The sequence below is a fragment of the Electrona antarctica genome (genome assembly GCF_951216825.1).
Source record: "Electrona antarctica genome assembly, chromosome: 13".
Taxonomy (NCBI): domain Eukaryota; kingdom Metazoa; phylum Chordata; class Actinopteri; order Myctophiformes; family Myctophidae; genus Electrona; species Electrona antarctica.
In genome coordinates, this window is record NC_136794.1 from 48824429 (window position 1) to 48885376 (window position 60948).

The window sequence follows — 60948 nt, forward strand, 5'->3', positions numbered from 1 at the left end:
ACCAATTTCAGGTCTTTAACAAAGTTTGGTATATAGGTTTCTTTCATAGAGTAAGTATGGCAGTATATGACGGTGACATGTGGCTGCTTGAGTGACATGTCATTAACCCATTTTGACCTGAGATCAGATTCTAAAAATCATCGATTTTTCAAAAATAGCAGACCTACAAGCTCGTAGCGCGCCACTCGGTGGCGCGCTATGAGCTTGTAGATCTGCTATTTTTCAATAGCTAAAGCATAACATGATGCTAACACCAAAAGGGGTTAAAACTATTGTGTATAAAGTTGAAACAATTAAGTTTTCATTCTGGCATTGGCTGAGAGGGGTTAATTAACAGAAACATCATGAAATGGTTAATTCATTCTAGACTGTGGAGTATTTTGCCACATTAATCACTGCCATTATTTTATTTGTCTTTACTGGTTCAGTCAATGTATTTTAATAGGAACGGGAGAAAGGTTTATTTTCAGATGAATGAATTAAGAGCAAGGATGTTCAGCATGAAAATACGTTAATTGCCTCTGCGATGTATTAATTAATTAGGCTCTGTATAATCATCTGAAATGAAGTTGCAACCGTTTGTAAATTCAGAGCAGGGTTTTAAATGCAAGAGCTCCACATTTTTGTACCAAACAAAAAGGGGGGGGGGGGGGGGGGGGGGGGAATGATTCTACAGTATTTTGTGGAAAATTGAATGTATTGCAGTGCCTCGTGACGGGTATTCAACCCAAAAAAACAAAACAGCTTGTTAATTAAATGACTGACTTTAATCAGGTCCTTATTTTTAACATTATATTAATTAACTGGATTGCCTTTTGTGTGTTTGCCATTATTTATTTATTGATTGATTGTGTGATTGATTGTATTTTTGGTGGTGCGGCTTCTGCTATTTCCTTTATTCTGTTCTGTGAAGTCTCAGAGTCTGGCATGGCTGATTAGGCTGTGAACAATAAAGGAAATCACATCAATATTTTGAGTAATGATGCAAACTTTTTGTTTCAGCATAGCATGGAACCAGGAAATCACTGGAACTCATTTCCTCGACTTGTATACTTAAAGATTCTTAAGACTTTTAGCTGGACGTGTTGATATTTGGGTTTATTTTAGTTCTTTGTTTCATTCAGTATTCCTTAAGCTTATCATTATTATGAAGTCATTCAGTATTCCTTAAGCTTAAAATTATTATGAAGTCATTCAGTATTCCTTAAGCTTATCATTATTATGAAGTCATTCAGTATTCCTTAAGCTTAAAATTATTATGAAGTCATTCAGTATTCCTTAAGCTTATAATTATTATGAAGTCATTCAGTATTCCTTAAGCTTATCATTATTATGACGTGTATTTCTCGATTGATCATATATTCATACAGTAGCCTGTATACTACCTGTCTGTTCATCATGTGTTGATAACACCTTAACCCATTTTGACCTGAGGACGATTCTACAAATGCCTTCTAATTCCTGACAGTTTTCTGAAAAACCCATGTTTCTGTGTCAGTCGTTTTCAAACATTTTCATGTCGAAGACCCCCAAAACTAGATGTATTTGGCCGTCGACCCCCATCTGAAAAGGTGTTGTTCCAGAGACCCCTCAGAAGCAAAGATTTGAGTTAAAAACTCGCTCTGAAAGAATATATATTCAAAGATTTCAGGCACATTTTCACAAATTTTCAAAAATAGCAGACCTACAAGCTATGAGCTTGTAGATCTGCAATTTTTCAATAGCTAAAAGCATAACATAATGCTAACATTCCAGCCCAAAATGGGTTAAACATTGTTGCCAGCCAGTGTTTCCAATCAAATTGAAGAACATGAATCTAAGTAACTTGAAGTCTATAGACTTCATACTACTTTTCACGAAGCAGAACTTTAGTTAGGACCGCACCCTTATAGCATAAAGGGTGTATCTCCATCTTCAACCAGGGAGCACTGACTCCACATCGCAATCTCATACTTCAGGCAATTAAAGCCGTCATTAACTAAACTATAAACTGCTCTAATCATTCTCTGGAGTATTTAATGTCGAGGCTATATAAGGATCGGCAGACACGTCAACTCCAGCATTTGGTGTGCGTCTTCAATCGGCCCTGTCATGTCATGGCGTGCAGTTCCTGAAATACGAAGCCCCGTAGAAGGAGAAGGAATGTTGTGATGCCTCTTTTTCCTGCCTTTGGTCCTGAAGGGCCCAACTCGCTCCTCTGGACCCTCAGATATAAACCCGGCCTAGCCTCATCGTGCCTTCAGTTCTGGAGTGAAGTGGAGCTCCAGATAGGATCTCACTCTCCACAGGGTAAGACATTATATACCAAGTTTTGACAAGACCATTTCTAGTTTAATTTTGACCTGAGATCAGATTCTAAAAATGTCTTCTACATCCTGACAGTTTTCTGAAAAAGCTGTTTCTATGTCAGTGGTTCTTCGATTTTTCAAAAATAGCAGACCTACAAGCTCGTAGCGCGCCACTCGGTGGCGTGCTATGAGCTTGTAGATCTGCTATTTTTCAATAGCTAAAGTAGAACAGAATGCTTAAAACACCAAAAGGGGTTCCCGCCCAAAATGGGTTAAGTTGAGCATGAACTTTGAAGCTTCATTATGTGGAGAACTGTCTTTCCAGGTTCCCTCTAAGCGGTGACTTGTTGTTCTGACCCGTCCAGATGTCCAAAGCCACGGCGGCCCCTCCTCCAGGGTGCGCTCTGAACATCAACGATCTTCAGATCCAGGAAGCCGCCATTCGCATCCAGGCGTCTTTCCGAGGTCACAGGTACCGTCCTCCATGTTTTATCAGTGATATTCCCTTATTTTATTATTTTGACCTGAGATCAGATTCTAAAAATGTCTTCTACATCCTGACAGTTTTCTGAAAAAGCTATGTTTCTATGTCAGTTGTTCTTCGATTTTTCAAAAATAGCAGACCTACAAGCTCGTAGCGCGCCACTCGGTGGCGCGTTACGAGCTTGTAGATCTGCTATTTTTCAATAGCTAAAGTATAACAGAATGCTTGAAACACCAAAAGGGGTTCCCGCCCAAAAGCACTTACAAGGGTTTGGCAGGTCATTGTCAGTTGAATGGATGCAGTAGTAGTGTTAATTTATCTATGGATTGTAAATATGAATATGTAGTTTTTTGTATATAATTATGTATAATATTGGATATAGTTTTATGAAAATTGTTAGACTGAACAAGAGAATTGCGGGGACGAATGCTGGAAAGAAATGCCTGTGTGAGTTTGCATATTGGAGTGATTTTCATTGCCGAATATTGACATGGCAAAACTTATTATGCTATTTATAACCCCTTTTGGTGTTTTAAGCATTATGTTATACTTTAGCTATTGAAAAATAGCAGATCTACAAGCTCAATGCGCGGCACCGAGACTGCCACGCTACGAGCTTGTAGGTCTGCTATTTTTGAAAAATCGTGAAAATGTAGTGCAAATCTTTGAATATATATATATTCTTTCAGAGCCAACGTTTTTAACTCATATCTTTGCTTCTGGGGGGGGGGGGTCCCTGGAACAACATATTTTCAGATGGGGGTCGGCGGCCAAATACATATAATTTTGGGGCTCCTTGACATGAAAAAGGTTGAGAACGACTGTCATAGAAACATGGGGGTTTTTCAGCAAACTGTCAGGATTTAGAAGACATTTTGTAGAATCGAACGTATACGTCTAAACGGGTGAATCATTGAATCATTGCGGTTTTGTCTCACACAGGTCTCGTAAGGAGCTGCGGGAGAAAGGCCCGCCCCGGATCCTGCAGGAGCTGAAAGACGTGGTGCTCCTGGAGGGCAGCGCCGCCAAGCTGGAGTGCCGGGTCAGCGCCTTCCCCGACCCCTTCATCGTCTGGTCCAAGGACGGCGACAACAAGGAGCTGAAGGACGGCCCAAAGTACCGCTACGTCTTCGAGGACCCCGACTTCGTGGCGCTGGTGGTCCGGGACGGGGTGCTGGCGGACCTGGGGAGGTACACGGTCACCATCAAGAACCCGTTTGGACAGACCTCCGGATCCGCTTGTATTCTTGTGGAGGGTGTGTACAGTACAGTATATGCACTGGAGTCAATCTGGGTCGTTTTGGTTTGTTTAACCATTTCAACCCAATATATTTAGTTTTGTATACCGTATTAATATGGTTTTCAGCCCACCCAGCTGAAGGCTGCTCAGATGGTCAGATGGTCAGATGGTCAGATGGTTATGATCAGGCAGTACATCAGGCAGTACATGTATTGATTGATTGATTGAAACCTTTATTTCAGGGGAATCCAATTGAAACCAGGGTCTCTTTTTCAATGGCGCCCTGTATACAAACAAGAACATTTACAGCAATGATTTTACATTTTACAACAAATATAATAAACAAGCACATACACACAGAAACAAAACCTTATAACCAAATATTACAAAAAGCAGGTGCATATGCCTTCCTCTAGTGTGAGGTCAGTTAAGAGTCTTTTAAAAGTAGTAAATGAAACAAGGACATTCAACTTCAATTTGTTTTGACAATTATTCCATAAATGTGGAGCATACACCCTGAAGGCAGTATCTCCCAATTTAGTAGTAGTTTTTGGTACCTTCAACAAAAGCATATCTTGTGATCTGGTACCTGCATAACCTGATGTATTGAGATCTAGCAGTTTTGTTAAATACAGAGGTAGTTCACCAATTAGTGCTTTATACGTGAACAGGGTAGCATGTTGTTTCCTTCTAAGAGCCAGACGTCACAATAAAACAACCTTGAACCCACTCCCAGTTCCTGCTATAAGGTCACCAAAGCCAAGCCAATTAACATGAAGGTCAATACAAATAACCTTTGAACCCATGTTGTTCTCCCAGTTCCTGCCAAGGTCACCAAAGGCCCGGCCAACATGAAGGTGAAGAGGGGAACAACGGTGGCGCTCAGGGCTGAGATTAGCGGAGAGCCTCCTCCAGATGTTGGCTGGCTGAAAGACGGAGAAGACATCGAGGAGGATAAAAGGTATTACTGTCGAGTCTCAAAACATCTGCATTTAGTTGCTGCGTGGAGGCTGTCAGCCAGGTGTTATGCTGCTGCGTTCACTTTGGTTCCATTTGTACAGAGATTGATTTTACAATATAAATTGGGGGTCTCAGAGATATAAATGCCATTAAATGGGGGTCAGTAGACTAATGCAGGGGTTCTCAACGTTTTTGGCCGGGGACCCCCGGAAATGCTTTGGCAATGTCTCGGGACCCCCGCCCCGCCCCCCTCCCGATAAATTGACTGCTACAATAACCTTAAACCATTTTGGGCGGGAACCCCTTTTGGTGTTTTAAGCATTGTTATAATTTAGCTATTGAAAAATCGTGAAAATAAAAATAAAAAAATAATCTTTTTTTTTTTTTTTATATAATTTGGGGACCCCCTAAAATAATTTGGCGACCCCCCGAGGGGTCGCAACCCACGGGTTGAGAACCCCTGGACTAATGCATGTCAAACTGGGGGTCCTTGATATTAAATGGGTTGAGAATCACTGCTAGAACCGTGAAAATCTTCTCTTATTGGGGGTCCCTGGCATACCTTTTTCACATGGGGGTCCGCGGGCTAATTATTGTCAATTTGGGGTCCTTGACATGAAAAAGTTTGGGAACCACTGATATAGCTATAGCTAGCTTGAGGAACCGAATATAACATGCCGCCACTACTCAATGTTCAACTAAATAAATTGTTTATTTCTCTGCTCAATAAAACATTTCTGACCCTGTTATACTCGGTGAGATAATGTGACATTATGATGAGAAACTAGGGGACAATAATATGGAATGGGTGACATTCTGGAGTCCTTGTGTTGTTCTTCCAGGGTGTTCTATGACATCGGGGACAACAGCACCATCCTCACCATCAAGAATGCCAATCTGTCAGACGCGGGAAAATATGAGGTTTTCGTGGAGAACAAGCTAGGGACGGACCAGTCTTTTGCCCGTGTGGACATCCTGTGACGCATCCTCCTCAGTCAGCGTGTGTTCTACTGTTTGTCTCTGTTCTTACTGGAATGCTAAATGCTAAATGTTTTGATGAATTGAACAAGGTGGACCCTCTTGTAAACAAGTGTAATTAATGCTTAATTGGGTCATCCACTCACAGTTAACAGTCTTTGTATTGAGTTTGTGCTTGAAATGCACTGTAATTCTGCAAACTGTTACATATATATATACATATTTCAATCAATCAAACAATCAATCAATGCAACCAACCAAATCACTGTTGCATTAACAAACATAATATATAAGGCCCATGTGACGTGTTCAAATAGTATGTACATAATAAACCATACATTATAATAAAGAAACCTTTTGCTATTTGTGAGTTTTGCTATGTCTTCCTGATTGGAAATGTGCTATAGTAGAAATTCAGAAAATGCACTTTGTTTAATACTATACCAAGTCGGCCATGATACCAACCATGACCACCACAAATTTGCATTCTTAGGCCTGACTCACACCTTCGTATCTAGCATACAACATTGTTGGATGCTAGATGTATGAGACTTGTTTACTGATGCAAGCTCGCAGTGCATTTCCAATGGAAGTCACATGGTTTGACACAACATTTGTGTTGTACGGCTTTCGGCTGTGTTTCGACTGCCCCCCACCCCCTCATACAACACAAATGTTGTGTCAAACCATGTGACTCCCATTGGAAATGCATTGTGAGCTTGCATCAGTCAATAAGTCTCATGCATCAGCTATACATCAATCTGTTGTGAAGGTGTGAGTCAGGCCTATGGCAAAAATAGTATATAACTTTGCCCTGTGTTTACATAACAAAACAATACATACATGTTTTACCCATCATCTCTATTCTACCAAGGCTGTGGTGGTGTTTATTCCTGCAGAAACACACTGCCCTCTCACAGTATTTAAGGAGTTTTTCACTGTTTGTTTTGTTAGCCCAAAAACATCCCCGTCTACAATTTACAATTTTAGATTTAACAGACGCTCTTAATCCAGAGCGATTTACAGTAAGCGCAATTAACACATGATAAATCAAATACATAGAAATAGTCATCAAGTTAACATCAACTTAATGGACTGTTTATACAGGGTGTTGTCTACTATAGCAGGGGTTCTCAACGTTTTTGGCCGGGGACCCCCGGAAATGCTTTGGCAATGTCTCGGGACCCCCGCCCCGCACCCTCCCGACCCCCAATATAAATTGACTGCTACAATAACCTTAACCCATTTTGGGCGGGAACCCCTTTTGGTGTTTTAAGCATTGTTATAATTTAGCTATTGAAAAATAGCAGATCTACAAGCTCATAGCGCGCCACCGAGTGGCGCGCTACGAGCTTGTAGGTCTGCTATTTTTGAAAAATCGTGAAAATTTAAAATTAAAAAAACGTTTTTTTTTTGTTTTTTTTAAAAACATTTTTGGGGACCCCCTAAAATAATTTGGCGACCCCCCGAGGGGTCGCGACCCACGGGTTGAGAACCCCTGTACTATAGAGGGTATGCGCATGCATAAAGTGAATGGCAGATCGAGTGGCAAAGAGAGTGACAAAGTGAATTTAATGTTGTTTAAAGTCATTTAATGCAATCAAATAGGACTTTTCTGTGTGGATGTATGGACCAGAAAGTATTTTTTTCCCACTCAGTAGACATTCCTGCATAACTTCCGGGTATGATGATGATGTCACACACATACCCTCTATTCCAGGAAGTCTGTAGCCAGGCATGCAAGATTAAGCACACACACATGCATGTGCACGCACGCACACACGCACACACACATGCATGTGCACGCACGCACACACGCACACACACGCACACACGCACACACACACACACACACACACACACACACACACCCTCAACGTATGCATACAGGCACACACACTTGCACATCCACCACACGCACAATAAGGTCGACGACCTTACAGGCGTATGCAAACAAAGGCTCAACTTATGTAACAAAGATACATTTTATGTAAACATACAGTAGCACTCTATATAATGTATGCATAGTTGTCTCCACCAGGCCGAAGGCATGGGGAGAGAGTATGTTTTGCACTCCGTCCGTCCGTGTGTCCGTCCGTCCGTGTGTCCGTCCGTCCGTCCGTGTGTCCGTCCGTCCGTCCGTGTGTCCGTCCGTCCGTCCGTGTGTCCGTCCGTCCGTCCGTGTGTCCGTCCGTCCGTCTGTGAACAGCTAATCTCTGGCACCGTTGGCTTGATCGCAGCCATACTCTGCACACACACTCCCTGAATGCCAGAGCTGAACCTCTGCTCCAAAGTTTTCACATTGGCCTGTTATAGCGCCACCAGGAGGCCGCTTTGTGCAAAACAAATGTTTTGACAGTAAACCTACAGATTTTGTCCAAACAATACGCAAATTGGTACACAGTCTCTCTAGAGCCATTCAACGAAACGGATCTTTCAGATTTTTCAGACTCCATCCTGATTGGCTAAGATTGGCTTCCAAAGTTCGCAAGAGTGCTCCGTTTCAAACAAAATGCTGCAAATCATGAACACATCGTGTGATTTCCGTGAAATTTTGCACGCACATATTATTTTCAACTCAGCCTCATGGTGGCGCTATAACTGGCCGATTTGTGTTTTTACCTATAACTGCACCGATCTGTGTAAAACCATGTATGCACACTCCCTAGAGGCCAAGGAAAAACCTTTGCCTGGAATTTTTCACATCTGCTCTTTATAGCGCCACCAGGAGGCCGACATGTGTAAAACACATTTTCTAATATTACTCCTTCAGATTTCATCCAAATTTCACGCAAATTGGTACACATGCTCTCCATAGTCATGTGATCATGTGATTTGTTTGATTTCTCATAATTATCCATCCTGATTGGCTACGATTGGCTTCTAAAGTTTTCTGGAGTAGCCCGAAAACGCAGCGTCCGATTGCGTTAAAACTGTGCATGCCTATTCCCACTACTAGGCTGAGGAAGAAATGCCACTTGACAGTTTTCAAATCAGCCTCATGGTGGCACTACAACAGGCCAAGTCGCGTCACACACACACACACAAAAAAACCCAAATAAACATGTTTATATTACTCACACACACTCCTCCTGGTGGAGACCTGTGCCCAGAAGGGCACTTTTTCTAGTTTCACTATGATGTAACACTGTTAGGTTCTTAGCTTACGTATCATGATGCCTATTTTTATGTATACGATGTATTACCATGTTTTTGTTCTTGCTTACTGTAAATCACTCTGGATTAAGAGCGTCTACATGCTTACAGTGTTAATGCCTAAATTGTAAATTGTATGGTAAACAGCTTGGTTATGTACAGTATGTCAGAAGATTATGTGAAAAAGAATAGAGCTGATCTCGGTGGTAAAATTAGTCAATTGGTGTGAAGACATTTGGGACATTTGGGAGAAAAAATGAGGTAAAAAAAGAATTGGCTACTCTAAATTTAACAAAACAAAAACAGTATGAGAGACCATTCACACTAACAGTGTGCATATCTCTCTCTGATCATTTGATATCAACGATATGTGCTGTGTCTGATAATAAGGGAATATATTACCGTATACAAAGTGGTGTGGAGTGATATTGATCCTGCGGTTCTATTTGTATTAATGCTAATCATTCATTCATAATGTATCACTTTGATTCAGTGACAACTGTAGTATAATTATGTATTGTTATGATCCGTTTGTTTATTTTCTATTAGCAGTGGAGTAAAATATAAAGTAACCAAGTACATTGACGTCACTCAGGTAGCCTACTGTCTGTAGGCCAGTGGTTCACTCAGGTAGCCTACTGTCTGTAGGCCAGTGGTTCACTCAGGTAGCCTACTGTCTGTTGGCCAGTGGTTCACTCAGGTAGCCTACTGTCGGTAGGCCAGTGGTTCACTCAGGTAGCCTACTGTCTGTAGGCCAGTGGTTCACTCAGGTAGCCTACTGTCTGTAGGCCAGTGGTTCACTCAGGTAGCCTACTGTCTGTTGGCCAGTGGTTCACTCAGGTAGCCTACTGTCTGTAGGCCAGTGGTTCACTCAGGTAGCCTACTGTCTGTAGGCCAGTGGTTCACTCAGGTAGCCTACTGTCTGTAGGCCAGTGTAGCCTACTGTCTGTAGGCCAGTGTAGCCTACTGTCTGTAGGCCAGTGGTTCCCTCAGGTAGCCTACTGTCTGTAGGCCAGTGGTTCACTCAGGTAGCCTACTGTCTGTAGGCCAGTGGTTCACTCAGGTAGCCTACTGTCTGTAGGCCAGTGGTTCCCTCAGGTAGCCTACTGTCTGTAGGCCAGTGGTTCACTCAGGTAGCCTACTGTCTGTAGGCCAGTGGTTCCCTCAGGTAGCCTACTGTCTGTAGGCCAGTGGTTCACTCAGGTAGCCTACTGTCTGTAGGCCAGTGGTTCACTCAGGTAGCCTACTGTCTGTAGGCCAGTGGTTCACTCAGGTAGCCTACTGTCTGTAGGCCAGTGGTTCACTCAGGTAGCCTACTGTCTGTAGGCCAGTGGTTCACTCAGGTAGCCTACTGTCTGTAGGCCAGTGGTTCACTCAGGTAGCCTACTGTCTGTAGGCCAGTGGTTCACTCAGGTAGCCTACTGTCTGTAGGCCAGTGGTTCACTCAGGTAGCCTACTGTCTGTAGGCCAGTGGTTCTCAGGTAGCCTACTGTCTGTAGGCCAGTGGTTCCCTCAGGTAGCCTACTGTCTGTAGGCCAGTGGTTCACTCAGGTAGCCTACTGTCTGTAGGCCAGTGGTTCACTCAGGTAGCCTACTGTCTGTAGGCCAGTGGTTCACTCAGGTAGCCTACTGTCTGTAGGCCAGTGGTTCACTCAGGTAGCCTACTGTCTGTAGGCCAGTGGTTCACTCAGGTAGCCTACTGTCTGTAGGCCAGTGGTTCACTCAGGTAGCCTACTGTCTGTAGGCCAGTGGTTCCACTCAGGTAGCCTACTGTCTGTAGGCCAGTGGTTCACTCAGGTAGCCTACTGTCTGTAGGCCAGTGGTTCACTCAGGTAGCCTACTGTCTGTAGGCCAGTGGTTCACTCAGGTAGCCTACTGTCTGTAGGCCAGTGGTTCACTCAGGTAGCCTACTGTCTGTAGGCCAGTGGTTCACTCAGGTAGCCTACTGTCTGTAGGCCAGTGGTTCACTCAGGTAGCCTACTGTCGGTAGGCCAGTGGTTCACTCAGGTAGCCTACTGTCTGTAGGCCAGTGGTTCACTCAGGTAGCCTACTGTCTGTAGGCCAGTGGTTCACTCAGGTAGCCTACTGTCTGTAGGCCAGTGGTTCCCTCAGGTAGCCTACTCTCTGTAGGCCAGTGGTTCACTCAGGTAGCCTACTCTCTGTAGGCCAGTGGTTCACTCAGGTAGCCTACTGTCTGTAGGCCAGTGGTTCTCAGGTAGCCTACTGTCTGTAGGCCAGTGGTTCACTCAGGTAGCCTACTGTCTGTAGGCCAGTGGTTCACTCAGGTAGCCTACTGTCTGTAGGCCAGTGGTTCAGGTAGCCTACTGTCGGTAGGCCAGTGGTTCACTCAGGTAGCCTACTGTCTGTAGGCCAGTGGTTCAGGTAGCCTACTGTCTGTAGGCCAGTGGTTCACTCAGGTAGCCTACTGTCTGTAGGCCAGTGGTTCACTCAGGTAGCCTACTGTCTGTAGGCCAGTGGTTCACTCAGGTAGCCTACTGTCTGTAGGCCAGTGGTTCACTCAGGTAGCCTACTGTCTGTAGGCCAGTGGTTCCCAAACTTGTTCATGTCAAGGACCCCCAAATTTACATTTATTAGCCCACGGGCCCCCATTTGAAAAATATATGTCAAGGACCCCCAAATTGACATTTATTAGCCCACGGGCCCCCATTTGAAAAATATATGTCAAGGACCCCCAAATTGACATTTATTAGCCCACGGGCCCCCATTTGAAAAATATATGTCAAGGACCCCCAAATTGACATTTATTAGCCCACGGGCCCCCATTTGAAAAATATATGCCAAGGACCCCCATTAGAGAAGAATTGTATGGCTGTAGCAGTGATTCTCAACCATTTTAATTTCAAGGACCCCCAGTTTGACCTGCATTAGTCTACGCAACGGGCCCCCATTTCACGCCCGGCCATGCACCACCGGAACCCTCCGGGGGGACCGGTGCCTCGCGCACCGGGGGTCCCCGGACCCCGAGTACCCACACTTAATGGCATTTCTATCTCTGGGACCCCAATTTATATTGTAAAATCAATGTTAATTTAACTCAGTGTACAAATGGAACCAAATGGACCCGTTAAGAGTTACAGACCTATAAGGGTAGATTTTGGTTACTTACTATCATTTAGCTGGGGACCCCCTGGAACCCTCTCAAGGACCCCTAGGGGTCCCCGGACCCCACTTTGGGAACCACTGGCTGTAGCCTGTAGCCTAGTAGCCTACTTGAGTTAACTTTTGGAACAACTTATGAAACAACCATGCCTGACGAAGGCCTGAACTCTGAACCAACGAAACGTTGCTCAATAAATCTAACTCAAGTGAAGGCACAAACAAGGGACTAAATTAATTTCGCTCCTATGCCACCAAAATGTGGAACGCCCTACCAACAGTCATTAAGACATCACCCTGGGCAAGACCTACGCTGAAAAGACTATCAGCGTAAGTTGCGGGATTTTAGCGGAAGTATTGCCCAAGGAAATGACGTTGATGCTTTACAAATCAGTTTACATTCTCCGCAAATGAAACAAGTGTTGTGATTGGTCGGGAAAATATCGTATCCGGGGGAAATACATCTGACTGATGTTCCGGAGGATACGTCCGCCGATAGCTTCTCTGCCTTACGTTGTGACCAGGCTCTTCTTTTCGCAGAAAAGTAAGCCTGGGACCGAGGCTATTAAGACCTTGACTGCAAACTGTTAATAAATCAATCAATCAATCAAAAAAAGCAGTGTGCAGGGATTATTCTTCCTCTACTTCTCAGTTCCAGTTATCCGTCCATTGTAGGTGTGCAGAAGGACTTTTTTCTTATAACTTTTGAAACTAAAAATAAATAAATAAAAATACTTGAGTGTTTCCATTAATTTTGACTTGATTGATTGAAGTATTTATTCACAGTAACTATGCAGAATGGGACTGGGTACACTGCGGTACAAACGAAAGCACGACTCAATACATAAACCTGTTACTGTGTTTTTGATTGATTGATTTATTAACAGTTTGCAGAATTACAGTACATTTCAAGCACAAACTCAATACAAAGACTGTTAACTGTGAGTGGACGACCCAATTAAGCATTACACTTGTTTACAAGAGGGTCCACCATGTTCAATTCATCAAAACATTTAGAGACGTACAAATAGACACTTCTAGTCAAAGAACAGAACAGGAATTCATCATAAATTACTTACTGTGTTGTCCAACACCACATTATTAAATCATTACACTTTACAATATTTTCCACCATTTTCAATTCATCAGAACCATCATTCTAACAGCATGCATTTTAAGATGCAACTATTTTACGTTTCATTGTTTTGTGTCTTATTGCAGAGAACCCCCGTTGGCTGTGAGAGGAACTGGACTTTATTTTATTCAACTTCAGGGTGCTGCACTTTGACGACGGTCCCTAAACTGCCCGTCGGTTTCAAGGCCCCCCCCCCGCTGCCCTTCAAAAGCTAGAAACACAAACTTAATACAAAGTACAAACAATGAACAAACCACCCGGATACTCTCGGTTGTCTGTATATTATATAGTGACACGTCTGGTGAAATTTGAATTTAATTCGCTTCAGAATCATATGAATAAAGAATTAAAAATAACTATGTCTGTTTTTTTACAGTCTCAAATTGAGAATTGAGTATAAAACAACAGGCAAGACAAAATGCCATGTCTTTAAAACAATGAATTCCATAATTTCGTACAGTTTAAAATATTAACCCAGCCGTAAACAGATGGTTGTACTATGGACTAACTAACCGAAGAAAACCCACATCCTGCATTGTGGCTTTAAGAACGGGGCTTCCTTGAAACCGTCAAGGTCCATGTTTGTATCGTGAAATTGATGAAGTTGTTGAACTTAAGCCCATATAGAAACAAAAAAAGTAATCGATTTGGTATTAGTTCTTTTTAGCCGTTGTTTTTTTGTATTGTTTTTACGCTATTAATTAAACTCGCTCCGACATGTTCTTCTGCTCCGGGTAAGCTTTTGGACTCGGTTTTTATAGAATAATGTTGGGCTTTTACGCGCAGTAGTATGCGCGTATGTAGACAGGGAGTGGCAAAAAATATAAATATTTTTTTCCCCTTTTTGGCCATAACTCCCAGAATCTATTCAGCAACGGGGGGCTACTGTTATTAAGGATAGCGGATCTCTTCATGGACCATTCGTCGTCAATAATCACGCAAGTTACTCGGGATGAGGACGAAAACAACGCGGCGACTCGTCGAGAGGAAGGTGGTGAGTTTTTGGGAGAGAGAAAGTAGTGTGTGTTGTTTTTAAGTCTTTTAGAAGTGTCCGTGTTGCGCATGACACGCTGTTGTTACAAAGTGGCAACAAGACGCGCTGCTTTCTTGGGTTTGCAACTAAGTATAACATTGTGTCACCGACATCAAAGCGTTTGACGACATTGATTGGATACATGTTGATTTGCAATGCAACTTTTCCGCTGAGTGGAATCAACTTCTGAAGTTTGCTGTATAACTTGCAGCAGCCCCGGGGCGGTGTGGTGTAGAGTAGTAGTAGTTCTGTCTGTAGGCCTTTATCCACGGCGGGGAGCCGCCTTTTAATGCGTCATTTTTAATCCCTATAGTATAGTGTCGCCTGCCGAAAAGATCTGTAAAGTGAGCTTGTAGATCGGTTTAGTAGGATCAGCCCCTGTTCCACAAGAGACTAGAAAATTAAGAGAGACATTTGAAACTGAACTTTTAAGTAAAGTAACCCTGCACTTTATGTAGACCCCAGACGTGATTATGTAAACACTAGCTTGACGAACCTTTTAGAATGAAGCATGATAGAGTAGCCTATACAATACAGGCCATCAAGTAAACTTGTATATTATGCAGGGGTGACCACTGACCGGGGCCCGAGTTGTTGGCTATTATGTTTTGACAGTTGGTATGTCAAAAGCTACTATGTATGTAGCTAGGCCTATAAATTATGTTTTGACAGTTTAATAGTCATGTTTTGGACGTTTAGCTATTATCTTACACAAATCCTATTGTTATTGTTTTAATATCATGTTAATATGGTCTTAATCCAATCAATTGACATATGAAGGACTCCAATATGCTTTCTTGGGTTATAAATCCTCTTAGCAGACCTTGTATTGGACTGTACTTTCCTGTGCCCCCCCCCCCCCCCCCCCTGCAAACTGTTAGTAAAGTAGAACTAATCAATCAATCTATTAAAAAAACGAACTAAACCATGCTGTTATGTAATCAGACTGTTAAAGTCTAAAGCAGCTCCACAATGAACGTAGCTGTGTTGTGTAGTCTGCCCATAGTTCTGGTCGGACCAGAGCTAGCCTGCCCATATAGAACTGTTGTTTGAGTTTTTTCTACACCAACAGAACACCACAGTCTAGACATTGTTTTTAATCAACTATCTGTGAACAGCAAAACATTCACTCTAATTTTATTCCATTTATGGACATTGCCCTTGATGTCACAACTAGTCCTATAGGCTATAACGACATCCATCTTAGCAGATGCTCTTTACATACCAGTACATTCTAAATCAGATTTCAGATAGCACTATATAAGATAAGTAACTATAATTGAGATTGAAGTTTTATATTGTAATCAGCAAAATAATTCAGTGTCTTTAATGGCACCGGTCTTTTAATCCATTTAGGCCTGAATTTAAAAAATGTCTTCTAAATCCTGACAGTTTTCTGAAATACCTCATGTCTCTGTATCAGTGGTGGCCAGTGGGTGCTCAATATTTCATGTCAAGGACCCCAAAAAGTTTATCTGTGTTTGGCCACCGACTCCCCCATCTGAAAATATGTTGCTCTGGGAACGCCCCCAGAAGCAAAGATGTGAGTTAAAAACTTGCTCTGTAACAATGTATATTCAAAGATTTCAGGCACATTTTCACGATTTTCCAAAAAATAGCAGACCTACAAGTTCATAGCGCGGCACCGAGTGCCGCGCTATGAGCTTGTAGATCTGCTATTTTTCAATAGCTAAAGCATAACATAATGCTAACACCAAAAGGGGTTCCCGCCCAAAATGCATAATGCTGAAACGCTAAATAAACAAACATAAAACCATTCCTCCTGCTGTCTAAAGGAGAGACAGAAAATGTTCATTTTGTCAAATATTGATTAGACTGTGATACCAAAATATAAATAAACTCTACTCTTCTCCTGCTCTAGCAGGGTTTATGTAGCAAGATTGTGGTGGGATTTATGTGGGGATGAAGACTCCCTAGTGACTCCCCAGTGCCTCCCCAGTGCCTCTGTCTGCCCAGTGTCCCCCCAGTGTCTCCACAGTGCCTCTGTCTGTCTGCCCAGGGCCTCCCCAGGGCCTCCCTAGTGACTCCCCAGTGCCTCCCCAGTGCCTCTGTCTGCCCAGTGTCCCCCCAGTGTCTCCACAGTGCCTCTGTCTGTCTGCCCAGGGCCTCCCCAGGGCCTCCCTAGTGACTCCCCAGTGCCTCCCCAGTGCCTCTGTCTGCCCAGTGTCCCCCCAGTGTCTCCACAGTGCCTCTGTCTGTCTGCCCAGGGCCTCCCCAGGGCCTCCCTAGTGACTCCCCAGTGCCTCCCCAGTGCCTCTGTCTGCCCAGTGTCCCCCCAGTGTCTCCACAGTGCCTCTGTCTGTCTGCCCAGGGCCTCCCCAGGGCCTCCCTAGTGACTCCCCAGTGCCTCCCCAGTGCCTCTGTCTGCCCAGTGTCCCCCCAGTGTCTCCACAGTGCCTCTGTCTGTCTGCCCAGGGCCTCCCCAGGGCCTCCCTAGTGACTCCCCAGTGCCTCCCCAGTGCCTCTGTCTGCCCAGTGTCCCCCCAGTGTCTCCACAGTGCCTCTGTCTGTCTGCCCAGGGCCTCCCCAGGGCCTCCCTAGTGACTCCCCAGTGCCTCCCCAGTGCCTCTGTCTGCCCAGTGTCCCCCCAGTGTCTCCACAGTGCCTCTGTCTGTCTGCCCAGGGCCTCCCCAGGGCCTCCCTAGTGACTCCCCAGTGCCTCCCCAGTGCCTCTGTCTGCCCAGTGTCCCCCCAGTGTCTCCACAGTGCCTCTGTCTGTCTGCCCAGGGCCTCCCCAGGGCCTCCCTAGTGACTCCCCAGTGCCTCCCCAGTGCCTCTGTCTGCCCAGTGTCCCCCCAGTGTCTCCACAGTGCCTCTGTCTGTCTGCCCAGGGCCTCCCCAGGGCCTCCCTAGTGACTCCCCAGTGCCTCCCCAGTGCCTCTGTCTGCCCAGTGTCCCCCCAGTGTCTCCACAGTGCCTCTGTCTGTCTGCCCAGGGCCTCCCCAGGGCCTCCCTAGTGACTCCCCAGTGCCTCCCCAGTGCCTCTGTCTGCCCAGTGTCCCCCCAGTGTCTCCACAGTGCCTCTGTCTGTCTGCCCAGGGCCTCCCCAGGGCCTCCCTAGTGACTCCCCAGTGCCTCCCCAGTGCCTCTGTCTGCCCAGTGTCCCCCCAGTGTCTCCACAGTGCCTCTGTCTGTCTGCCCAGGGCCTCCCCAGGGCCTCCCTAGTGACTCCCCAGTGCCTCCCCAGTGCCTCTGTCTGCCCAGTGTCCCCCCAGTGTCTCCACAGTGCCTCTGTCTGTCTGCCCAGGGCCTCCCCAGGGCCTCCCTAGTGACTCCCCAGTGCCTCCCCAGTGCCTCTGTCTGCCCAGTGTCCCCCCAGTGTCTCCACAGTGCCTCCCCAATGTCTGCCCAGGGCCTCCCCAGGGCCTCCCTAGTGACTCCCCCAGTGCCTCTGTCAGAGTTGCCATGTTGAAAGTCGTTAAAAGCATAGTGTGTGTAACAGTGATGCCAATAGGGTACATTTTGCATCCCAAAACGCAGATTATTGTCTCCACCAGGCCGAAGGGGGGGGGGGGGGGGGGGGGTGTGTGTGTGTGTGTGTGTGTGTGTGTGTGTGTGTGTGTGTGTGTGTGTGTGTGTGTGTGTGTGTGTGTGTGTGTGTGTGTGTGTGTGTGTGTGTGTGTGTGTGTGTGTGTGTGTGTGTGTGTGTTCTGTGCGTTCTGTGCGCGCAGAAACACATAAAGCACTGAACGACCATAACGTGTCTGTAACTCTGAGAGGGTTCAAATGGAACCATTTGGTTCCATTTGTACGCTCTCGTTCGTCATCATAGTTAAGGGGGATCCCTGCAAATAAAACATGTGAGAACCACTAGTACTAGTGCACTCATAATGTGTGGTAAATCAGTGTCATACTTATTCTGAGTAAAACCTGTAGACTTGACAATAATTGGGTCTTATCCCATTTTGGGCGGGAACCCCTTTTGGTGTTAGCATTATGTTATGCTTTAGCTATTGAAAAATAGCAGATCTACAAGTGGCGCGCTATGAACTTGTAGGTCTGCTATTTTTGAAAAATTGTGAAATATATGTTGTTACAGAGTGAACATTTTAACTCAAATCTTTGCTTCTGGGGAGGTCCCTGGAACAACATATTTTCAGATGTTTGGTGGATGCATATTACATATAGTTTTTGGGGTCCTTGACATGAAATATTGAGCACCACTGATACATAAGGTATTTCAGAAAACTGTCAGGATTTAAAAGACATTTTTTAAAGTTCGACGTCAGGCCTAAATGGCTTAAAGAGTACCTGCAGCCAGGTATACTAGCATCTGTCATGTTCTTCTTGTCTGAGCTTGCAGTTTTTCAGTTTTTCAGTTATTCAGTTATTCAGTTATTCAGTGATTCCACACAGTAAAATATCTCCAGTGCTCATTTAAGTCAGATGGTTTCGCTACTTGTACCTGTTATGACTTGAGTGACAAGTAAACCCTTCTTGATTCTTGATTCATTCTACTCTGAGAATGAGAATTGAGAATGGACCTGGGTCTATGTGTCAATGGTCCATTTTTAGTGTGATTAACCCATTTTGGGCGGGAACCCCATTTGGTGTTTTAAGCATTATGTTATGCTTTAGCTATTGAAAAATAGCAGATCTACAAGCTCATGGCGCGCTACAAGCTTGTAGGTCTGCTATTTTTGAAAAGTCGTGAAAATGTAGGATTTTGAAGCCTTTTTTTTTAATGGACCTCAGTGTTAACACAGTATTGTATTGTTGCACAGACAGGTGTCATCAAAGCCATTTACTGTAAAGCCTTTTATTCACACTCAGAATTACAGACCTGTTCTGGTCATTCAGGGCTTTGTGTGTGTTTCACTTTCTGGTAGCATTATAGAGCGTCGCAGTCCCGCCTCCTACCCTGGACCAGGAAATGAAACCCAATGCATTATTCTCATAGACATTTCTTAAAGTATTTATTTAAAGACGGTTACGCCGCGGACAAAGCCAACTCGAGTCGTGACAACTCATGACAACACAAACAATATTTTGGACCAAACAAATAATTACAAAGAAGAAAAACAACAAAAAAGGTGTTGTAACCTGCCGTTTTTTTCTTCTTTCTAATTATTTGTTTGGTCCAAAATATTGTTTGTTGTCATGAGTTGTCACGACTCGAGTTGGCTTTGTCCGCGGCGTAACCGTCTTTAAATAAATACTTAATAAGAAATGTCTATGAGAATAATGCATTGGGTTTCATTTCCTGGTCCAGGGTAGGAGGCGGGACTGCGACGCTCTATTGTCCACTCATTTTGTATGTCCGTGAATGTCAATGACGGTTGATAAGAATAGAGTTCCCCCCCCCCCCCCTCCCGGTCCAAAAACATGAACTCTTCACTGACTGTACATACACTGTTATTTCTTTTTCTTACTGCTTTTTATATTTGGTACCTACTTGGTGCTACTACTAACACATTATGATTACTTTTGTACTGCTTTGGAGTGATGCCAACAGATCAATTTTGTTGTACATGTGTGTAAACAGTGTTCAATGACAAAATAAAATCCATCCATCCATCCATCCATCCAGTTGAATGCCCTCACAATGTCTACAATATAGACATTTTATATAGAATACAATTTAAGACGTTCTAAACGGCTATTGCCATTTTTATTACGCACTCTGTGCCGCGCTATGAGCTTGTAGATAGCTAAAGTATAACATAATGCTTAAAACATCAAAAGGGGTCCCCAGCCGCCCAGAATGGGTTAAAGGTTTTCTTCATTTCCTGAATAATGTATATTTTTTAATTTCCTGGAAAAATGAGTTGGGTGGTTTCTTCCCCAACAGCTGCTAGAGATACGATCCTGAACAGTATTGACTTCAGAGCCACTGGAATGTTGGCGCTGTTTGATTTGAACAGGGTAAATATTGCTTATCGTCACTGTGGCGCAATAGTACAGTCATGCAATGGAGTCAGCAGACCACAAAATGTTGACAAACAGACAGAGAGGCCGGCCTGCGCAAATCTATAACTACAGTATGCACAAACCCTGCATGCGTGACGCAATATGTGTGGTTGCCACGTTACTTGGATTAACCTATTTTGGGGCGGGAACCCCTTTTGGTGTTTTTTTTTAAGCATTATGTTATGCTTTAGCTTTTGAAAAATAGCAGATCTACAAGCTCATAGCGCGGCAGCGAGTGGCGCGCTACGAGCTTGTAGGTCTGTTATTTTTGAAAAATAGTGAAAATGTGGCACAAATCTTTGAATATATATATATTCTTTCAGAGCAAACGTTTTAAACTCAAATCTTTGCTTCTGAGGGGTTCCTAGAACAACATATTTTCAGACACATTTTTGGGGTCCTTGACATGAAATATTGAGCACCACTGAAACGGAAACATAGGTATTTCAGAAAACTGTCAGGATTTTAGAAGACAATGTTTTTAAATTTCGACGTCAGGCCTAATTGGGTTAAGCCTGCTTGTGACCAAAGTTGCAGGTCTGAATCCCTTACACTGACTGGGACACGCTAATTGCCTTTGTCACTCACTATAAGGTCCCTATTATAGGACGGACTGGCTGCCAAATCCGGCCTAAATCACATCTGTGCCATATCCAGATTGAAATCTCATCTACACAAACAAGTCACATGTGATTCGATTTTTACGAATGCGACTTGAGCCGCCGCGTTCAGAGGCGGTTTTAAATCTGATTAAAATCCGATTTCAGGAGATCCGTCTCAGTCTGAGCAGCAGTAACCTAATCTAAACCACCCAAGTCGCATCAAACATTCCAAGACGTCACTTGCAGCTGCCGTCTGTCTGCGGTAACCAAAGCAGATACACTATGTCGACACAGGGCAGATATGTCGATGCAGGGCAGATATGTCGACGCAGGGCAGATATGTCGACGCAGGGCAGATATGTCGACACAGGGCAGATATGTCGATGCAGGGCAGATATGTCGATGCAGGGCAGATATGTCGATGCAGGGCAGATATGTCGACGCAGGGCAGATATGTCGACGCAGGGCAGATATGTCGACGCAGGGCAGCTCTGGGTTGACGTTGTTAAAAATCAGTCTGAAACACACAGATCTGTGACAGATCCCATCTGGTCACTTTGCAAATGCAGTGTGAAGAACAGTCCTGCCAAAAGATCAAAAGGATTTGAGAAATAAATCAGTTTTAGCTGGATTTGACTGCAGTCCTAGTCCCAAACTGCATGGGCCCAATTCGTCACCAAGTGTCTTTGAGCAAGGCACATAAAAACTGTTCCAGGGTGTCTGCTATTTCCTCTAGTTTTGTAATAGGCTGACCCCCAGAGTTAACAGACCTGGGTCCATTTGGTTCCTGACCTGTCAATTATTTAGCAGGTGACCCTTTCTAGCAGCGTCATACAAAGCGTCATATTTGAAAACAAAGTTAACCAATTAAAGGGGCATTCCACTCATTTTCAACGTTTTACTATGTCATTAATATACCTTAGAGCTGTTGTGTGGAAATAATAAAAAAAGTCCCCCCATTCTGTGTTTACTAGAACTAGAGGTCTGAAAAAAATCATTAACATGGTGAAACACATCAAGATGTGTTTCCCCATGTCAATGACTTTTTTCATAATTACAGTTCTAGGAAACATAGAATGGGGGGACTTTTTTATTATTTCCACACAACAGCTCTAAGGTATATTAATGACATAGTAAAATGTTGAAAATGGGTGGTTTTCCCCTTTAAGGAACAACTGTGTACTTTAATCTGTAGTGTACTGTACAGATTACACTACAGATTGAATCTGTAGTGTACTCACTGTACTGTACAGATTGGTGTCCTGTAAAGGGAAATACTCTAAGTTAAGAAATACTAAGTTAAGTAAAAGTACCTCAAAATTGTACTTATCCCATTTAGACCTGAGGATGATTCTACAAATGTCTTCTATATCCTGACGGTTTTCTGAAAAAACTCATGTTTCTGTATCGGTGGTTCTCAAACATTAAAATATGTAAATGGCCGCCGACCCCCGTCTGAAAATATGCAGTTCCAGTGACCTACCAGAAGCAAAGATTTCAGTTAAAACATGTTCGCTCTGAAATAATATACATATATTCAAAGATTTGCGCCACATTTTCACGATTTTTCCAAAAATAGCCGATCTACAAGCTCGTAGCGCGGCACTCGGTTCCGTGCTATGAGCTTGTAGATCTGCTATCTTTCAACAGCTTAAAGCATAACATAATGCTTAACCCATTCTGGGGCGGGAACCGCTTTTGATGTTTTAAGCAGATTACTTTTGTAAATCTTCTTGGTGACTTTACACCACACCGTTCTACACGGTCCTGAGGGACTAAAACTAAGACAAACCTCACGCTTCTTATTTCCTAAACATCAGAATGAAAGCCGTGAGACCATGACCATAGCCTCGTATTTCCGAGGGAATGGTTTTGCAAAACGAGGATGTAATAATAATGAAGCCGGTAATAACAGCCACCACCAGAACATACAGAACACTGTTCACAAAACAATAACATCCCATTAGGTCAGTCACACATTTTAGATCAGATCAAAGGTAAAAAACACAACATACTCACGTGCACGGCGTGCACGTGAGTATGTTGTGTGTGTGTGCACTGCACGCACACAACACACGCACACAATAGCCTTGCAGATGTTGTTGTTGTTGATCACATCCTTGAACCCACCTGTGGATTATACCAGGGACAAGTAAGTAGTAAGTAAGTAGTAAGTAAATTGTATTTGTAAAGAACCTTTCAAGACAAAGTCACAAGGTGCTGAACAGAACACAGTTCTGAAAAAGACAATAAAGAATTTAACGAAACCAATAAACAAGGCAAAATCTCAAAACATAGGCATTTAAAATAGAGGCAGAATCACAAAACATAGGTATGTAAAAATACCTATGTTTCGTCCTCATGGGTCTTTGCGGATTATACCAGAGTCCACCAGTCCGGTCTCGAGTCCACATTTTTATTTACTGGGTCTCGTCTCGGTCTTACTCTGACTTGGACTTGACTCCGTCTCGGATCAAGGGACTCGAGTCGGGACTCTTTCCCCTCACTGAGTCCACTCGAGTCACTACAATGCAATGAAATACATGTATTCTACCCATTCACATTAACATAAGAGAGCTGTCTGGCGCTCATAGACTGATATCTTGTTAAGTACGGAGTGTACCTGCTCTGCTTGGTCAAAAGAAAGCAGAATAAATAAACAAATGGTAATAATAATGTGGGCGGCGGTGGCTCAGGGGTAGAGTGGCCGGATGTCAACCGCAAGGTTACCAGTTTGAACCCAGCCTCCCCCAGAGTTAGTGTCGAAGTGTCCTTGAGCAAGACACTGAACCCCTAATTGCTCCTGATGTGCAGGTTGGTGACTTGCATGGTTTCTGCCGCCATCGGTGTGTGAATGTGTGTGTGAATGTAATGCACAATCTATGTAAAGCACCTTGGATAAAGGCGCTATATAAATGCACCATTTACCATTACAGTACACAATCCCCCATTCACTGGGGCCAAGATGGCAAAGAGCAACCCATGTTGTTATTATAATACAAAAAAAAAAATCTGGTCTCAGTACTCGACTACAACACGACCACTTACTGTATAATTCAACTCCAGAGCTTCCTTTGCCTTTCTAGTACATAGTTTGGCCAGAAGGGGGCACTACTGTCAAGGTAACCATGCACAAGCCAATTCCAGCAATGCCCTTGGATCACTTCCTATTGGCCAAGGGTCATCATGGGCCCAAGAAGACATGCCTGCATTCCAGACTTGAGGAGCCAGAGAGACTGAGAAGGAAAGGGAGGGGAGGCTAGTGTTTGGATCTTCTTTTATTTCACTGAAGGGCTCCAAGCAAAATGGAGGGCATTAACAGAATCAGAAACTTCATTACTACCCTGCAATGTTTCAAAGCTTGAGCACGGGAAGACGTTTGAGCAACAGATGTCGCTCAAACTTCCAGATTTTGGGCGGGAACCCCTTTTGGTGTTAGCATTATGTTATGCTTTAGCTATTGAAAAATAGTAGATCTACAAGCTCATAGCGCGCCACCGAGTGGCGCGCTATGAGCTTGTAGGTCTGCTATTTTTGAAAAATCGAAGAACCACTGAAATAGAAACATAGCTTTTTCAGAAAACTGTCAGGATGTAGAAGACATTTATAGAATCTGATCTCAGGTCAAAATGGGTTAAATTGATCTGCTTCCTCAGCTAATATTCATGTCACCGTGATGACGTCACGAACATCTGATTTGCACAAGCTTTCAGTAAAAAAAAAAGAGGGGAAAAGGAATCCACTCCTTTTTAACTGCATTAAAACAACAATAATTAAGATGATTATGACAATTATGGGCAGGGAAACATGCAAAAACACATTCCTTTTTATAGGTTATACAATTACTATAATTATTTTCAGGCTCTACGATTTGGTAATTACAATAGTTAATATTTCGATTATCTTTCGATGAATTATTCAATATTCAATATGTCTCCCCCACACGCACGCATGTGCACACACACCAGTGGTGGAAAGTAACTAAGTACTTTTACTTGAGTACAGTACTTAAGTACAACTTTGAGGTATTTGTACTTTACTTGAGTATTTCCAATTTCCAGTACTTTTACTTCTACTCCACTACATCTCGGAGTGAAAATTTGTACTTTTACTCCACTACAATTATTTGAAAACTTTAGTTACTAGTTACTTTGGAGATTTAAATTTTGATTAAAAAACATACATTAACCACTTCAACCCTATACATTTCGGCCATTTGAAAATAGCCGATCTACAAGCTCACTGAGAGCTCATTGAGAGCTTGTAGATCGGCTATTTTCAATAGATTCTCTACACATTTTGAACTTGTGAAATGGGACATTTTGCACTATGAATACTTAAGTACATTTTGATGCTGATACTTTTGTACTTTTACTCAAGTACATTTTCAATTCCGTACTTGTAACGAAGTAGTTCTAAATTGCAGTATTGGTACTTTTACTTAAGTAAAACAATTGAGTACTTTTCCCACCACACATGCACAAAACATTTGGATTCTTATCAATAATGATCAAAATGTTTGAATCAGGGTGTTGAAGACCCGTATCAATCTCCAACACTATGAACCTGTCACTCAACTCGCCCTGGAGGGCGAGAAGCATTTTGTTAGATTGTAACTGCGTATCCAGTGTCAAAGTGGCAGAAAGTGGGCGGTGGGAAGGCCTCATTCTTTCTCCTGTCTGGATAGGAATAGAAGCAGCCTGCAAGCAAAGGGCCATGCATGCATAGACCCCGGAGAGAGGTCATGCCTCTGTCCCGTCAGCCCTGGCCTGTCCCGTCAGCCTCTGTCCCGTCAGCCTCTGTCCCGTCAGCCTCTGTCCCGTCAGCCCCTCTGTCCCGTCAGCCTCTGTCCCGTCAGCCTCTGTCCCGTCAGCCTCTGTCCTGTCAGCCTCTGTCCCGTCAGCCTCTGTCCCGTCAGCCTCTGTCCCGTCAGCCTCTGTCCCGTCAGCCCCTGTCCCGTCAGCCTCTGTCCCGTCAGCCTCTGTCCCGTCAGCCCCTCTGTCCCGTCAGCCTCTGTCCCGTCAGCCTCTGTCCTGTCAGCCTCTGTCCTGTCAGCCTCTGTCCCGTCAGCCTCTGTCCCGTCAGCCTCTGTCCCGTCAGCCTCTGTCCCGTCAGCCTCTGTCCCGTCAGCCCCTGTCCCGTCAGCCCCTGTCCCGTCAGCCTCTGTCCCGTCAGCCTCTGTCCCGTCAGCCCTGGCCTGTCAGCCTCTGTCCCGTCAGCCTCTGTCCCGTCAGCCTCTGTCCCGTCAGCCTCTGTCCCGTCAGCCTCTGTCCCGTCAGCTCTGTCCCGTCAGCCTCTGTCCCGTCAGCCTCTGTCCCGTCAGCCCTCTGTCCCGTCAGCCTCTGTCCCGTCAGCCTCTGTCCCGTCAGCCTCTGTCCCGTCAGCCCTGGCCTGTCAGCCTCTGTCCCGTCAGCCTCTGTCCCGTCAGCCTCTGTCCCGTCAGCCTCTGTCCCGTCAGCCCCTGTCCCATCAGCCCCTGTCCCGTCAGCCTCTGTCCCGTCAGCCTCTGTCCCGTCAGCCTCTGTCCCGTCAGCCCTGGCCTGTCAGCCTCTGTCCCGTCAGCCTCTGTCCCGTCAGCCTCTGTCCCGTCAGCCTCTGTCCCGTCAGCCCCTGTCCCGTCAGCCTCTGTCCCGTCAGCCTCTGTCCCGTCAGCCTCTGTCCCGTCAGCCTCTGTCCCGTCAGCCCCTGTCCCGTCAGCCTCTGTCCCGTCAGCCTCTGTCCCGTCAGCCTCTGTCCCGTCAGCCCCTGTCCCGTCAGCCTCTGTCCCGCCATCCCTCCGTTTAGGGTAAGCCTTAAACCATTTAGACCTGACGTCGAAATTATTATTTTTTAAATCATGACAAGTTTTCTGACAAACTGTTTCTAGTGGTGGTGCTAAACCTTTTTCATGTATTTGGCCGCCGACCCCTATCAAAATATAAAATATGTTGTTCCAGGGACTCCCCCAGAAGCGAAGATTTGAGTTAAAAAGCTCTGAAAGAAAACTATATATTCAAAGATTTGCACCACATTTTCAAGATTTTTCAAAAATAGCAGACCTGCTATTTTTCAATAGCTAAAGCATAACATAATGCTAACACCAAAAATGGTAAAATCACATTTTTAATTTTTTTTTAGAGTGGACAAGTTACGCTTTCTTTTGAGGTGTGATTCTCGCTATAAGAGAACATTTACTGTGGGCCTCAGACAAGGTCCTTCGTTCAATGCATCACCTTTAGCACAGGCGGAATAGCTCTGCTCAAAATGGCCAGCATTCAAATTGTTAACAGGCCCGAAAATTAACATCTTACCCCCCCCATGCCAAAGCGCCAGCGCTCGCCCAGCAGTCTGCTGTCACCCAGGCGGATGCATGCACGCTTCTCGCCCTCAGGCGTCTTACTGGTATTAGGCTAGCCCTATGTCTATGTGTACGTCTCTAAATGTTTTGATGAATTGAACAAGGTGGACCCTCTTGCAAACAAGTGTAATGCTTAATTGGGTCGTCCACTCAGTCTTTGTATTGAGTTTGTGCTTGAAATGTACTGTAATTCTGCAAACTGATAATTTTAATAAATATTTCAATCAATCAATGTTCTTGTCCAGAACCAGCACAAAATAAATCCGACCCCTTGTTGTCCTCATACTGTATCTGATGAAGACCCATAAGGGGTCGAAACGTTGTCATCATCCTTAAATACATTTCCTGTGGGAGCTACACAACGGTGTGCAGACTATTTCTTCTTCTAAACGTAACCCTAACCCTAACCTCGTTTAAAGAAAACAAGAACTGTGCTTAAAACCCATTTTGGGCGGGAACCCCTTTTGGTGTTTTTAAACATTATGTTATAATTTAGCTATTGAAAAATATCAGATCTACAAGCTCATAGGTCTGCTATTTTTGAAAAATCGTTAGAATGTGGCCTAAATGTTTGAATATATTCTTTCCGAGCGAAACGTTTTTAACTCAAATCTTTGCTTCTTCTGGGGAGTCACTGGAACTACATATTTTCAGATGGGGGTGTCGTCGTGCCGATTACACATTTGTGACTAAATTTGACTGAGGGACTGCCATTGGATTTTTTTTAATTTTCGTTTTTCATGTCGTATGAAAGCAGGGAATCATAGCTTCAAATTGACATATTGGTTGTTCAGTTTGACCCACCAGTTTTGGAGATATGGCTTATAGAGTAATGTCTTGCAGAAAACAGCGAGTTGAGAAAACAGGCTTGAAAGGTTCACTTCTGTGGTCTCTAACATTACACCTAGCTACATGTTTAAGCATTTATTTCATATTTACATGTCAATTTCAGCTCTGACACTTATTTCAGACAGGCTCTAGTATGTGAAGAGTCTGCCTGTGCTATAAACCCATTTTGAAAAAAAAAAAGTTTTCTGCTCTGGTGAAAAGCTGGAATTTGCGCGATGGCAGTCTCTCAGTCAAATCTGGTCACATTTTTGTGGGTTATTGACATGAAAATGTTTGAGGCACGACTGACATACAGAAACATGGGTTTTTCAGAAAACTGTCATGATTTAGAAGACATTTGTAGAATCTGTTGTCAGGTCAAAATGGGTTAAATACATTTCCTGTGGGAGCTACACAACAGTGTGCACACTATTTCTTCTTCTCCTAAACTTAACCCTAACCTTGTTTTTAAAAAAAAAACAAGAACTGTGCTTAAACCTCACCTAACCCCAGTAAAACCATGCCTGCCCGGGAGCCAATCGGACACGTGGTAAGGCGGGTCTACCCTAGAACGTTGGCGGGATTCATAATCACGCACTCCTGAAAGTGATATCCAGCTATGGCTGCTTTTAGACGGGCAGCAGGCTGACTTTAGACGGGCAGCAGGCTGAAATGCACTGTGTGCTTTTAGACGGGCAGCAGGCTGAAACGCACTGTGTGCTTTTAGACGGGCAGCAGGCTGAAACGCACTGTGTGCTTTTAGACGGGCAGCAGGCTGAAACGCACTGTGTGCTTTTAGACGGGCAGCAGGGCTGAAACGCACTGTGTGCTTTTAGACGGGCAGCAGGCTGAAACGCACTGTGTGCTTTTAGACGGGCAGCAGGCTGAAACGCACTGTGTGCTTTTAGACGGGCAGCAGGCTGAAACGCACTGTGTGCTTTTAGACGGGCAGCAGGCTGAAACGCACTGTGTGCTTTTAGACGGGCAGCAGGGCTGAAACGCACCGTGTGCTTTTAGACGGGCAGCAGGCTGAAACGCACTGTGTGCTTTTAGACGGGCAGCAGGCTGAAACGCACTGTGTGCTTTTAGACGGGCAGCAGGCTGAAACGCACTGTGTGCTTTTAGACGGGCAGCAGGCTGAAACGCACTGTGTGCTTTTAGACGGGCAGCAGGGCTGAAACGCACCGTGTGCTTTTAGACGGGCAGCAGGCTGAAACGCACTGTGTGCTTTTAGACGGGCAGCAGGCTGAAACGCACTGTGTGCTTTTAGACGGGCAGCAGGCTGAAACGCACTGTGTGCTTTTAGACGGGCAGCAGGCTGAAATGCACTGTGTGCTTTTAGACGGGCAGCAGGTCTGAAATGCACTGTGTGCTTTTAGACGGGCAGCAGGCTGAAACGCACTGTGTGCTTTTAGACGGGCAGCAGGCTGAAATGCACTGTGTGCTTTTAGACGGGCAGCAGGCTGAAACGCACTGTGTGCTTTTAGACGGGCAGCAGGCTGAAACGCACTGTGTGCTTTTAGACGGGCAGCAGGCTGAAACGCACTGTGTGCTTTTAGACGGGCAGCAGGCTGAAACGCACTGTGTGCTTTTAGACGGGCAGCAGGTCTGAAATGCACTGTGTGCTTTTAGACGGGCAGCAGGCTGAAACGCACTGTGTGCTTTTAGACGGGCAGCAGGCTGAAACGCACTGTGTGCTTTTAGACGGGCAGCAGGCTGAAACGCACTGTGTGCTTTTAGACGGGCAGCAGGTCTGAAATGCACTGTGTGCTTTTAGACGGGCAGCAGGCTGAAACGCACTGTGTGCTTTTAGACGGGCAGCAGGCTGAAACGCACTGTGTGCTTTTAGACGGGCAGCAGGCTGAAACGCACCGTGTGCTTTTAGACGGGCAGCAGGCTGAAACGCACTGTGTGCTTTTAGACGGGCAGCAGGCTGAAACGCACTGTGTGCTTTTAGACGGGCAGCAGGTCTGAAATGCACTGTGTGCTTTTAGACGGGCAGCAGGCTGAAACGCACTGTGTGCTTTTAGACGGGCAGCAGGCTGAAACGCACTGTGTGCTTTTAGACGGGCAGCAGGCTGAAACGCACTGTGTGCTTTTAGACGGGCAGCAGGTCTGAAACGCACTGTGTGCTTTTAGACGGGCAGCAGGCTGAAACGCACTGTGTGCCTTTTAGACGGGCAGCAGGCTGAAACGCACTGTGTGCTTTTAGACGGGCAGCAGGCTGAAACGCACTGTGTGCTTTTAGACGGGCAGCAGGCTGAAACGCACTGTGTGCTTTTAGACGGGCAGCAGGTCTGAAATGCACTGTGTGCTTTTAGACGGGCAGCAGGCTGAAACGCACTGTGTGGCTGCTTTTAGACGGGCAGCAGGCTGAAACGCACTGTGTGCTTTTAGACGGGCAGCAGGCTGAAACGCACCGTGTGCTTTTAGACGGGCAGCAGGCTGAAACGCACTGTGTGCTTTTAGACGGGCAGCAGGCTGAAACGCACCGTGTGCTTTTAGACGGGCAGCAGGCTGAAACGCACCGTGTGCTTTTAGACGGGCAGCAGGCTGAAACGCACTGTGTGCTTTTAGACGGGCAGCAGGCTGAAACGCACTGTGTGCTTTTAGACGGGCAGCAGGCTGAAACGCACCGTGTGCATCTGGTGAGCAGTTAATTTGTCACGTTGTCTCCGAAAATGTGTCACCTCACTGTCACGATCTTTACTTACTCTTTAATCCATTGAGACCTGGAACGCATCCATGTCACGTTAGCGTTAGCGTTTTAAACATTATGTTATAATTTAGCTATTGAAAAATAGCAGATCTACAAGCTCATAGCGCGCCACCGAGTGGCGCGCTATGAGCTTGTAGGTCTGCTATTTTTGAAAAATCGTTAAAATGTGCCTCAAATCTTTCCGAAAATTGTCATGATTTAGAAAACTTTTTTTTTTTAATTTCGACGTCAGGCCTGAATGGGTTAATTGGAAGAAGTGGTGTGAGACATTTTTCACCAAAGCCCCAAAACATGAAGAGGGGAGTTGGTCTTACAGTAAGGAAAATAACGTCGGGATTCCGTTGTGAGCTTGTAGATCAGCTATTTTTGTCATTGTAAAAAATAGTAGATAAAATGTTTGTCATTGAACAACATAAACAGGAAAATAACGTCTCACATCGGGATCCGTTGTGAGCTTGTAGATCAGCTATTTCTGTCATTGTAAAAAAATAGTAGATAAAATGTTTGTCATTGAACAACATAAACAGGAAAATAACGTCTCGCATCGGGATCCGTTGTGAGCTTGTAGATCAGCTATTTCTGTCATTGTAAAAAAATAGTAGGCCTAGATCAAATGTTTGTCATTTACCAAAAAAATGTGTATAGCCCGAAGTGGTTGAAAGTTCTTCTCACACCAACTGTCCTGTCTTTCCATTATCTGGGATATACAGTATGGCTAATTGGCATTTTGACCATGACTGTGACCTTGACATTTTTGTATCTTGTTTGGGCAGCATAATCTGCCCATCCTTTCTCAAGTTATTTTATTTACACGCACGCACGCACGCACGCACGCACGCACGCACGCACGCACGCACGCACGCACGCACGCACGCTGTCTGGTTTCTATATGGTTTCTATTGTAGTTCTATTGTACTGCAATGGCAGGCAACAAAACGACAGAATGTTTCATTCTTGATTTGATGAGACTTTTAATTGTCTAAATCAGGAGTAAATCATAATGTTGGTGTACAGTTTAACCACCATCCCTATTCTGGGGTGAACATTTGGCAAAAAGTGCAGCTCTACACAAAGCTCTCAACACGTCAGGGTTTAAGAAGTCATAGTTCTGGATATAGCATTGTCGACTCCCTGTTGATTTGAAATTGATACCATAACAACCAACCCTCCCCCTGATATTTATTTCATTTATGTCTTTTTAAAACAATCCATGCATTCCAGTAAAAACACAGACTGACAGAGGAATCATGTATTCAGTACACAGCTTAATATAAAGACTCCAGATAAATTAGCAGATTTACAAGTCTCATAGTCTCTTGAATAGTTTTCATTTAGTTTTAGTCACATTTTAGTCACCTGGAATGTTTTAGTGTTAGTCTAGTTTTAGTCGACTATATATCATAAGATTTTAGTCGACTAAATCTACAGGTGATTTAGTCGACTAAAATGTTTTTTGGCGGGCCTTGATGCCGTCGTAATGACTGTTTTTACACTTGCTGAAAATAGCCGATCTACAATCTCTTGTGAGCTTGCTATTTTCAGCATGCAACCGAGTGTAAAATGACTTATACTGGATCTCTTGTCCACTAGTCCCTTCCTAACATTTTAGTCTAGTTTTTATTTGTTGACGAAATTGTCCGTATATTTAGTCTTCGTAGCTTAGTTTTCATTTAGTTTCCATTTAGTTTTCGTCAGTGAAAAAAGGTAGTCGACGAACATTTTTTGTCAAAGCTTTAGTCGACGAAGTCAACACTGGTGCGACGCTTTGTGAGCCTGTAGATCAGCTATTTTCCGCGTGCGACACGTTGCACGACGAAGTACAAAGCAGGCGTCGCTGTGTTGTTGCTTTTTGACCTCTCTAATTTGGTCACACACTCATAGTACCAGGAGCCGGTGTCGTCTGGTCTGGGCACCCTGGATTGTGTTTATGTTGACATTTGCAGATGTAGACTTGATCCTCCCCCCCCCCCCTTCCCTTACCCGGGAGACACCAACTTAAAACATCTTTTTTTTTTAATATACTTGCTGACACTGACACTTCAGTGTTCATGTGCACGGGATCAACACGCGCTTATAGGCTAAAGCAAATCCCCTTCCTGTGTGGGTTGGAGAGGAGGTGAAAAATAGGTTTTGTTTGTGCCTCCGCTTATGGCCGCGTGTGTGTGTCTGTGTGTGTGTGTGTGTGTGTGTGTGTGTGAGTGTGTGTGTGCGCGCGCACGTGCACGGGCTATAAATATACCACAGGTCCCAATCCTTAACCGCTGTCAGCAGCTGCCGTGACGAGCTAATTTAAGCACTCTTGATGTGTAATATCAGAAGAGATGATGCGGCGGGCAGCGTGATGTTTTTGAACGCTGCCCACTGCCAGTACGTCTCACCTGCCCAGTTCCCTCAACACCAGTTTTCACACAAACCTTTCATGTAGGCAGGCCCGGTTCTTCCTACAGGCCGACGAAGCAACGGCTTCGAGCGCCATGGGGGAGGGGCGCCAAAAAAAGAAAGAACGTTTTTTTAACTTTTTTTTTTTTTTTTTTTTAACTCTGTCCCAACTCTGTCTGCACCGTGTCCCCCCAGTGCCCCCCCAGTGCCTCCCCAGTGCCTCCCCAGTGTCTCCCCAGTGCCAGTGTCCCGCCAGTGCCTCCACAGAGCCTCCCCAGTGTCCCCACAGTGCCTCCCCAATGGACCCCCAGTGCCTCCACAGTGTCCCCACTGTCCCCCCAGTGCCTCCACAGTGTCTCCTCAATTTTTGGGACAGAGTAAAAAAAAAAAGGGGGGGGGGGGGGGGGGGGGGGCCCGCAAAAATCCTGCTTGGGGCACCAGATTGCTCAGGACCGGCCCTGCATGTAGGGACCAAGACAAGTATGCTGGACAAGCATGCCCCGGTGATATTGACTACACTCCAGGGGGCCATCATCGTCCGCTTTTGACCCCAATTGAATGTAGCAGTCATCATGCAGTTCATTTTCCTGCTGTGCCATTTTTAGAGTGACTTATGACCTAAAAATGCTTGCTTAATAGTTTTGCATTCTTTTTTCCCCCCCGACGGTTTTATTCTACCTTATTTTTAGATTCGTTTTTTATTCCGTGTAGGACTGTAGGTTTTTTTATTCAGTGTAGGACTGAAGTTTTTTTTTTTTTAACCTAGTTTATGTTGTCCAAACTTGGCTGGGAAATTATTGTATTAGATTGGATTCTGTAAGCAAAGGAAATTGTTCTAATTAATGTTGTATTGATTATTTGTGGGTCAGCATTTCATTATAAGCCATCTCTTTTAACCCATTTAGGCCTGACCTCGAAATTTAAAAAAAAATCTTCTAAATCCTCCAGTTTTCTGAAATAAATATTTTCACAATTTTTCAAAAATAGCAGACCTACAAGCTCGTAGCGCGCCACTCGGTGGCGCGCTATGAGCTTGTAGATCTGCTATTTTTCAATAGCTAAATTATAACATAACACCAAAATGGGTTAACATTACTATAGTACGCTTTATTGTCGTAGAGTAAAAATATATATATATTTTTTATCAACAGAATCTACAGTTGTGTTCAGTATATTCAGACAACAGAACAGTCTCAATACAATAACACTATTTTCTCAACAAGGTATATAGATATTTCTTCTTGAATATTTCAGCAATTATGCCACATTTGCAGCACAAAAGCCGTGACAGGTCTGTGATGAGTGTCCCGCTGGTTGCCACAGGTCCAGTGCTGTGTGGGCCGCATGCTAAAGCGTCCACGCTGACAGCTCTGACCGGCCGTCCGGCCTCAGCTCATCTGTCAAGCTTGTTCTTCTGTCAAAGCTTTTTTCTCTCGCAAACAAACAACGTCACTCAGTCATCTTCTGTCGCCTGATTTTGTTCACCTACTCGGTGAATGTTGCCAAGGAAATGTTACGTTAATTGGATAGTTGATCTTGAGGTCTATATTAGCCACTTTAACTCTACACACTTGGCCGCGTGACGAATAGGGCACATTAGCTAATCTGCAAGCTCAAAACGTGTCATGATGTGAACATGTTGTGAGCTTGTAGATCTGCAATTTCTGAAAATAATTTTAAATACATATGCTTGCTTACAGTATAATGACATGCCCAAAATATAGGAATGCCGGGTTGAAAGAGGTAAAAAATTAAATTCTGGGCGATTCTTTTTTCCCCCCCTAGTTTATAATACATTATATTATTGGCAAACATTCAAGTGAAAGATGAGCCGGTGGGGTCAGTTGGGTGTGCTGGACGTCCTAAATGGGTCCAGCTGGGTCGGATACCTTGACCTGGATGGGAGCATGTTCCAGCATGTTGTGGTTCACTGGCTTCCCTGTTCACACATAACTGTTTGCGTAAAGGACACCAGCGTGAGTTTGTTTTTCAATATATAATTTCAAGACGGGTCTCCGAGGCAAATTGAAACACAACTTGCGAGTTTATTGCACACCCAAATGGCAGCGTAGAGTAGAACTAATATTAGAAACGGTGGCATATATTGGTTGGTACGTTTGTACTTATTGTATTTTATTAACCCATTTAGGCCTGACGTCGAAATAAATAAAAAAGTATTCTGAAAGAATATATATTCAAATATTTGTGCCACTTTTTCACGAATTTTCAAAAATAGCAGATCTACAAGCTCGTAGCGCGGCACTCGGTATAGTATAACATAATGCTTGGTTAAAACACCAAAACGGGTTCCTGTCCAGAATGGGTTAAGATAATATCGATTTCTGGGAACCCATCTGCAAAACAAAATGGAAAACGGCACCCTCTTCAACAGTCTGTCTCGAGTACGGGAACCCCTTTTGGTGTTTTAAGCATCATGTTATACTTTATTAGCTATTGGAAAAATAGCAGATCTACAAGCTCATAGCGTGGCACCGAGTGCTGCACTATGAGCTTGTAGGTCTGCTATTTTTGAAAAATCGTGAAAATGTTGTGCAAATATTTGAATATATAATATATATTATTTTAGAGCGAATGTTTTTAACTCAAATCTTTGATTCTGGGGGGTCCCTGGAACAACATATTTTCAGATGGGGGTCGGCGGCCAATTACAGATAATTCTTGGGGTCCTTGACATGAAAAAGATTGAGCACCACTGCCATAGAAACAGGGTTTTCGAGAGAAAAAAGCAGCAACTGCGGATAGGTACAGGTCATAGGTACAGGTCAGAGGTACAGGTCAGAGGTACAGGTCAGAGTAAAGAGCTAAACCCAGATGCATTTGAATAAATAAAATAAAATTGTTCTACTTTTTGAGTGGTGTAAACCACTCCTACAACTGGCTTTGTTAGTTTACGTGTCTGTCCGTACTCAAAAAAATCACACCCGTGTGAACTGAGTGGTGTAAGGTCTTATATAGCCTGTCTGACGTAATGAAATCATGTCTGACGTAATGAAATCACACCCGGGTGAACAGGGTGAACATAGCAACCATGCTCATTTTTTCTGCACAGACTAACAAAGCCAGTTGTAGGAGTGGTTTACACCACTAAAAAATGAGCATGGTTGCTATGGTCACCCAGTTCACACGGGTGTGATTTCAGCTTTGTTAGTTTGCTCTTTTAGAAATGAGTCCCAGAGACATTTTATGAGTCCCATTTCAATGACGTTAAGAGTCATATTTTGCCATTTTTTACAAATTGCAGCATTTAACTCCCATTTCATTTTATGTGGTTATATTCATGTAGAAAACAGAAGAAGAAATGATTATTATAACTAAAGCTAGCAAAATAAACTAGAATAAAAAAAACAGTACAGTAGTGCATTCCGTGGATGCAGAGGTCGTTGTTTTATTGTGTCCCTTAAAACCCATTTTGGGCGGGAACCCCTTTTGGTGTTAGCATTATGTTATGCTTTAGCTATTGAAAAATAGCAGATCTACAAGCTCATAGCACGGCACCGAGTGGCGCGCTATGAACTTGTAGGTCTGACATAGAAACATAGTCTTTTTCAGAAAACTGTCAGGATGTAGAAGACATTTTTAGAATCTGATCTCGGGTCAAAATGGGTTAACTATAAACTGTGTTTTTGGATGCAAAATGCACCCTATTTTAATCTCTTGAGTCCCGCTTGCAGATGTGGAACATTAATCTCTCATGTCTGTCTGTCTGTCCTCCAGGTGCCAACGATGCAGTGTCTCCGCCGTCCTCGTCCAAGAAGCCTCGCAGCCGAGGCATCTTCCACAGCCTCCTGTGCTGCCTGTGTCACAACAAGGAGACGGAACCTCCTCCGGGCAACAACAACGCCCCCTTGCTGGTGGAGGAAAATGGGAGCGTTTCAAAAGTAAGTGACCATGAGCGCCCACCCAACCCACCTGGCAGACATAGCGCCCGCCCGCCCAACCCACCTGGCAGACATAGCACCCGCCCAACCCACCTGGCAGACATAGCGCCCGCCCAACCCAACCCACCTGGCAGACATAGCGCCCGCCCAACCCAACCCACCTGGCAGACATAGCGCCCGCCCAACCCAACCCACCTGGCAGACATAGCGCCCGCCCAACCCAACCCACCTGGCAGACATAGCGCCCACCCAACCCCACCTGGCAGACGGCCGTGTCCGGAGCTCAACGGACCGACGGCGTCGCTTGCCAAAAAGAGCTAATTGAGCTCTTCTTTTTGGCAAAGCGAAATGTCTTGCTATGAAATATAAATTATAGGCTTCACTCTTGCCCTTTGTGGCCATATCGTCTATCTCTCGCCGTCCCTCCAGGACCATGTAGAGTCTAGTCTACATGGTCCTTCGTTACAGCAGGAGGCCACGGTGATTGATAGCCACGTGATCGGCAACACATGCTTTCACTGCCACGTTCGTGTTTACTAGAGCGTCGTCAGGGGACTATTGCGTGTCACTGTTGAAAAGTACTTAATGTCCAACCGTATATCAAGCCAGTGATTCACAGGAAAGGTTCATTTTATACCCTCTTCCAGATCAGAACAACAGGTTTTCGGCCACAAAGTCATAGATGGGTTCAGGTCAAAGTCATAGATGGGTTCAGGGGAAAACCTTGCGTTGTGACAATGAAAGTCATTCTGATGTTGTGGTGTGGGTGCATGTATACTTGTAAAGCAAGGCAATATTATTGTTCTGTCATTGAATGGCAGCCCTAAAGGTATCTTTTCATCTGGGCACTCTGCCCACAATAACACTGGAAGGTATGGTTTTAACAGGCAGGTGATCTGCTATAATGATCAGGGTATGGGGGTCAGTGTCACGCGGGCATGGGAATGGGCACTGAATATAATAACCCATTTAGGCCTGACATCGAAATAAAAAAAATGTCTTCTAAATTCTGACAGTCTTCTGAAATACCTCATGTTTCTATATCAGTGGTGCTCAATATTTCATGTCAAGGACCCCTAGAATTATATGTAATTGGCCACCGACCCCCATCTGAAAATATGTTGTTCCAGGGACCCCTCGGAAGCAAAGATTTGAGTTAAAAACATTTGCTCTGAAAGAATATATATTCAATGATTTGTGCCGCATTTTCACGATTTTTCAAAAATAGCAGATCTACAAGCTTGTGCTATGAGCTTGTAGATCTGCTATTTTTCAATAGCTAAAAGTATAACATAATGCTTAGTTAAAACACCAAAAGGGGTTCCCGTCCAGAATGGGATAAGCATGTGTGCTTAGGAGACCTTTCATAGCTAAATAAAGGTTAAAAATATCCAGTTGTAAATCATTGCATACTATTGAGAGTGTAGCGAGTGATATTGGCTGTGCAAGTTGAACGTCAGATATTCTATGTTTCACACCCACTGCCTGCTAAGTCAGAGATGATCAACGGCTACGTTTGTCTACGTAACCGGTAACACATACTCGGTCAATTGACAATGCCCCCCGTGGTTTTTACTGAGCACATTCTACAACATGGCAGCTAGCAGTCACAGTCCCCTGGGAGATCAAGTGTGACTAAATTTGACTGAGGGACTGCCATTGGATTTTTTTGAATTTTCGTTTTTTCATGTCATATGGAAGCAGGGAATCATAGCTTCAAATTGACATATTGGTTGTTCAGTTTGGCCCACTAGTTTTGGAGATATGGCTTATAGAGTAATGTCTTGCAGAAAACAGCGAGTTGAGAAAACAGGCTTGAAAGGTTCACTTCTGTAGTCTCTAACATTACACCTAGCTACATTTATTTCATATTTACATGTCGATTTCAGCTCTGACACTTATTTCAGACATGCTCTAGTGTGTGAATAGTCTGCCTGTGATATTAACTCATTTTGAAAAAATAAATAAAATACAAGTTTTTCTCCTCTGGTGAAAAGCTGTAATTTGCGCGATGGCAGTCTCTCAGTCAAATCTGGTCACATTTAGTGGTCACAGCCCACCGGGGGGATCAAGTGGTCAAGACGCTCTCAGGTGTCGGTCTCAGATTTATGTCCTACTTCAGCTTTTTATAGAGATTTGATCTTCCAGGAGGAGTTATTTGTCACGCCTCCCAAAATAAATTGGTTGGTCTGCCGTGGGGTGGGGGGTGGGGGGAAGGAGGGAGGAGGGGGGTTGGGGGGTGGAGGGAGGAGGGGGGTTGGGGGTTGGTAGGGGTGTAGTTAATGCTAGTCTCAGTGTTGGTTGTGACAGACAACCCCACCCTCCCCCCTCCCTGCCCCCCTCATGCTGTCATGTCAACGTGCGCGCTGCTGCTGCTGCTCTCCCAGGCGAGCTGTGTCTCTGTGACTCCCCCCACCATCAGAACCCTGTTCTCAGCGGACCTGACACACACCTGCTGGCCATATGCACTTGGACTCTGTATCTGATCTCTGGAGGAAGCACTATAGTGGCCTCTTGACAGAATGTTTATATCAGCGCAGAAACTGAAAGCTTAAAAAAAAAACAAGGAGCTCCTGCTCCTCCACGTGCCTGGAAGCATCGGAGCAAATTTTAAGTCTCTTTGCAAACTTATGTGAAGTGAAGCCATCTGGTAAAAATCATGCCTGCTGAGCACTGCAAGGTCCTGGAACCACCGATGGAAGTGATGGATTTAAGCAAGCCGTCTTTGGGACACGCAGCTGAACCCGTGATCAAGGCCCTTGTGGAGTATGCAGAGCAGCAGCTTCTGACAGGAGGCCTGGGCCCTTCGGTGCGCTACGGCGATCACCACATGAACGCCGGGGGAGACGGCGTAGATCACCAGACTGCATCCTGTGCTACAATGCACTACAATAAGAACCTGGAGAGCTTTGAGTTGTGCTCGACGAGTGAAGAGTCGTTCGAATTTGACCAAAGTCTAGATCGGTGCGAGGCTTCCGAGTCGAGCGAAGTATTCAGCGAATGTGCTCGACACAATGAACGCTTGAACCCCCCCGAGTGCTGTGCTAATCGCGGCTTGGCCTCGGAATGTGGCCCCTGCTGTGAACATTGCGCAGGACACCTCCAATTATCTCAGCAATGCAAGCCTTCCGATCAACAACAGTTTGAGTCGTTGTTTGAGCCGGAGCCAGACAAATTAGTGGTGAACTGTGAGGCTTTTGGCCAATGCAAAATGTCTGATTTCCAGCCCGGCTACACAGACCCCCTCATGTTATTGAAGCAATGGGAGGCGTGTGATGAGCAATCTGAATATTTTGAGTGTGAGCCAGAGACATCGACGGGAGACATCGAGGCTTTTGACCCGTGCAGAAAGTCGGAATTTATACCGGACATCTCTGAATACACCGAATCGATTGCGGATTCATTTGACTATGACACTGGGCTCTGTGAGTACTATGGAAATCAAGGTGAAATCGATGACGGTGCTGAATACAGCGGACAGGAGGAGGAGCGATTTGAAATTTGTGAATGTTCCGAGGACAACGACATGTTATCAGAAGAGAACAATTCTTCCAATTTTGACACTGACGTTGACCCTGACCAGAGAACACTCACTCCCTACGCGGCTGGTGAACAGTGTGAGGAAAGCCAGCTGGTTGAGGAAAGCTTCCACTGTGTCACTGAATGCGACGCGTCCGCACAGTTATGTGAACTGGATGAGCACAGTGTTTATGAAGCTGATGGAACGAGTCAACAATATGAAACAATTGTACAGTGTGAGACAAATCAGCAAGTTGACACTACTCAGCAGTGTGAGACAATTCAGCAAGTTGACACTACTCAGCAGTGTGAGACAATTCAGCAAGTTGACACTACTCAGCAGTGTGAGACAATTCAGCAAGTTGACACAAATAACCAATTGGAGACAATTGAACAATATGAGACGGATGAACAAGTGGAGATGGACGAACAATTTGAGACAAATCAGCAATTTGACACAAATAAACAATTGGACACAATTGAACAATATGAGACAGATGAACAAGTGGAGATGGAGGAACAATTTGAGACAACCGAACAAGAAGTTGAGGTGGATGAACAATTTGAGACAACTCAGCAATTTGAGATAACTGTACAATTTGAGATGGATGAACAATTTGAGACAAATGAACAAGTTGAGATGGATGAATTTGAGACAGATGAACAAGTTGAGACAAATGAACAATTTGAGACAACTGAATATGAGACAACTGAACAAGTTGAGACGGATGAACAATTTGAGACAAACGAGCAGTTTGAGATAACCAAACAAGTTGAGACAAGTCCACAGTGTGACACGAGTGAACAGCATGAGACTTTGAAGCGGTGCTACTCTCATGAGAGCTCCGCCGGTCATTATGAGCAGACCGATGAGACATTGTTGGACCACAGCCCTGAGATTTGCACAGAGGAGGATGTCTACTCGGAATCCTCCTTCAAGACTTGTCCTGAAGGCAGCTTCCCTTCCGAGCCTTGGGGTTCCCAGGGTTCAGTGGAGTCAGAGAAAGGGGCTAACGAGGACTCCCAGTGGGAGTCTTTCGAAGAAGAAGAGGGAGAAGAATGCCACGGAAGCAAACCCGCCACCAGTGACGTCGTCGTCGAGCATTACTTTGACTTTTTCGACCGCTCTGACGATCATTTCGTCCAGAGCCGGCCTTACGCTTCCATCTTCGATGGAGGAGATGTGGACGAACACCTGCACGTTGAACAGATGAAAGCAGAGGTGCAGAAACCCCATGTCAAAGCCGGCGGCCGAAAGATGCGCAGACGTCCCTCTGAGTGTCCTCTAGTGGAACCTGGTGTTTCTGACACTACGTGTGTAGAGGAGTCGTCACATGAGCAGTTCTTTCATGAAGAAAATGAATGTGACGCCGTGGATGCGCTGGTGTCCTATGCAGAGCACGGCGAGGAGACCTTCGTAGAGGAAGCCGCCATGCCAGAGCGTGAAGTCGACGCCGAAGGCGAAGCTCGTGAAGCTGACACCCCTCCAATCTGCCTCACGGAGAGTATGTATGCACCGCGCGCAAACGCCATTTTTGTCGGAGGCGACGCCTATGAGTATGAAAATCCTGACGACTGTGTTGATGACAGCATCCCGAGTGTTAATCCACCCAGAGATGCCATTACGGAGGGCAACACGGATGACATGAGTGTTCAAGTGGAGTCGAGTGAGGAGGAGGAACATGATGAATTGCGTGACATTGTGTTCATGCTGTGTTCAGAGAGGGAGCCGTATTGGTCACTCATAGATAATGGAGAGACTTATGAGCCCTGTGTGGAAGACTACTACGCTTATCAAATGATAAGTGTTCAGTCATCCTTCGACCGATTGGCTCATAGAAAAGCCAATTCCAAGTGTCCAGGTCAATGCCTGGTGGAGAGCAAAACGGCGAAATTTGGAATTATCGAAGTCATTGATCTGAGTGAAAGTTCAGTCCCGGTGTCTAATGAGGAAATGACAGTCAGCGAAGGAAGCAAGACTCCAACCCCTAACGATCAGCCCACAGCGAGGCCTGCTGTTAGTATCATCCACAGTGTCTCACAACAGAAGGACTCTGAACAAAGCAGGGATTCAGATGAGGAGAATAGTGAAGATGAGTTCACTGATGCTTGTGAATGCGAGTACTGCGTTCCACCCTCGGAGCAGGTATTACGAAAGACTTTGCGCCATAGCTGCAAAGCACTTGTGCCCTCTTTTGATTCACGTTTGGACAGCTGTGACTTGAACTTCCCACACCACAACATAATTACCCCCCCCCCCCCCCCCCCCCCCCTAAATAAAAAGTTTAAATATAGGCCTATTAGACGAGCATTTAACTTTGAACAGCAAACCGCAATAGACTGGTTCAGTAAAATACATCCTCAATGATCTTGTCCTACTTCTGTGACATTAAATATTTATCGCCTGGCACACGGACGGCTATTCTTGTTAACCTTTCAAAAGATATCTCTGCTATTCTCTTGACCTGCTAATTTGCTCTACAGGGATACAAACACATACATTACACGCGTGCCATTTTCAACCTAACTCTACAGCCAGAGTTATGCATTGCGTAGCTGTGTGCTGGGAGCCAAAAATAGCAGATGCACATGCACCTAATTCTAAAACCTTTTTTAAACCATAACCATAACAACCATTTCCAAGCTTTCCCTTGTGAAAGAGAAGACCAGGAAAAGTGTCCTCTCGATTTAAATTCTACTACACTTGTGGATTCAGTGTAGTAATACAAGTACACGTGCAAGTAGTACACACGCATCCACACACACACGCACGCACGCACGCACGCGCACACACACACACACACACACACACACACACACACACACACACACACACACACACACACACACACACACACACACACACACACACACACACACACACACACACACACACACACACACACGCACGTGTGTGAAAAGGCCAGTGTAGTGGGTAACGCTAGCCTGTTCATTCATGCCAGCTCCTTTCAATAATGGAGTCAGTTTCACCAACACTGAGCTCCGGAACACTTGTTGAGGGAGGAGACGGGGCTGTAGTTAGGCCCTTGACACTACTGCGATATGTACACACTCCATCAACACAGAGCAGCTGCTGTGCGCCACCTCATGGACACACAATCGCACCAGTGTTGTTTCAAGCAACAACAAACACAGCCAATGCATGTCGTGCGGTGGCACTACAAATTGAGACGGTAATTCCTTGCGGGCCTGAAACAATTTGTAGTCGGTCATGCTGTATGTTTGGCTTGGATTAGGCCACTGCGGCTGTTCTCGAGAGTTCAAATGTTTTAAGTGGGTCACTGTGGCCATACTCTTTTCGAGAGTTCATGTTTTTAATGTTCTAACGGTATAACCGGTTTGATATAAGGTGTGTTTTGGTTGTTCTGTGTCTCAGGTTCCAGCCAAACCGCTGCTCCCACAGATGAAGTCAAAGGATGCGGGGAAGATCTGTGTGGTGATTGATCTGGATGAGACACTAGTGCACAGTTCATTCAAGGTAAGCCGGCAGCCATGACCTATATTTTGTCGACCCAGACCCAGACCCTGGCCTGTGTCCCCCCACCCAGACCCTCTCCCCACCCAGACCCTGGCCTGTGTCCCCCCACCCAGACCCTCTCCCCACCCAGACCCTGGCCTGTGTCCCCCCACCCAGACCCTCTCCCCACCCAGACCCTGGCCTGTGTCCCCACCCAGACCCTGGCCTGTGTCCCCACCCAGACCCTCTCCCCACCCAGACCCTGGCCTGTGTCCCCCCACCCAGACCCTCTCCCCACCCAGACCCTGGCCTGTGTCCCCACCCAGACCCTGGCCTGTGTCCCCACCCAGACCCTCTCCCCACCCTGGCCTGTGTCCCCCCACCCAGACCCTCTCCCCACCCAGACCCTGGCCTGTGTCCCCACCCAGACCCTCTCCCCACCCTGACCCTGGCCTGTGTCCCCACCCAGACCCAGACCCTGGCCTGTGTCTCCACCCAGACCCTCTCCCCACCCTGACCCTGGCCTGTGTCTCCACCCAGACCCTCTCCCCACCCAGACCCTGGCCTGTGTCCCCACCCAGACCCTCTCCCCACCCAGACCCTGGCCTGTGTCCCCACCCAGACCCTGGCCTGTGTCCCCACCCAGACCCTGGCCTGTGTCCCCACCCAGACCCTGGCCTGTGTCCCCACCCAGACCCTGGCCTGTGTCCCCACCCAGACCCTCTCCCCAACCAGACCCTGGCCTGTGTCCCCCCACCCAGACCCTCTCCCCACCCAGACCCTGGCCTGTGTCCCCACCCAGACCCTCTCCCCACCCTGACCTTCTCCCCACCCAGACCCTGGCCTGTGTCCCCACCCAGACCCTCTCCCCACCCAGACCCTGGCCTGTGTCCCCACCCAGACCCTCTCCCCACCCAGACCCTGGCCTGTGTCCCCACCCAGACCCTCTCCCCACCCTGACCCTGGCCTGTGCCCCCACCCAGACCCAGACCCTGGCCTGTGTCTCCACCCAGACCCAGACCCTGGCCTGTGTCCCCACCCAGACCCTGGCCTGTGTCCCCACCCAGACCCTCTCCCCACCCAGACCCTGGCCTGTGTCCCCACCCAGACCCTCTCCCCACCCTGACCCTGGCCTGTGTCCCCACCCAGACCCAGACCCTGGCCTGTGTCTCCACCCAGACCCAGACCCTGGCCTGTGTCCCCACCCAGACCCTGGCCTGTGTCCCCACCCAGACCCTGGCCTGTGTCCCCACCCAGACCCTGGTCTGTGTCCCCACCCAGACCCTGGCCTGTGTCCCCACCCAGACCCTGTCCTGTGTCCCCACCCACACCCTGGCCTGTGTATTTCACACTCCACTGCGGTGCACACTGGACACTGCTGTTCAAATGGCCACTCATAAAACCACTTAACCCTATGTGACCAGATTTGAATGAGAGCCTGCCATCGCGCAAGCTCCAGCTTTTCACCAGAGGAGAAAAACTTTTTTTCCCCCAAAATGAGTTAATAGCACAGGCAGAATCTTCACATACTAGAGCATGTCCGAAATAAGTGTCAGAGTTGAAATCGACATGTAAATATGAAATAAATGCTTAAACATGTAGCTAGGTGTAATGTTAGAGTCCACAGAAGTGAACCTTTCAAGCCCGTTTTCTCAACTCGCTGTTTTCTGCAAAACTGGTGGGTCAAACTGAACAACCAATATGTAAATTTGAAGCTATGATTCCCTGCTTTCATATGACATTAAAAATTTAAATTTAAAAAAATCCAATGGCAGTCCCTCGGTCAAATCTGGTCACCTATGTTCCGAAAATGCCAATTTACAAACTCACAACCCCATCGCGTCGCCACATGTTGTGAGCTTGGATATCTGCTACGTTCTAATTATCTTTGGAGTTTACATCCTATACACTGGTGTGTGTGTGTGTGTGTGATGCCATTATGTTCACCCCTTTCAAAGTGAAAATGTATATGCGTCTACGTTGGTCTAATAATGTGCACTTTTTGTTTTTCTGAAATGTTCCAAAATGCATCTATATTCCTTCATGCATATTCTTCAACTGTAGCTGTTTTATAATTTATATTATTTGTAAAGGTTCTCCGCTTTAATTTAACTTTAATTTAACCTTTCTCGAATCATGACAAGATCAAGATTGTTCATACACACAAACATCTTTTATTTTTGTAAGGCCTTATATTTTATTTAAATTGATCATTCTTTCTTGGGGACAACCATGTAGAACCTGATTTATACTTTGTTGTACAATGTTGTTGCATGCAGAAAATAGCTAACCTTCTAACTCGCAATGAAAGTTGGTCCGTGTTGGTCTGCTTTGCATGGCTTTTGAAGATCACGTCAGGTGACCAGGTCTAGCAAAATGGTCCTCATCTCGCCTATTTTTGTGATTTTCGTTTTTTTCCATATTAACACAGCTTGAATGTTGAAGAAGGTTTTCATTCAACAGATTATTGATTTGGGCAAATTAAATGTATACATTTATAAGTCAAAGTAGGCTAGCCAGCTCTAGGTGTTGAAATGTTGTGAACATTCAAAGGGGATTTTCTCAGCTTTGGGTAAAACGGCACAATCATTTTAAAATGGTCATATCTCCTTCAAATATTTTCCAATTTAATTGAATGATACATCATGAAAGCTTACATTCTGTACTTTAATAATCTGTAAAACACTGAAAAATTACTCTGGTCGAGATGAGGCCCTATTTGCCAGACCCGGTCATTATGGCAGCCAAGTCTATGGGATTTTGAGGATCCCATAGTATGTTATACTTTAGCTATTGAAAAATAGCAGATCTACAAGCTCGTAGCGCAGCACCGAGTGCTGCGCTACGAGCTTGTAGATCTGCTATTTTTGAAAAATCTTGAAAATGTGCCACAGAACATAAAGAAAGTGGGTTTTTCAGATTTAGAAGACATTTGTAGAATCGTCCTCATGTCTAAATGGGTTAGACTCATGACATAAATAGTTTGTTAGCCAAGTCTATGGACTTTGAGGATATTACAATGTTTGTTTAGAGCACTTATGATGTAAATCATTTGCCAGCCAAGTCTATGGACTTGTTTATGGCACTAAATGACGACGTGTGCCAAAAATGTTTTGGCACACGACACCTTTTGTACAATCTGCAGACCGTACGTAGGCCGTTGGGTTGAACCTGTTGGATGCCAGATGGATACTTGAGCACTGGCAAATGTTCAAAAGTAGGGAATGCACTTTTCAGTGAGGTTATCCTTACTTCTTTACTGTTTAAAAGAATTATTAGACAAAAATATCAAAGCTCCAGTAAAAGTATTATTTTCTATAGTTGTATTTATTCTGTGCAATCCAGCGAGTCAAATGCAATCATATGTGAGCTACTGTACGTACTCGATGCTCTAGAGAGAGATCTGTTTCCCTGTGGTATTGATTTAAAGGACAACTTTAGTTTTTTTCAACCAAGGTTCATGTTTTAGGTTGTTATTAGAGAAAGTAAAAGATAAAAGATCATTTGCTGCTTTCTTTCATTTTGCATTCGAGCATGGGGCTAAATATGTATTTTTTTACAAAATGTTATAGCGATTTCTTTTTTACTATAGTCCTACTATACCCCAAGAAATGACATCTGGCCACAAAAGATCCCAGGAACTTCTGAATATGAAGGTAGCCTACTGGGGGGAAGCCACACTGTGTGTCATAGGCTCAATATGTCAGTTTGACACATTCAGTAGATCCCGTGATCTTTTGTGGCCAGATGTAATTTATTGGGGTCTAATAGGACTATAGAGTCGCTCTGGATTAAGAGCGCCTGCTAAATACCTAAATTGTAAATTGTAAATAGAGTAAATAATACAAAAATAAATCTCTGTAAAATATTGTAAAAAAAATACATATTTAGCCCCATGTTCGAATGCCTGTCAAAAACAGCTAAAATCCCTAAAACGAAAGATCTTTTACTTTCTCTAATAACAACCTAAAACATGAACCTTGGTTGAAAAAAACTAAAGTTGTCCTTTAAGCCGATAATGGGGGGGGTGGCAAAAGTTATAATAAGTAACTTTTTAGCAGCATTTGTACAGTTTATATAGGATAGGCTCTCTGTGCTGCCACGTACTGTCAAAAGTATAGACCAGGTTTCTCAGGACAAGGACCCCTTAGCTGAGAGAGTTGAAGCAGGTACCCACTACATATTGTATACAAGTGTTGCAGACTTTTTCATAGATTTACTATAGCTTCATATACCTGTTTGACAGCACAATCTTCTATTATCTATCTAATTATTATGTGTTGGATTCATGTTAGTGTATTTTCAGACATTTAACCACTTAAACCCTCAAATGCTTAGTAAACCTGACCTTTGGCTTTGTACTTAAGTAAGCCTTGCCGAGCCATGAGGCTCATAGGAAGGAGCCGATCTCCTGTTTCTGTAGCGTGAGGCAGCTTGAGTGCTGATTGAGTGCCAACTGCCAAGCAGGGTCCCATTTTTCAGTCTTTGGTATGACTCGGCGTAGCATAATCGGTACATCGGTGTCTACATGTAAAGTTGTCTCAAGACACTTTACATGTAGAGCAAAGGACTGACCGAGATCCCACCCTGAGCAAGCAATTCTGTGACAGTGGTAATGGAAAAACTCCCCCTTGGGAAGAAACGAACGTCGAGCTGAACCCGACTCTAGGTTGGGTTCTATACCTTTCTACAAGCTCACAACACGTCCCATTGTGATCTCGTAAGGGTTATCTTTAGGGATGTGCCGATGACACAATTTGGCCGATATCCGATATAATTAATTGCCAATATGGCCGATAACCGATATAACCGATGTCGATATGATCTCATTCTGTATTTAAAAAAATATAATTATTTTGGCCATTCTGAAAAAAGGCTGAATTTGTAAAAAGCAATGCCTCTTTATTCCAAAACTAGGGACGCACCGTTATTGAAATGTTGGCTCATCATATCCCAACATAAACAGCTTGAATGTAGTACTTTCTTTTTAAATGTTTCAACTATTGACTCTTTCAAAAGCTTACCCAGAAAACACTGATATTATTTGCAGCCTTCATCATCACAAAAGGCTTTTTCAGGCTTTTTTAAATTTATTTTTCAACATAATTATAATAGAATGAAATATCTGCTAAATCCGATATAATATTTTACCGATACCGATGACCGATTAATTGGTTTAAGGCCAATATCGGCCGATACCGATTAATCTCCCATCACTAGTTATTTTCATTGAACGTTCACCTATTATGTCATGTAAAGAATCGGGACACTATAGAGACTTCATGTGGTTTAATCAGTTTGATACCTTTTAAGGTAGCACATCTGTGAACAGTAACTCATGGATGCCAGAAGGCCACGGCCGCCACGCTAACGACGGGTCACGTCAAATGATGTAAAGGATGCCATACCTTAGTTCCTACAGCTCGGGTCACAGTCTGCCCTCAGAGGATGTCACTGGATCTCACGCCCGGGCCAAGTGTATACAGGGTCAGGCCCTGTAAGCTCCATGTTTGGTACAACAGAACCTCCATAAAACTAATTTTAAGGTTGACACACATACTGAAATAGCATGTCGGAAAATGTGACATTTTGAGTGTCTTGAGATGAAGTTATCATCAGGAAAAGAAAGGAAGTTACTTTTAGGGTCATCACGTTGCCCTCTGGTGGTGGTTTTCAGAGTTTATTTGCAGAAAAAATGACACTTAATTCATAAAAAGGAAAACATACTGTACAGTATGCTCAATGAACTAGAACTAGAACTAGAAGTAGAAGGCAACAAAGCATAAGCAGTTTGTGTTCACGTTCCTGAGACTCAGCTTGTATAGCCAATGGCAATAATTACAGTAATGTTTAAGACATTTGAGGCTGTTGTGTGTGCGGTAACATGTTGCATTATTACTTTTTGTATAGTACATCACATTTTCACTACTGCACAGTTTTAACCCATTTTGGGGCGGGAACCCCTTTTGGTGTTTTAAGCATTACGTTATGCTTTAGCTGTTGAAAAAATAGCAGATCTACAAGTTCATAGCGCGGCACCGAGTGCCGCGCTATGAACTTGTAGGTCTGCTATTTTTGAAAAAATTGTGAAAATGTATAATGCCGACGTACGTAGGTCACTGTGCAATGTCGGCGTGTTGTCAGCATGTCTTCATTCGTGATCATTTTAAGAGGCTTATTTTACGTGCTAGATCGACCACTAACTAAAATAAATGTGACATTTTATGAGTGTTGTAAGATACCCCTATTACCCTGCAGACCATATATTATAATGATGAGAGGTATTATTTACAAAGGGTCGTGTTCTTTGCAAGACGCTGAGCCGGCGTCTTTACTTTGGCACCGTGACACTAGCCTCGGAAACCCAGACGTTTTTATTTCCAGGGAGAAAAAAAAAGTCTGGGTCCGAGTCCACTTCAATTCGGCATAGAGTAGCGCAAACATCACTCACTCTCTGCTGATTTCTGATCGTCTGCACCTTTGTTAAATTGACACACACATGCACACATATACACACCCACACTCCTCTCTCTCTCTGTCGCTCTAATTAATTAGTCTCATGTCGCGCAGCTGCGCATAGTTTCTGCCGGCGGATCCTGCCGGGAGCTGCCTATGCCATAAAAAGCATAGGTGAGTTCCAGGCTACCGTGACACAGCTCCACATGTTGTTTTTGCCAACGCTTCACTGTCTCCATTAGAAAGAAAATCTAGATTTTACCTCTGGATAAAAGAAATGTTTTAAATTCTTGTGGTTGATTCTCATTTTGACAGCCGGTGAACAATGCAGATTTTATCATTCCAGTGGAGATTGATGGAACGGTTCACCAGGTAATGTACAGCACACTACATTTGTGTTTTTCAACGTGCTCCTCTTCATGTTGTCTACCTATAACTTCAGGATAAACAATATGGTGCAATATATCGACCCAAATAGAAGTCACACTTCCCTTGTTATGCTTGAATGAATGAATGCACTTTATTTATAGAGCACCTTTTCAAACATACAGTTACAGTTAGTGTTTTAACCCATTTAGGCCTGACCTCGAAATTAAAAAAAAAATCTTCTAAATCCTCCAGTTTTCTGAAATAAATATTTGTATTTATTTCAAAAATAGCAGACCTACAAGCTCGTAGCGTGGCGCGCTATGAGCTTGTAGATCTGCTATTTTTCAATAGCTAAATTATAACATAATGTTTAAAACACCAAAAGGGGTTCCCGCCCAAAATGGGAAAAACAACAATCATAAAACGACATCAAAACATCATTCAACAGCATCAGAAATAGCATAAAATATTCCAACGGCGTCAGAAATAACAAAGCATAAAATAACAAATCATCAAAGACAAAAGACAAAAGAAAAACAGTATTAGGGAAAAACACTTGACATACAATTGTGTTTTTAAAATCTGTTTAATTAAAAGATTGCTTGCTGTCTCACCCCAAATCAAAAATAGTTTTTGAGACCCCTTAGTGCTAAAACATGGAGTTATATTCCTAATATATTTGTTTGTTATGTTTGTAAAAAAAGGAAACTCCAGACATTTTCATAATCTTCACCCATTTAGTATGGAAGCATAAAGCTGCCACAATTCAAATGAAATGGCAAACATGAAAAGTCAATTGAAATAAGATAAATGCTTTTTCATTTTCAGGTCATTAACGCATTTCTTGGGACAAAAATAAATCTAAAATGCAATAGCATTTACATTTAATCTACAGATGTGCTCATTCTATGACACAATTAAAATTATAAATAAAAGATCATTTGAATTTGAATTTTCAAAAAATGCCAGCAAATTAGTGGGCAATATTATAATTATAATATAAATATAATATAATAATGAAAATGCAATTTAGAAAATTCAAATGAAATAAGAGAAATGCTTTTTAACCTTCAGATAATGAACGCATTGAAGTGAAAATATAATGCAATAGCATTTACATTTAATCTCCAGGTGTGCTCATTCTATGACGGAATGAAAAAGCAAAAGCAAATAACATTGCATTTTAATTTTCAAATTGCCATGTGTACGACTTGAAAATGAAAATGCAATGTGATTTGCTTTTGCTTTTTCATTTGATCATAGAATGAGCACACCTGGAGATGAAGCAAAAGCAAATCACATTGCATTTTCCTTTTCAAGTCGTACACACGCCAATTTGAAAATAAAAATGCAATGTAAATTGCTTTTTCATTCCGTCATAGAATGAGCACACCTGGAGATGAAATGTAAATGCTATTGCATTATATATTCACTTAAATGCGTTCAATATCTGAAGGTTAAAAAGCATTTCTCTTATTTCATTTGAATTTTCTAAATTGCATTTAAATTGTAATATTGCCCACTAATTTGCGGGGTATTTTTTGAAAATTGAAAATCAAATGATCTTTTATTTATAATTTGAATTGTGTCATAGAATGAGCACATCTGTAGATTAAATGTAAATGCTATTGCATTTTAGATTTATTTTTGTCTCATGAAATGCGTTAATGACCTGAAAATGAAAAAGCATTTCTCTTATTTCAATTGACTTTTTGTGTTTGCCATTTCATTTGAATTTTGGCAGCTTTATGCTTCCATAATTTTGAACCTTATCTTCACATATAGTATTTGGTCCGACTCCTCACTAATGCTCATTATAAGATGGCACCATTTTTGTCTACTCGCTCTGTGTCCTAGCCCATTCAGGCCTGACGTCGAAATTTAAAAAAAATGTTTTCTAAATCACCTACAAGTTCATAGCATGGCACTCGGTGCCGCACTATGAGCTTGTAGATCTGCTATTTTTCAATAGCTATGAATTATAAAATAATGTATGTAACCACCAAAAGGGGCTCCCGCTCAAAATGGGCTAGAGGAGGCCTGTGGTCAGTTCATCGGTTGAGGTTCCAAGCTGATAAAAACTACAGCCTTTCTCTTCTGGAAAGTCGGCATGCTGTAACGGAAGCCATTGTTCTTGTATTAATTAACCCATTTTGACCTGACGTCAAAATTTAAAAAATGTGGATGGAACCCCTCAGAAGCAAAGATTTGAGTTAAAACGTTCACTCTGAAAGAATATATGTGCAAAGATTTGTGCCACATTTTCACGATTTTTCAAAAATAGCAGACCTACAGACCTAGTTCAGCACTCGGTGCCGCGCTATGAGCTTGTAGATCTGCTATTTTTCAATAGCTAAAGTGTAACATAATGCTTAAAACACCAAAAGGGGTTCCCGCCAGGCCCGGTTCTTCCTACAGGCCGACGAAGCAACGGCTTCGAGCGCCATGGGGGAGGGGCGCCAAAAAAAAAAAACTCTGTCCCAACTCTGTCTGCCCAGTGTCCCCCCCAGTGCCCCCCCAGTGCCTCCCCAGTGCCTCCCCAGTGTCTCCCCAGTGTCTCCCCAGTGCCAGTGTCCCGCCAGTGCCTCCACAGAGCCTCCCCAGTGTCCCCACAGTGCCTCCCCAATGGACCCCCAGTGCCTCCACAGTGTCCCCACTGTCCCCCCAGTGCCTCCACAGTGTCTCCTCAATTTTTGGGACAGAGATAAAAAATAAAAAAAAAGTTTTTTTTTTTTTAGTTTTTTTTTTGGGGGGGGGGGGGCGCCGCGAAAAATCCTGCTTGGGGCTCCAGATTGCTCAGGACCGGCCCTGGTTCCCGCCCAAAGTGGATTAATAAATACAATAACAAGTTTGAAACGAACAAACCTGCAGCCTACCGATTATATCACTAGTAGGCACGTTTTTGAACTATAGCCACAGCCCTTCTCTGAGACGTTGAATAAGTAAGACGGAATTGGTGCCATCTTATCTTCATAGCTTGAGGAACCGAATGGAACGTGGTGCCACCTCTTCATTGGAATCAATGAACGCGGACACCCTGTTCTATTCCGTCCCCTATTAGACTGGTCGTTCTATATATGAAGTTAGGTTGAACATAGCCTCGGAAACCCAGACGTTTTTATTTCCTGCAGGGAGAAAAAAAAAGTCTGGGTCCGAGTCCACTTCAAATCAGGATAGAGTAGCGCAAACATCTCTCACTCTCTGCTGATTTCTGATCGTCTGCACCTTTGTTAAATTGACACACACACGCACACATATACACACACACACTTCTCTCTCTCTCTGTCGCTCTAATTAATTAGTCTCATGTCTAGCAGCTGCGCATAGTTTCTCCCGGCGGATCCTGCCGGGAGCTGCCTATGCCATAAAAAGCATAGGTGATTTCCAGGCTAGGTTGAACATGGATGAAGTGGTTCTTTAAAATAATACTTCATACAACAAATAGGTCTAGCGGAATATAGCCCATTCTACAACACATTGCGCTGCGGCACATTGTGAGCTTCTAGATTGAATTTTTTTTAAATTAAAAATTAAAAACAATTGAAAATGTTGACATATCTTTACACATTTTGAAATTTGAAAAAAAGGCTGTCCAAACATATTGTACAGACTCAGTCTGACCTGCAGCAGGGATAAAACATATCTCCCCACGAGCAATACAACTGAAAAGCTGAGGCAATGGATCCCTCAACACATACCCCCCCCCCCCCCTTACGTCTGGTAACCAAAATATACATTGCGTACGTGACGTATCTCTATGACTATACGGTATAAGACGATGGCGGCGGCGGGCGGTCTCAGTGGTAGCTCTTAGTAATGCTAGTCAGTTTACCTGACAGTGTTGACGGCTTCCAGCAGCAGGGAGACTATTTCCATGGCCTGACGACATGACGAAACCCTGGATGGCTTCTCAGAAATCACCGACCATCAATCTCAGTGCCGTGTAGTGCATGATATGCCCCCCAGCTCGGTGTGGCCCCCCATGGGGGGGGAATGGCAGCGACTATTGGCCGGCAGGTGGCTTTAAATGGTAACTGCGACCCCGTTGTGTGCTGGCCTGGCCGGCCGGTCGGGCCTCCCAGTCCCAGGAAGACAGAAGAGCCTTGTTGTGTGTGGAGGGTTTGGGTCTGTTTCAAGTAATCCAGGATAGGCTTGTTTTGTAAAAAGGCGGAAAGCCTATTCGGGATGACTTGGTTCAGAACCAAGACCAACGGCATCGTAGTGGGAAGCGGATCTAAGATTAACCCGTTTTGACCTGAGATCAGATTCTAAAAAATGTCTTCTATACATCCTGACAGTTTTCTGAAAAAAAAGCTATGTTTCTATGTCAGTCGATTTTTCAAAAATAGCAGACCTACAAGCTCGTAGCGCGCCACTCGGTGGCGCGCTATGAGCTTGTAGATCTGCTATTTTTCAATTTCTAAAGCATTTTGTAACGAAAAGGCCTTGTGCACTCGGAGCCGGTAACCAAATGCGAATCATGAGAAGAAAAGGGTCTGGACAGTGTGTGGGACCCTTTTCTTCTCAATAGCTAAAGCATAACATAATGCTAACACCAAAAGGGGTTCCCGCCCCAAAATGGGTTAATAAATACAGGAAATATCCTTTCATTGAAAGTTAGTTTTATAGCTATTTTTCATAAAGGGAAAAACAAATAAAAGAATAATAACCACAAAACAAAAAGTATATGACTTGAAAAAGAGGCAATAGGATAAAGGATGTGGATATATATTCATAAAACATCACCATGAAATGAATAGTGTTTTGGTCAATTATTTGAACTGAAAGATTGCTAGATTCATACTAATTGACGTTGGATGATATCAACGAGTCCCTGTTGACGGGACGTTTTAAATGGGCTTTTTACTAATGTTGACAACCTCCGTGTTCTGCCTCCAGGTGTACGTGTTGAAGCGACCCCACGTGGATGAGTTCCTCAAGCGGATGGGCGAGTTGTTTGAGTGTGTTTTATTCACCGCGAGCCTATCCAAGGTGAGAATGGCTGATCTAAATGTGACTGGCATGTCGCAGCCTGACTGACAGGTTGTAAAACAGGCTGTTGATAATCTCTCTCTCGCTGCTGACTGAGCGTGGGAAAGAAATATATATTTTTTGTTGTTGTTGTTTTTTACTGGCAGGCTATTTTCCTCCAGCTTTGATTTACTAAAAGCACTGACCTATTCACACAGGCATGCACGCACGCACACACACACACACACACACACACACACACACACACACACACACACTAGTAGTATTCTAGATGGGAGTGATTTACAATCGGTCCCTAAAACACCAAACTAATTATAGCCATACAACACAGAGGTGTTGCATGTGCGCACACACACACACACACACACACACACACACACACACACTATAGGCTTTGCCCTGATTTCCAATCATTCCCTAAACCTAACCTTTACCTTTGTGTAATGCCAAACCCTGGCTTAGTCTAATTTAGTCTAAAGTCTAAAGGCTTTTTATTTGAATTCGTCTTTGAATGTGTGTAACACACACACACACGCACAAACATGCACACGCAATACAAACTGGGTGCTATTTCGAGAGGCTTCACATGTTGTGTTTGTCTCCCCCCGGTGGCAGTATGCAGATCCAGTGTCCGACCTGTTGGACAAATGGGGAGCGTTTCGGAGTCGCCTCTTCCGTGAGTCGTGCGTCTTCCACAGGGGGAACTACGTGAAGGACCTGAGCCGGTTGGGTCGAGACCTCAACAAGGTCATCATCATCGACAACTCCCCGGCGTCCTACATCTTCCATCCGGACAATGCTGTACGCTCACATCTTTTGTTTTTCTCCCCCAGTACTTTGACACAGAAGCAGTGTTGATTTTGTCGACTAAAACTAAGGCGAAAAATGTTCGTCGACTACCTTTTTTCACTGACGAAAACTAAATGGAAACTAAATAAAAACTAAGCTATGATGACTAAAAATAAGACTAAATATACTGACAATTTCATCAACAAATAAAAACTAGACTATAATGTTTAGAAGGGACTAGTGGACAAGAGATCCAGTACAAGTCAATTTACTATTAGTTGCCTGCTGAAAATAGACAATCTACAAGCTCACAACGCGCCGCGTTGCGACGCATTGTGGGCTTGTAGATCGGCTATTTTCAGCAAGTGAAAAAACAGTCATTACGACGGCATCAAGGCCCACCCAAATACATTTTGTTCGACTAAATCAACTGTAGATTTAGTCGACTAAAGTCTTATGATATTTAGTCGACTAAGACTAGACTAACACTAAAACATTCCAGGTGACTAAAATGTGACTAAAACTAAATGTAAACTATTCAAGAGACTATGACTAAAACTAAAAACAAGATTTGCTGCCAAAAACAACACTGCACAGAAGTGTTTGTTTTAGACTACAATTAAGTAAATTGAGTATTTTTCTACCCCACAAAAATGTCTCTAAAGGAGACCTTACATTACCTCCATTACATTTCCTTAAATCAAAATGTTGCTGTCAACACCACTGTGCTAAGGTACAGTAACACAACACATGGAGTAGTCTCTAATCCCTTCCGTGCCGTGTTTTCCCTTTCTCCCTCCAGGTTCCCGTAGCTTCCTGGTTTGACGACATGTCGGACACGGAGCTCCTGGACCTCATCCCGTTCTTTGAGAGACTAAGCAAAGTGGACGACATCTACGATATTCTCAGGCAGCAGCAGAGGACTTCCAGCTAACACAGAGCGGAGCAAAACGCAAACGAAACATATTCACCAGCGACTCTTCTTCGTTACGGGGCCACTGCAGCCATGGGAGTGGCGGCTCCACGTTGCTCCCCCCACCACAAGGACCACAATGGAGGAGGAGAAAAAAAGAAAAGAGAAGAAAATAAAGTGCATCTTACCAATGTCATTTAACCACTTAAAGCCCACATACTTAGTGGACCCGTGTCCTCCAGTCCAGTGCTCTATACTAGGTCTGCTCCTTGTTTTTCCCTCCACTCTACTCTCTTTGTCAAAAATGGCTGTATTTTTGACCAAATCTAAATATCAAATTGGAGTGAGATGTAATAGTACTTGTTGTGCCCAAGAAAAGAACACGATGGCGGTTTCATAATGTGCCTTAATTGATTCAGGTCAATTTTGCAATAATTGACTGAAACTGCATTTTGAAAAATGTTATAATAATACTGTATAGATAACTCACTTTTTTCCCTCTGGCTGCTTTCTTTTTTATTATTATTAACATTTTAAGACTGAAGAAGAGAGGTTAAATGACGCATGTTTGCAGTGCAATGCAGCTGGCAGCATCTTGGTCAACGTTCACTATTCTGTTCCCTCAGCGGAATTTGTGGCAATAAGGACTTTTTAAAATGGTGACATAAAGCTGGAATGTGTAAAGGCATTGTGCCAATCTTTAAAGGACCACTTCACCACTTTTCAACCTATCTTCATATAATAGGTCCTCACTAATAATCATGAAAGAATGGTGCAATTCTTTTCCTACTCAGTCTGTGTCTCATAGGAGGGCTGTGGGCAGTTCAGAAACCGTCCTCCAGTGACATCATCGATGGGGAATACAAGCTAATAGAAACTGCAGGCTTTCTAGTCCTGAAAAGCTGCAATGCGAAAATGGAAGCCATCGTTCTCACGATAATAAAAATCTAAACATTTTTGTAAAAAAATATTGTTTCAAAAAAAATCTGCCTAATGATGATGTCACTGGAGGACAGTTTCTGAACTGCCCACAGCCCTCCTATGAGACACAGATTGAGTAGGAAAGAATCGTGCCATTTTATCATGATTATTAGTGAGGACCTATTATATGAAGATAAAGTGGTGAAGTGGTCCTTTAAGTGCAACTGAACTCTTGCAATCCTTTGTATTCTCTCACAGTACAGTAACAGTACAGTACATTCTAGTGATCGTTTTTTTTGTTTTTGTAATTAACATTTGAACAAGTCCTTCCATATAATGACAAATAACAGTTTATTGATCTTTGTTTTGGAAGACTAATGTCTTGTGATGGACTGAATTCTGTTTCTCACATACTTTAATTTAGACATGTTTTGCCTGAAATACCTAAAAAGTATGTATGTGCTTACTGTACGGACAATCAAACAGTTCAATAATAGTTAGAAAGATACACTTTATATAGATTTATACTTCACTACAATATGGACATGTTGATGTACATCAAAAACACTATATGCACCTTTTTAGCAGAATTCTGTGCCATGAAAGCAATGAACACAAATGCCATATATTTAAAGATTAAATAAATCATTTCATGGTATTTGACATGAACGAAAAAGGCAAGCAGGCAGTAAAAAAAACCGCCATTGTTTGAATGTAGTTCTTATAAACTACACAATACAAGATTATTTACCATAATCACTCAGCCCTGAAAATCTGGAATAACAATATTTTACGGTATTATGACCATTTCAGCGACTATATGATGATGCCTAGTCTGACGGACTCAGATTAGGTCATCATCTTGACTGATCGCTTTTTAATACTAGACTAGACTCTTTTGTTGTTGTTTTTAATCTTGTTGACGACATACTTATCGACACGCATCACGTCTTGGAGAAGCAAGTGTTAACCCATTTTGGGCGGGAACCCCTTTTGGTGTTTTAAACATGTTATAATTTAGCTATTGAAAAATAGCAGATCTACGAGCTCATGGCGCGTCACCGAGTGGCGCGCTACGAGCTTGTAGGTCTGCTATTTTTTTTTAAATCGTTAAAATTTGGCGCAAATCATTGAATATATATTTCAGAGCGAACATTTTTAACTAAAATATTGGCTTCTGGGTGGAGGGGTCCCTGGAACTACATATTTTGAGATGGGGGTCCGTGGCCCAATAGAGATAATTCTGGGGGGTCCTTGACATGAAAAAGGTTTGAGCACCACTGACATAGAAACATGGGGTTTTCAGAAAAATGTTAGGATTTAGAAGCCTTTTTTTTAATGGACCTCAGTCCAAAATGGGTTTAAAGACTGGACATTCAAATCACTGAAGCTGAACTGCCAGCTCTCCAGAAAAAAAGCGACTGCAGACCTGTTGGACTTCTCAGCATATCTGAGTGACTAAACAAAGTGCCATTTTTTTGGACGTGGTGAGATTATTTTTGTACATAATATCAGGATTTTAGGTAATCTTTTTGTTTCTTCTTTTCATTTAAATGAATGCCATGTCGAAAGATGTAATATTTCCCGTTTTGTTTGTTTTTTTGGTTCTTAGATGAACAGATGCCAGCAAATGGAATAAAGCGGTTCACCCATTGATGATGCAGTGATGACAATTGTGTCTGCATGGGGAGGTAGAAATGGTTTATTGTGTGTGTGTGTGTGTGTGTGTGTGTGTGTGTGTGTGTGTGTGTGTGTGTGTGTGTGTGTGTGTGTGTGTGTGTGTGTGTGTGTGTGTGTGTGTGTGTGTGTGTGTGTGTGTGTGTGTGTGTGTGTGTGTGTGTGTGTGTGTGTGTGTGTGTGTGTGTGTGTGTCCATCATTGGAACTTGAATGTGAGCTCTTTCTATTGTGTAACAAAACAGTTACTGTGTGACTCTGTGAGTGTTACTCAAATCACAGCCTCGTCATCAGTTTGATGGGTAAAATGTGTAGCACACGGAAGACAGAACCACAGATTCATTTCAATCTGGTGGAAGTGATATTTCTTTGTTAAAATAAGTCTTAAAAAGCTCTTTATTCTGATCATAATATTGTTTCTTCAGTAACGGGGGGTTCCACATCTCTCCAGCTCTTTAGTAAACAGGGAAAAAAAGAAAAGTAATTCAGGTCGGGACACCAATTTTATCCAATCAGGAGAGAGAACTCGAAACAGGATACATGATAAACAATTGGAAGCGATGAAACTAAGCCTGGAACAACAGGTATACAAGGCTGGCAAATTGTCTTTGTGGGGTTCACTCGCTTTGCTATCGACAGTTTTTGGTTTAGACTAGTCATTTGGTTAGACCAGTCATTAGTCCTACAACTACAACCTATCTCAAACCCTCACCCTAAACCTAACCCCCCACGGGGCAGCACACCTAAACC

At 44.0% G+C, this 60948-nt stretch overlaps 2 protein-coding genes across 4 annotated transcripts; both read left to right on the plus strand.

Moving 5' to 3' along the window:
• Positions 1 to 2653: 2653 nt before the first annotated feature.
• LOC306935895 (SPEG neighbor protein-like) lies at positions 2654 to 5953 on the plus strand (the record flags this gene model as incomplete). The annotated part of the gene is made up of 4 exons (XM_079519212.1): positions 2654 to 2760; positions 3715 to 4028; positions 4832 to 4973; positions 5815 to 5953. 4 exons carry the CDS (start codon positions 2654 to 2656, stop codon positions 5951 to 5953), a joined length of 702 nt encoding a protein of 233 aa, XP_079375338.1.
• A 7901-nt stretch (positions 5954 to 13854) lies between these two features.
• On the plus strand, positions 13855 to 60179 carry ctdsp1 (CTD (carboxy-terminal domain, RNA polymerase II, polypeptide A) small phosphatase 1). 3 transcript variants are annotated; one of them, XM_079519199.1, is made up of 8 exons: positions 13855 to 14092; positions 14220 to 14352; positions 36923 to 37086; positions 44003 to 44104; positions 50855 to 50911; positions 55808 to 55900; positions 56516 to 56701; positions 57492 to 60179. In XM_079519199.1, exons 2-8 carry the CDS (start codon positions 14271 to 14273, stop codon positions 57621 to 57623), a joined length of 816 nt encoding a protein of 271 aa, XP_079375325.1. In that variant the 5' UTR covers positions 13855 to 14092; positions 14220 to 14270; the 3' UTR covers positions 57624 to 60179. The 3 variants fall into 3 exon arrangements, with proteins under 3 accessions (XP_079375325.1, XP_079375324.1, XP_079375323.1); XM_079519198.1 differs by having other exon boundaries at positions 13855 to 14352; XM_079519197.1 differs by lacking the exons at positions 13855 to 14092; positions 14220 to 14352; positions 36923 to 37086 and adding an exon at positions 42020 to 42751.
• The last annotated feature ends 769 nt before the right edge of the window (positions 60180 to 60948 follow it).

Excerpts from the sequence above, each read along its gene's own strand:
- ctdsp1 (XM_079519197.1), top strand. The coding sequence starts at position 42,038 with ATGCCAGAGCGTGAAGTCGACGCCGAAGGCGAAGCTCGTGAAGCTGAC. Across the intron at positions 44,105-50,854 it reads TAGTGCACAGTTCATTCAAG|CCGGTGAACAATGCAGATTT; the intron begins GTAAGCCGGCAG and ends TCATTTTGACAG. Across the intron at positions 50,912-55,807 it reads TTGATGGAACGGTTCACCAG|GTGTACGTGTTGAAGCGACC; the intron begins GTAATGTACAGC and ends TTCTGCCTCCAG.